The sequence below is a fragment of the Hordeum vulgare genome, chromosome 1H (genome assembly GCF_904849725.1).
Source record: "Hordeum vulgare subsp. vulgare chromosome 1H, MorexV3_pseudomolecules_assembly, whole genome shotgun sequence".
Classification (NCBI taxonomy): domain Eukaryota; kingdom Viridiplantae; phylum Streptophyta; class Magnoliopsida; order Poales; family Poaceae; genus Hordeum; species Hordeum vulgare.
This window is the reverse complement of record NC_058518.1, coordinates 40,895,760-40,967,848: the sequence shown is the minus strand read 5'-3', so window position 1 is coordinate 40,967,848 and position 72,089 is coordinate 40,895,760. Positions and strand designations below refer to the sequence as shown.

The following is a 72,089-nucleotide window of genomic DNA, read 5'->3' as shown; positions in this document are numbered from 1 at the left end:
CAATGTGACTTAGTGTAAGTTGCGGGATCTTGTATTACGGAACGAGTAAAGAGACTTGCCGGTAAACGAGATTGAAATAGGTATGCGGATACTGACGATCGAATCTCGGGCAAGTAACATACCGAAGGACAAAGGGAATGACATACGGGATTATATGAATCCTTGGCACTGAGGTTCAAACGATAAGATCTTCGTAGAATATGTAGGATCCAATATGGGCATCCAGGTCCCGCTATTGGATATTGACCGAGGAGTCTCTCGGGTCATGTCTGCATAGTTCTCGAACCCGCAGGGTTTGCACACTTAAGGTTCGACGTTGTTTTATGCATATTTGAGTTATATGGTTGGTTACCGAATGTTGTTCGGAGTCCCGGATGAGATCACGGACGTCACGAAGGTTTCCGGAATGGTCCGGAAACGAAGATTGATATACAGGATGACCTCATTTGATTACCGGAAGGTTTTCGGAGTTACCGGGAATGTACCGGGAATGACGAATGGGTTCCGGGAGTTCACCGGGGGGGCAACCCACCCCGGGGAATCCCATAGGCCTTGAGGGTGGCACACCAGCCCTTAGTGGGCTGGTGGGACAGCCCAAAAGGGCTCTATGCGCCAAGAAGAAAAATCAAGAGAAAAGAAAAAAAAAGGAGGAGGTGGGAAGGAAGGGGGACTCCCTCCCACCAAACCAAGTCCAACTCGGTTTGGGGGGGGGAGTCCTCCCCCCTTGGACTCGGCCGACCCCCTTGGGGCTCCTTGAGCCCCAAGGCAAGGTCCCCTCCCTCCCACCTATATATACGGAGGTTTTAGGGCTGATTTGAGACGACTTTTCCACGGCAGCCCGACCACATACCTCCACGGTTTTTCCTCTAGATCGCGTTTCTACGGAGCTCGGGCGGAGCCCTGCTGAGACAAGGTCATCACCAACCTCCGGAGCGCCGTCACGCTGCCGGAGAACTCTTCTACCTCTCTGTCTCTCTTGCTGGATCAAGAAGGCCGAGACCATCGTCAATCTGTACGTGTGCTGAACGCGGAGGTGCCGTCCGTTCGGTACTAGATCATGGGACTGGTCGCGGGATTGTTCACGGGGTGGATCGAGGGACGTGAGGACGTTCCACTACATCAACCGCGTTCACTAACGCTTCTGCTGTACGATCTACAAGGGTACGTAGATCACTCATCCCCTCTCGTAGATGGACATCACCATGATAGGTCTTCGTGCGCGTAGGAAAATTTTTGTTTCGCATGCGACGTTCCCCAACAGGGTCGTGCTCATGTGCAACTCGGTACCTGCATATTTGAACAGCTCTTGCCAAAAATGGCTGGTGAAAACTGGATCACGGTCTAAAACAATTGCCCCTAGAAATCCATGGAGGTTATATAGTTGTTGCATGTATAGCAGAGCCACTTTGGCAGACGTGTAGGGGTGCGTCAGCGGCAGAAAATGAGCGAAGCGCGTGCGCTTGTGGACAACCACCTGGAGACAGTTAAACTGTTCAGAATATGGCAGCCCATCCACGAAGTCCATGGTGATGGGATCCCATGACTCATTGGAAATGGGTAGAGGCATCAGCAGGCCAGGGGAAGCGGCACGGTCAGGTTTGGCTTGCTGACATACCTGACAACAACAGACGTATTGCTGGACATGCATCTTCATTTTTGGCCAGGCAAACAGTCGTCGGATGCGCCGATACGTGACCAGGAATCCCGAGTGACCTCCCGTGGCGTTGTCGTGGAAGGAAGCGATGATGTGCTGATGCATCTCCATGGAACCTCTGAGCCAGATCCTGTCTCGGAAACGCAGTAGGCCTTGCTCCAGCTTGAATCACCCCTTGGTGTCGTCACGGATGGCCAACTGCTCCATGAGGCGTTATGCTTGAGGATTGTTGTTATAGTTGTTGACCACGTCCTCGAGCCATGCAAGCTGACAGGAGCTAATGCCATGCAGGAATTCAGACGTGTCGGCACGAGAGAGGGCATCGGCCGCTGTGTTGTCAGTCCATTTCTTGTAAAGATGGTGACCTGCAGCCCGAGGAGCTTCGTGAACGCTTTTTGTTGCCATGGGGTGGTGAGGCGTTGCTCGTTAAGATGGATGAGGTTGCGTTGGTCCGACTGAATGACGAACTCCGCAGGCTGCAGGTAGGGGCACCACTGATCCACTGTGATGATCATCACCAGGTACTCCTTCCGTACGTGGAGAGTCCCTGGTAGCGTGGGCTCAGGGCCCTGCTCATGTATGTAATCGGGTGCCCACCTTGCTATAGGATTGTGCCGATCCCTTTGTCGCTGGTGTGAGTCTCGATCACGAATGGCTTGGAAAGTCTGGTAATGCAAGCATTGGTGCTTCGACGAGCTGCTGCTTGAGGATTTGGAATGATGCCTCTGTTGTTTGGGTCCAGACGAACAGTGCCCCCTTCTTGAGTAGGTTAAACAGCGGATGGGCTAGAACACCAAAGTTCTTGACAAAGCACCGGTAGTATCCCGCCAGACCCAGTAAGTTATGGACTGTCTTGACATTAGTTGGTGTTGTCCATTGAGTAATGGTCCTGATCTTGGTTTGTTCCGTGGCAACTCCTTGGTTGTTGATCACGTGGCCCAGGTACGAGAGTCGCTGCTGCCCAAACGCACACTTGGAGAGCCTCACCTGCCACTGGTCTTTATGAAGCAGTGTCACTACTTGCCTGACATCCCGCACGTGGTCCTTGAAGGTCTTGCTGAACACTAAGATGTCGTCAAAGAAGACTAAGACGCACACCCGTAGTAGGGGGTGTAGTGTGGTATTCATGGAGCCCAGAAATGTGCATGGTGCCCCGGTGAGTCCGAATAACACCACTCTGAACTCGAAGTGCCCCGAATGTGTTTGGAATGTCGTCTTGTACTCCTCCGCTTCAGCTAGGCGAATCTGGTGATAACCGGCTCGGAGGTCAAGCTTGGAAAACCGAACCGCGTTGTGCAGCTCATCGAGAAGTTCCTTGATCACCAGCATCGGCTACTTGCTGACGCATGTGAGCGCATTGAGCTGCTTGTAGTTGATGCAGAGACACCTTGTCCCATCCTTCTTCTTAACCAAAATGACTGGTGAAGCGAAGGGGTTATACTTCATTGGATGATGACCGTGCGGAGCAGTTCGATGACCCAGGCGTCTATTTTGTCCTTCAGATCAGGCTTGTGTCGGTATGGTCGTATGTTAATTGGATGCGCCCGAGGGATGAAAGGAATGCGGTGATCACACACGCGTCGTGGAGGTAGGCCAACGGGCTCACGGAATACATCTTCAAACTCGTCGAGGACGTGCTGGATGCAGGCCAGGGTTGGGGTAGTGATGTCATCTTCTGGAGTGACCGCGCAAACATGAGCGATGTGTGTGACCGCACCCTTTTTGCAGAGACTTTGTAGTTGCGGGGCGTTTGTGATGATACAAGTTGGGGAAGAGTTGTCATGGCCGCGAAGAGAAATCAGGCTGTCGGGCGTGGGAATCTCAATGAGCTTGGCGCACCAGTCCACCATCATCGGACTGTGCTCCTTGAGCCCAGGATGGCGTCATAGACGCCGAGAGGAAGTACCTTCATGTCGGTGGAGAATTGATGCTCGTGCGAACACCAGGTACGGTTTGGGACGCTGGCGGAGCACATGAGCTCCCCACCATCAGCCACACGCACCTTGTACTCCCGTGGCAAAGGCCAGACCCCGACAATGTTGGCTCCCAGTCGGCCGTTGATGAACAATGTGGTGCTGCCAGAGTCCACCAACATCAGCACCTCACGCCCTTGAATCCAGGCACGAAGTTGGAACGCACGTGGTGGAACGCCGCTTGTCAGGGTCGATCGGGAGATCGCCATGACGACGCGCGATGGTGGTTCCTCCTCCAGACTGGTGCCCTGGTCCTCCTGGGTCTCGATGTCCAATAGCTCGAGCAGCTCCTCAACGACCTGGAGTTGCACGGATGTGGGGCAGGTGTGATAGTTCCCACATCGTTCTCCGCACTTGAAATAGAAGCCCCTTGCTCTTCTGTAGTCCCGAAGTGTTTTGACATTGGAAGCTTCTGCTCTTGCCGCCTCTGTCCCGTGGCGGTCGGTCGCCCCGACGGGAGGTGACACCCGTAGGGCGGTGGTGGAAGAGGCAGCGCATTGGGCGCGCGAGCCGTGGTGTCTGAAGGGCACGCCGCTGATTGGTGCGGGCTCTCCAGGCGAGCATCGTTCGCGACATCCTCTTGAAGCAGGGCCAGTGCGCACGCTGCGTCGAGGTCCGGTGGTCTTTGCACCATGACCACCGCGCTGATGTCGGATCGCATCCCTTCCACAAATCGAGTAAGAAAGTAGAAGGGATGAATTGTATCTGAATATGAGATCAAATGATTGGTAATATGTTCAAATCTTTCTATGAAATCAGCCACAATGGTAGTTTGCCGCAGCGAGTAAAATTGGTGAATCAGCGTATGGTGCCGATAACGCCCGAAACGAGTGCACAGCATCGCAGAAAAGGACTGTCACGTAAACTCTCCTAATTTTTTCTGGACTGACTGTAGCCAGATAGCAGTCGGGCTTGAAAATTCATGGGCACCTAGAATGTATCGTGGATGCCAAACATATAGAAATACTACTCACACATGGTCTTCCACGGGCTGGTGGCGTCTGATACCAAGTGTAAGAGTGGGGACGATGGAACTAGCCTCTCAACTCAGATCGAGTAGCAATGTCGATTTCACGGTTACATGAACAAAAAGGGAACGGGAACACCCGCGTGCCGGTCGCCACCATCACCTGATCCTACGCGGATGACCCAGCCGATGGGATCGATGACTTTAAGTAGTCGTTGTCTTTGGGCTGGCTGGGTGTGCCCATCTGGGCCGAAGTAACCACTAGTGGAAAACGGGCCTTTGGCCGGGACCCTTTAGTCCCGGCCTGCCTCTGGGCCGGGACTAAAGGCCCGGCCACGTCGCCCCAATTCTCAATGCCTCCCTCGAGGCTTTAGTCCCGGCCCGTAAGGAGCCTTTAGTCTCGGTTCGTGTCCCAAACCGGGACTAAAGGGATACGTGGCCTGCCGTAGTGGTGGCAACCGTTGGTATCCCTCTTTAGTCCCGGTTGGTGGCTCAACCCGGGACTAAAGGCCTAACACGTGGCCTGCCGTAGTGGTGGAAACCGTTGGTATCCCTCTTTAGTCCCGGTTAGTGGCTCAACCCGGGACTAAAGGCCCAAACGGTTTGCATCCCGCTTCACAAAACCACAACCGAAGCAGAGTGTGTGTCGCGTCGCCCTTCTTTCTCTGTTCTTCTTCCTCTCTCGCTCTCGCTCTGTTCTTCTCCTCTCTTCTTCCCTTCTCTTCTTCCACCATGCCAACTCGCTTTGGAGAGGTGCAAGCTCGATGTCGTGTACACGAACGAGAGCAGGGAGGTGCCGCATTTTCTTAGACAGTTGAAGGAACGATGGTTTGACGCTGCAGTGGATCATGAGAAGTTCTTGGGGCTTGATCTGGAGTACACGGCCGATCAACGCGGTGTTGCCGTCATCCAACTATGTTTCGCACACCATGTCTTGATCTTCCAATGGGCGAGGTAAGTTTTGAGGCTTTCTTTGATCCAAGGTAATGACATTGTAAGTTTATTTGTTTCAATCATAGTTGGTTCCCTTCAAATAGTTGTAGTGAAACAATTTTGATTAGTTGAAGGGGAACACAATCTGATTGGAATAGTGTTCCATAATCTGAAAAATCGTATTAGAATCAACTAGTGTTTAATGGAATAGTGTTCCACAATCTGAAAAATCTGATTGGTTCAATATGTTCCATTGAAATCATAGTTGTAGTGATACAATTTTATGCGGTGTTCTTTGATCCAAGGTTATGAAAATTGCATATAGCTAGTGATCTCTCTAGGTTCCATTGGATAGCAATATGATATGTCATAGTCATGAAAATTGCATATAGCTAGTGATCTCTCTAGGTTCCATTGGATAGCTATAGTGATCTCTCTAGGTTCCATTGGATAGCAATATGCAATATGTCTAGCTTATTGAATATTTGCAAAACCGTGAGAGAATATATATATATATATATATATATATATATATATATATATATATATGTCATAGTTAATTTACGGTTTCTTGATCAATTCGTAGGATATGAGGGTGCGCCAGTGAGGGTGCCGAGGCTTCCGGACACCACGGAGGTGGTACGTCACCGTGTCAGCGAGGAGGATGAGCACGTCCGTGGCTACATGGTTGCGTTGGAGGGCAGGTTCGAGCATACCTGGCAAGTTCTTCGGGGATCTCACTGGAGCTATGATCCTGTGATGGTTCCTTCTCTTTGGGTGTCCACCGCCCGCGCCGATACCCGTCGGGCGCTACGGTTCTAGATGTATCAGTGATGCTATATGTATGATAGTATTCGAGGAGTATTAGTGATAATATTCGACGATGTACGGACAAAAGAGATGATGTATTTGCTTATAATTGAATGCATGCTAATTTGAATACTACTTTATTTTACGATTTGGTTTTGCTTATTGAATGCTCAAATTGGAGTGAGCAAATCTTTCTCTCTATCTGTAGTGAACTTTCTTTTTCCCTCCTTAATTTCTTTCACTATCTTTTTCCAATTCTCCCTGGGTATCCTAAGACCATCATTGCAGATGAGGTCCCCTGTTTCTTCGTCGTACGAACCACCATGCGCAAGAACCAATTTCTTGCTCTCAATTCCCACTCATCACGGAGTGGTTCAGGTATGATGCCTTTAGCTAGCAGATCTTGCTCTTTCTTATCCCACTTTGGGATGGCAGTCTCATAGCCCCTGGCCCCAGCGTGTGGTGATATTTCTTCTTGTCGGCATTTTTCTTGTTCTTTTCTGATAATGCCTTGGCATCTTCTGACTCCTTGTACTCTTGAAATGCCTTCTAGTGATTCGCCTGCTTGCCTAGATACCCCTCGAATACTGGCACTTTCTTTGTCTTCAGATAGTTTTTCCATAGCTTCTTCTTCCAGCTACGGAACAGTTCGGCCATCTTCTTTAGAGTCCACTGCTTGACTTTGGTCCTCAGTTTTTTTGCGGCGTCTTCATTCTCACATTCTGGCAGGTTGAAATGTGACATGAGATCATTCCAAAGATTATCTTTGTACCTTTCGGCGACATAGTCACTATCGGCTGCCCCTTTGCGCTTGTTCCACTCCCGAACGCTGATCGGGATGTGATCCCTAATGAGAACTCCGCATTGCTTCTTGAATGTGTCAGCAGAATTCTTAGGAAGCTTGGGTTCGCCCGTAGGCAATATCACCTCAAAGGTGTAATGCGTTCGTGCATCCAACTTTTTAGTCGGGCCTCGTTTCGTAGCTTTGCTCGATGTGGAGGCCTAAGAGGGAGAAACATTCGTCAAATGAATGTAAATGTATACAATATAGAACTATCTCCAATATTTTTCACATATTACAAGTGATTTTCGAACTTCATATGTATACCTCGCCGGACTTTATTATTTCTCCACCGGCTTCTCCATCAGTGGAGCTATCACCTTCTCCGTCATTAATATTGGACCTATCTCCTGCCCCATCGGCTTCATCTTCGTGTCGGTCGACCTCCATTCCATATCCGGAGGGGTTTAGATATGACGACGGAGATTCAGCTGGTTCAACGTCGGGGCCGTCTTTGATTATATCTTCGAGAAGTTCTTCCTCTTCGAGGTTCCTGATATGTGGATCCATAGTTCTGCAAAAAACGGACATTTGATTAACTAATAAACTAACAAACTATATAAGAGGGGTTGAAAACTTTGAAGTGTCATTTTATATAGGAGGACCTTTAGTCCCGGGTCTTGGCTAGAACCTAAACTCTAAAATATGTCTAACGGATTCTCTTAACCTTTAAGGATTTAACAAAATGGCGACATTCTAGATGTGTAGAAAATGATCCTATTTTTCCTGATCGCATCTACCCTTCTATATGTCACATTGTCTAGTGTCAAAGGACTTTGTTGAACTTTGTACCAAAAAAGAATTATTCTATCAGGAACTCCGTTCCAAAACAACTTTAGTCCCGGGTCGTGGCTCCACCGGGGACTCCTAGATTTCTGCATAGTATTCAAAGTAGGAGTACTTTTCCAATTTGAGCATTCAATAAGCAAAACCAAATCGTAAAATAAAGTAGTATTCAAATTAGCATGCATTCAATTATAAGCAGAACTACATCATCTCTAGTGTCCGTACATCATCGAATATTATCACTAATACTCCTCGAATACTATCATACATATAGCATCACTAATACAGCTAGAACCGTAGCGCCCGACGGGTATCGTCGCGGGCGGTGGACATCCAAAGAGAAGGAACCATCACAGGATCATAGCTCAAGTGAGATCCGTGAAGAACCTGCGAGGTATGCTCGAACCTGCCCTCCAACGCAACCATGTAGCAACGGACGTGTTCATCCTCCTCGCTGACACGGTGACGTACCACCTCCGCAGTGTCCGGAAGCCTCGGCACCGTCACTGGCCCACGCGACCGCCACCAAACAAGGATCGGGTCAACAACGGGTTGGCTCCTCACCAACCTACGCCCTCCGGAAGGTAGCACCTCCCAATACCAGCCAGGCGGAGCCCAGTCCCGGACATGGCCCCTCTGATCAAGCACGTGTCCTCCGCCGAGTCGACGACGAGGATGCGGGATAGGCATCGTAAAATGAACTAAAAAATAAACTAGTTCTATTAATTTTCTTGCTAAAAATAAACTAATTGTATATATAGTGAAATAAAGTAGTTTTATTAAATCAACTAGTTCAACTATATATTAATTAACACTAACTACCTAACCCTAATAACACAAATTTAAATAACACACATAACCTATTTAACACTAACCTACCTAACCCTAAATTCACCAAATATTCTACAAATAACACTTAAGCATATACAATAGCAAAATTAAGCAATAATCTAAAAAACACTAATTAAGCATCTATATATGTAGAAATGTCTTCTTCTTCTTCTTCTTCTTCTTCTTCTTTCTTATTTTCTTCTCCGCTTCTTCTTCTCCTATTTTTCTTCTACTCTCCTCTTCTTCTATTTTTCCTCTTCTTCTCCTCTCCTCCTCTTCTTATTCTCCTTTTTCTTCTTTTCTTCTCCTCCTCTTCTTATTTTCCTTTTTCGTAATGTTATTTTCTTATTTTTGTTCATCTTTCTTCTTCTTGTAACCCTAACCTAATTCTAAATATTACTAACCCTAATAATCTAGCAAAAACCTAATAACAATAGGAATTAAATGACAAAAAAAATCTTCTTCTCCTCCTCTTCTTCTTCCTTTTCTTCTCCTCTTCTTCTACTCCTCCTCCTCTTCTTCTACTTCTCCTCCTCCTCTTCTTCTACTTCTCCTCCTCACCGGCACGACGGCGGAGGTGGCGTCATCTTTTCTTATCCTCCTCTTCTTATTTTCCTTTTTCCTCATCTTATTTTCTTATTTTTGTTCATCTTTCTTCTTCTTGTAACCCTAACCTAATTCTAAATATTACTAACCCTAATAATCTAGCACAAACCGAATAACAATAGGAATTAAATGACAAAAAATATATTCTTCTCCTCCTCTTCTTCTTCCTTTTCTTCTCCTCTTCTTCTACCCCTCCTCCTCTTCTTCTACTTTTCCTCCTCCTCCTCTTCTTCTTCCTTTTCTTCTCCTCTTCTTCTACCCCTCCTCCTCTTCTTCTACTTTTCCTCCTCCTCCTCTTCTACTTCTCCTCCTCACCGGCACGACGGCGGCGGTGGCGTCCCCGCCGGCGGGCGCCGGCGGCTCATCCTTCAGGTTCGGCATGGGGAGGAGGGGGCGGGGGGCTTACCGGCCGGAGTGGGAGGGGAGGGCGTCGACGACGGCGAGAGCGAGGCGGAGGAGGACGGCAGGGCGACGGCGAGGAGGACGGCAGGCGGCGGCGAGGAGGACGGCGGGCAGCCTGGCGGCGTCGAGTTCGTCCGGTGCCGCGTCGGACAGGAGAGGCGAGCGAGAGGAAGAAGAGAACGAAATGGCATTTGGATTTTGGATTTTTCGTCGGGGCCTATATATAGTAGGATCTTTAGTCCCAGTTCGGGGCTCGAACCGGGACTAAAGACACCTTTAGTCCCGGGTGGAGCCACAACCCGAGACTAAAGACCCTTTTTCGGCAGACCAAAAGGCGGGAAGCACGGGCCTTTAGTCCCGGGTCGGGGCTCGAGCTGGGACTAAAGACACCCTTTCGTCCCGGGTCTAGCCACGACCCAAGCCTAAAGACCCCTTTTCGGCAGGCGGCAGGCGAGGGGCTTTAGTCCCGGCTCGAGCCCCGACCCGGGACTAAAGGCTTGGGCTGGCGGCATTCCAAAGTTTAGTCCCACCTCGCTTGTCGAGAGGAGCCGACACTAGTTTATAAGCCCCGTTGTCCCAACCGTGTCGAGCTCCTCTCTAAAGTAGGCTTACGGGCCTAAACAGACTATAAATTTAAAAATTGAAAATATATTTGAAATTATGGAGAAAATACAACCTGAATTCAAAGTGAGGTCACTTTGAATTTAGGTTGAATTTTCTCTATAAATTCTCATGTAGTTTCAATTTTTTCCATTATTTTTGTTTTGTTCTTTGCTTTATTTATTTTGTTTTTTATAAGCTATTAACTATTTTGTTATTTTCAATTAAAAACTATGTTTATTAAAATTCTTTTTGCATATTTGAGAATTTGACAAAACTATGAAAATGAAAGGTGTTTGAAATTGAATAAATAATTCAAAACTATTTTCTATTTTGAAAATTAATTATTTTGACTATCCAAACTATTAACTATTTTGTTATTTTCAATTAAAAACTATGTTTATTAAAATTCTTTTTGCATATTTGAGAATTTGACAAAACTATGAAAATGAAAAGTGTTTGAAATTGAATAAATAATTCAAAACTATTTTCTATTTTCAAAATTAATTATTTTGACTATCCAAACTATTAATTATTTTGTTATTTTCAATTAAAAACTATGTTTATTAAAATTCTTTTTGCATATTTGAGAATTTGACAAAACTATGATAATGAAAATTGTTTGAAATTGAATAAATAATTCAAAACTATTTTCTATTTTCAAACTTAATTATTTTGAGTATCCAAACTATTAACTATTTTGTTATTTTCAATTAAATACTATGTTTATTAAAATTATTTTTGCATATTTGAGAATTTGACAAAACTATGAAAATGAAAAGTGTTTGAAATTGAATAAATAATTCAAAACTATTTTTATTTTTTCAAAATTAATTATTTTTATTATCCAAACTATTAACTATTTTGTTATTTTCAATTAAAAACTACGTTTATTAAAATTCTTTTTGCATATTTGAGAATTTGACAAAACTATGATAATGAAAAGTGTTTGAAATTGAATAAATAATTAAAAACTATTTTATATTTTTAAAATTAATTATTTTGACTATGCAAACTATTAACTATTTTGTTATTTTCAATTAAACGATGTATCAGGGTTTCGAACGAGAACTCATCTCTTATAAAGGGATTTCATTTTTTTGAATTTATTTAAACTCCATACTTTTTGTGTGTTCAAAATGCACCATTCAAAGGCACATCACAAAATTTCAACAATTTCTAACTTCATTTGGTATTTTTCGTGCATTTACTTTTTTTTGAGCTAGTTGACCCTAAAATTGAAAAGCACTACAAATGAACTCTGAAAATGTTGAAAGTTGGCATGATATCATCATTTCACCCACATAGCATGTGTTAAAAAGTTGAGAGGGCTACGACAAAAACTGGATGCACTTCGTGTACAAAACGGACAATCTCTCTCGAAGTATCAGCGTTTCGAACGAGAGCTCATCTCTTACAAAGGGATTTCATTTATTTTTGAACTTATTTGAACTCCATACTTTTTGTGTGTTCAAAATGCATCATTCAAAGGCACATCACAAAATTTCAACAATTTCTAACTTCATTTGGTATTTTTCGTGCATTTACTTATTTTTTTTGAGCTAGTTGACCCTGAAATTGAAAAGCACTACAAATGAACTTCTGAAAATGTTGAAAGTTGGCATGCTATCATAATTTCACCCACATAGCATGTGTTAAAAAGTTGAGAGGGCTACGACAAAAACTGGATGCACTTCGTGTACAAAACGAACAATCTCTCTCGAAGTATTAGCGTTTCGAACGAGAACTCATCTCTTACAAAGGGATTTCATTTTTTGCACTTATTTGAACTCCATACTTTTTGTGTGTTCAAAATGCACCATTCAAAGGCACATCACAAAAATTCAACAATTTCCGACTTAATTTGGTATATTTCGTGCATTTACTTATTTGTTTTGAGCTAGTTGACCCTAAAATTGAAAAGCACTACAAATGAACTCTGAAAATGTTGAAAGTTGGCATGCTATCATCATTTCACCCACATAGCATGTGCTAAAAAGTTGAGATGGCTACGTCAAAAACTGGATGCACTTCGTGTACAAAACAGACAATCTCTCTCGAAGTATCAGCGTTTCGAACGAGAACTCATCTCTTACAAAGGGATTTCATTTTTTTAACTTATTTGAACTCCATACTTTTTGTGTGTTCAAAGTGCACCATTCAAAGGCACATCACAAAATTTCAACAATTTCTGACTTCATTTGGTATTTTTCGTGCATTTACTTATTTTTTTTAGCTAGTTGACCCTAAAATTGAAAAGCACTACAAATGAACTCTGAAAATGTTGAAAGTTGGCATGTTATCATCATTTCACCCACATAGCATGTGTTAAAAAGTTGAGAGGGATACGACAAAAACTGGATGCACTTCGTGTACAAAACGGACAATCTCTCTCGAAGTATGAGGGTTTCGAACGAGAACTCATCTCTTATAAAGGGATTTCATTTTTTTGAACTTATTTGAACTCCATACTTTTTGTGTGTTCAAAATGCACCATTCAAAGGCACATCACAAAATTTCAACAATTTCTGACTTAATTTGGTATATTTCGTGCATTTACTTATTTTTTTTGAGCTAGTTGACCCTAAAATTGAAAAGCACTACAAATGAACTCTGAAAATGTTGAAAGTTGGCACGCTATCATCATTTCACCCACATAGCATGTGTTAAAAAGTTGAGAGGGCTACGACAAAAACTGGATGCACTTCGTGTACAAAACGGACAATCTCTCTCGAAGTATCAGCATTTCGAACGAGAACTCATCTCTTACAAAGGTTTATTAAAATTCTTTTTGCATATTTGAGAATTTGACAAAACTATGAAAATGAAAAGTGTTTGAAATTGAATAAATAATTCAAAACTAAAAGGTTTATTACATTCCATACATGCATTACATAAAAGGTTTAATACATTATTACATTATTGCACCAATATTCCTATCTATTATTTCTGTTTTCTTCTGGGTCGTAACCATGGAGAATCTTCATCATTCAGTAGGATGCTTGGGTCATTTTTCACTTTGAAGGGTGGAATTTCATGAAACTTATTATAATCTACTGACATGTGTGTCTTGTCATCTACTCCCCCGATGTTTCTTTTCCCTGAAAAAACTATGTGGCGTTTTGGCTCATCAGACGATATCTTCTTTTGCTGATTTCTTTTTCTCGTTTTTGTAGACATGTCCTTCACATAGAAAACCTGAGAGACATCATTGTCTAGGACAAATGGTTCGTCCATGTACGCAAGATTGTTGAGATCCACTGTTGTCATGTCGTACTTTTGGTCTACAACTACCCTGCCTCATGTCAGCTTCACCCATTTGCACCGAAACAAAGAGATCTTAAAAGTAAGTCCATAGTCAAGTTCTCATATCTCCTATATGTATCCGTAATATGTTTCCAAACAGTGCCCATTCTCGTCTGTTGCATCAAAGCGGACACCACTATTTTGGTTGGTGCTCTTTTTATCTTGGGCAACCGTGTAAAATGTATTCCCATTTATCTCATACCCTTGGAAAGTACATATAGTCGAAGATGGTGGCCTCGCCAAACAGTACAACTGATCTCCAACGGTGTCGTCATTCATGAGATGTGTCTGCAACCAACCGCCGAAAGTCTTCTCGTGTTCCTCTTTAATCCAAGAGTCAGCCTTCCCCGGGTTTTCGTAGAGTAGAATATTCTTGTGTCTCACGATATGCGGAGCCACCACGGTGGAATTATGTAGAACTGTGTAGTGTGCTTGAGAGAAAGAATGCCCGTCCATACATACTTTTGCGTTCCTTCCTAGTGTGCCTTTTCCTGTCAGCCTACCCTCATACCGAGATTCAGGAACACCAATCGGCTTAAGGTCAGGAAGAAAGTCCACACAAAACTCAATGACCTCCTCTGTTCCATAGCCCTTGGAGATGCTTCCTTCTGGCCTAGCACGGTTACGAACATATTTCTTTAAGACTCCCATGAACCTCTCGAAGGGGAACATATTGTGTAGAAACACAGGACCGAGAATTCTAATCTCTTCGACTAGGTGAACTAGGAGGTGTGTCATTATATTGAAGAAGGATGGCGGGAACAACAACTCAAAGCTGACCAGACATTGGACCACATCAATCTGTAACCCTAATAGACTTTCTCGATCGATTACCTTCTGAGAAATTGCATTGAGGAATGCACATACCTTCACAATTGTGAGGCGAACATTTTCCGATAGAATTCCCCTCAATGCAACCGGAAGCAATTGCTTCATAAGCACGTGGCAGTCATGAGACTTTAGGTTTTGGAATTTTTTGTCTTTCATATTTACGATTCCCTTTATATTCGACGAGAAGCCAGTCGGGACCTTGATACTGAAAAGGACTTCAAAGAAGATTTCTTTCTCTTCCTTAGTAAGAACGTAGCTGGCACGCCCTTGAAACTGCCCTGGATGCATGCCATCTCTTCCTTTATGACGTTCCTGGTCCTCCCGTGCTTCCGGTGTATCTTTTGACTTCCCATACAAGCCCAGGAATCCTAGAATATTCACCCAGAGATTCTTTGTCAAGTGCATCACGTCGATTGCCGAGCGGACCTCATGGACTTCCCAGTAGGGTAGCTCCCAAAATATAGATTTCTTCTTCCACATGGGTACGCGCTTATAAGGGCCATTAGGAACAGGTTGGCTGCCAGGACCCTTTCCAAAGATTACTTTTAAATCTTTGACCATATCAAATACTTCAGCACCACTACGGATGACAGGCTTCCCCCGGGGTTCTGCCTTGCCATTGAAATGCTTGCCTTTTTTCTTTAAGGGATGCTTGGGCGGAAGAAAACGACGATTGTACGGGTACACATTCTTCCTACATTTGTCCAGATATATACTTTTTGTCTGATCCAAACAGTGCGCGCATGCATTATATCCCTTTTTTGACTGTCCTGAAATGTTACTAAGAGCAGGCCAATCATTGATGGTTACGAAAAGCAACGCTCGAAGGTCAAATTCCTCTTGTTTGTGCTCGTCCCACACACGTACACCTGGTCCGGCCCACAGCTGTAAAAGTTCATCAACTAATGGCCTTAGGTACACATCAATATTGTTGCCGGGTTGCTTTGGACCTTGGATAAGCACTGTCATCATAATGAACTTCCGCTTCATGCACAACCAAGGAGGAAGATTGTAGATACATAGAGTAACGGGCCAGGTGCTGTGACTGCAACTCTGCTCCCCAAACGGATTCATGCCATCTGTACTCAGACCAAACCATAAGTTCCTTGCGTCAGCTGCAAATCTCGGGAACTCTCTCTCGATTTTTCTCCACTGCCGACCATCAGTGGTGTGCCTCAACTTATCGTCTTTCATACGATCTTCCATGTGCCATCGCAACAACTTCGCATGATCTTTATTTCTAAACAGACGTTTCAACTGTGGTATTATAGGAGCATACCACATCACCTTGGCAGGAACCCTCTTCCTGGGTGGCTCGCCCTCAATATCACCAGGGTCATCTTTTCTGATCTTATACCGCAATGCAGTGCATACCGGGCATTTATCCATATTCTCGTACTTCTCACCGCGGTAGAGGATGCAGTCATTAGGGCATGCATGTATCTTTTGCACGTCTAATCCTAGAGGGCATACAAGCTTCTTTGCTTCGTACGTGCTGGCGGGCAATTCGTTCTTTCTTGGAAGCATCTTCTTCATCAGTACCAGCAACTTTTCGAATGACGAGTCAGTCACACCGGTCTCTGCCTTCCACTTCAGCAATTCCAGTGTGCTACCCAGCTTCTTCTGGCCATCTTCACAAGTTGGGTACAACAATTTGTTGTGGTCCTATAACATCTGCTCGAACTGCAACCTCTCCTTTTCTGTGTCGCAACCTCGCCGTGCATCAGAAATGACCCGGCCAAGATCATCAGCGGGCTCATCTGGTTCCCGTTCTTCATCCTGATCTTCTTCTTTATTGTCTTCCATTGCGGTATCAGCATACTCAGGGAACATAGATCGGTAGTTGTCATCATCGTTCTCTTCTTCTTCATCATCGTCTTCCATCATAACCCCTCTTTCTCCGTGCTTGGTCCAAACATTATAGCCCGACATAAAACCGGACGAAAGCAGGTGGCTCTGAAGTGTAATCCTTCTCATTCCGACATTCAACACATGGACAAAACATATAGCCACCACCATGCTTGTTCGCATCGGCTGCATCTCGAAAAGAATGCACGCCTTCTCTGTAAGCGGTTGTGCGTCGATCACCGTACATCCATGGATGGCTCATCTACGTTATACGACAGTATACCAAATACAATCACGATCCTAAAAATTAGTACCGCACGGTCTAAACGAGGAAATATAGTTGCTAACCTTTTAGAATAAGTAGAAATAAAGAGGGAGAGGTTTAAGCGTGGCTCGGGCATCTCATATCATAGTTGTGTTCGGTGAACTGAAGCGGCATCGCTCTAACACACATTTCAACAAACACCTCTAGTGCATCCAAGAAAAATGGAGAGCTAGCACACCCCCACACTCTTCCATCCAAGAAAAATGCAAGGAAGAGGGGAGAGGGGGGCTGTGGCCAATATATATAGGCAGAGGATTTTAGTCCCGGTTTGAGACACAAACCGGGACTAAAGGTGGCGCACATGCGGGCTGCACACCGCGTAGCCCTTTAGTCCCGGTTTGAGACACAAACCGGGACTAAAGGCTCCTTACGGGCCGGGACCAAAGCCTCGTGAGCGGCATTGCGATTTGGGGCGACGTGTCCGGGCCTTTAGTCCCGGCCCAGAGGGAGGCCGGGACTAAAGGGTCCAGACCAAAGGCCCGTTTTCCACTAGTGATACAAAACCCAGACCTACGTACATGTACACATGTTCAATACTGACACACTGAAATTTAATTTTGTTAGGCGCCAAGGCTCCGAAGCCAACGTACATGTACACATGTTCAACAGTGACACGCTGAAATTTAATTTTGTTAGGCGCCAAGGCTCCAAAGCCATGAATTTCGGATTCACATATACAATTTAAACCTCCCGTGTGGATTGATGAAGAAGAAGAATAATGATCTGGACATCATTTGGCGTGCTTTGTCTATGAAATAATACATATACCCATGACTCTAATAGTGTGTATGAAAGTTAAGAGGTTGAAAGAAATATGAATCAATCTATTGCATGTTTGTAGTTTGTACGTCCTTGGTTCATGTATCGGTGTTGTATTGAATTCACATGTATTAATAAATTTGGATTGTATTGAGTTTTAACTTTTTTTTTGGCATGGAGTGAATATTATCTCTTTTTCCAAAACCTGTGAATTTTATCTTAAGTGGTGTCAATCTGGAACATTAATAAACTCTACTTTCTCCTGCAAGAAAAAAAATGAACTCTCCTTCAGATAAACAATTAATCTATCACATTGCGACCCGAACGGACTGAATATGCTTTCATGAAAAATTACGTAGTTAATATCAACATTTTTGGGGGTTGGGAAAATAACCAGTGGGACGCGGTATGACCGCTCTCCAATAATATTAGTCAAATACAACTTGGAATTATTCTAAGGATTTTCAAATTTCCCAAAAAATGTCTAAATTTATTGAATTGCGCAAACTTTGTAAAAGGAAGAAGGTAAACACAAGATAGTTAACAATGGACTTCCAAGACAAAAATATTTTAGTAATACAACAAGAAATTACATGCACAATGTACGCGTGTGCCATGTCATGCTCTATGTCCGTGACTTTTTCATGCCGGCGGATGGTTTTGCGGGGTCAGGCATGATTATTTGAAACTCTGCCAGGTTATTTTCACTTCATATCGATAATGAAGCTCTTCAAGTGGAGATCCACGTGATAATGAACTAATTATTTCTCAAAACGGTCATGTTTGCCTTGTGAGATGATACATTGGTCCATTCAGCGTATCTATACTACTATTAAACAAGCAAACAAGAACTTTCTTAAATGCATCCAATAAATTGACCCACAACCAACCAGCACCACAGGATTAGTCCGATAAATCAAAATCTAATCGTTATCATTAATCCAATCACAGTCTTGTGTACGTTTAGCAATTTATCTTGACTGACCGTACTCCGCCAAGAGGAAAATCACGCATCCGCGCATCCGCAGCCCCTCCCATCGCGCGCTAGTTGCAGCAAAAAAAGGCGTCCACAAAGACCAACGCGTCCGTTTCCACGAAAAAGTAATCATTGTAAAAAAACGTGCCAAGAGGGGGAGGAGGAGTACCTTGAACGGGGATCTACGCGGCGGACCTCGCCGGCGCCGTCCTTGGGGAGGAGCGCGGAGACGGGCCGGTCGAGCACAGCGGCGAGGGAGGAGCAGAGGAGGCAGAGGACGTTGGCGAGGCCGGCCCGTCCCACGACGGCGCCGCGCGCCGGGCCGACGGCGATGCAGGCGGCGGCGACGGCGCGGGGCCCCTTGCGGACCGTGGCGGCGAGGTCGCCGGCGGCCGCGGAGAGCGGGAGGGACCTCACGGCCGGCTTGCCGATGCAGAGGTCCGACACGTCATTGGCGCGAGCGCGTCGGGGGAGGAGCAGTGGAGGCAGAGGACGTCGGCGAGGCCGGCGCGTCCCACGACGGCGCGCGCGCCGGGCCGACGGCGATGCAGGCAGCGGCGGCGGCGCGGGCCCCTTGCGGACCGTGGCGGCAACATACAGTTTTTGATCTGGTTTGTTGTTCATCTCAGCTGATTCTTTCTCTGGAAAATAATTTGAAACACTAAAATCTGCATTTTTAAATGGTTCTTGCAAACTGAATTTATGAATAGGACAATTGTATTTGCTTTTAGATGTTCCGGTGTATCAAATCCCTGTTCACTGCATAATTTTTGATTGAAACGGTACCATGATAGGTGGCATTCACGCTTCAGGTATGAGATCAGCTCAATCATCTTCAATTTAGTTTTCTTTCTTGTTATCTAGGTCTTCGAACAGTAGGCAGTCTTTGAACAAGGGGTGTATGGGAGTACACAGTTTGGACCCCTTGTAGATTGAAACATTTTCTTGATATATAAGTTTGCAATTTTCACAACTTGTCACTTGTATTTGGTTGAATAATACTTTCTCTATCCCAAAATAAGTGTCTCAAGCTTAATACAATTTTATACTAAAGTTAATACAGAGTTTAGACACTTATTTTAAGGCGGAGGGAGTATATAGCATGAGCATACAATTCGCAAGTGTATGATTTTATTTTGCATAATTATTTGATAAGTCTGAATGTATCTCGCAACCTATCTTTTAACTTTCAGAAAATTTTGTTATTTTAGCTTTGGAGTTTATGGTTTGAAGCAACAATTTCAGATAAGAGATTCTTCAGGTTGGCTTTTAGTTTGAAGTTATTCGATAACACATTTAAATTATTTATATAATATTGCCTTGCATCATATCTGTAGGTAGTAATAAAGGGTCTTACATGCAGGGTTTCAGTTAATACTTGCTTACTTTGAGTCATCGTATCTAGATGTCAAGTGATGGTTGATTTGAAGTGATGGTTTTCCATATTACATGACTTCCAAAATATTTTTCGTTTGGTACTGGGGATTTTTTTTTGTTGCATATTTGCATACAAGTCATATTTCCCACATCTACTTGAGAAGAAACCATGCTTCTATATAGGATAAGTTGCACAAGATTTGACACGCGGTTTACATTAGTAGGTTTATTCTTCTGATAGATATTAGTACTTTTATGATAACCATGTTATCTCAATGGTTGTGCTTCACTAATAATTTTTGATGTCATTCCTGGCAGATTTCTTAATTCAGCGTCATTGCATCAAAGATGGCTAGGAGGTTGAAGATATGTCAAACGAAAGACGCGGGGAGGCACGAACGGGACAAACAGGACACTGCGGTGGTGCAGGAATACCGCAACAAGGTATGTGCAGAGAACAACCACTGTCGCCAAGTCACGACTCCTCCCTGCGTGTCCACTTCTCCCTAGCTTCCTGGTCATCATCATATCACAAATCAATGTTTTCTTATTACAACCTAGAGGACATGGATACTATGGTTGTAACTTGCCATAATTCTTATGTTTAATTCTATTATGTGTTGGGTTTATTAGCTAGATTTGGTCCGTTTAGATACAATTTCATTCTCCTTGCCATCTACGAGTTATTGTTCCATCGCAATAATTTATTTGGAAGCAATTGTTATTGAGATTGAGCATTTATGGTTAGGTTGTTGTAAGTATTTAACTTCCGCTTTCAGTTTGAGATACAACCGGCAATCTGAAATCAGTTTTGTTGCTTAGACAATCTGGAGGGTCTATATATATATTTTTTGCAAAGCTTGTACAGAATCTTAAGAATATGTCCTGCTACTTTGTGATATTGTGTTATTAAATGACCGCTTCATAAACTATAATATGAGATGGTCTTTCATCAACCAAACATGAAGAATAGTGGAACAAAAAAAGGAAGAATATTGGTCAACCAAACACGAAGAATATTTGAAGAAATTCATTTGATGTTGCAAATTTTGTCCTTTAAGATTGGTTTTAGATGGAGAGTTGTTGAGCCCAGTTTGGATGCCAATGTTGGTTTCTAGATCAGCCAATGGTTCATTGTAGGTTACAACATGTGTTCACCATATAATTTTATATCCAATTTTTGATGCTAAATATTACTCCTCCATTCCTAATTATAAGACCTTTTGGAGATTTCAATATAGACTACAGGCGGTAATTGTCCATTGAGATGAAAGATATATAATTGATGCAAAGGTGTGTTATTTTTGTTTCAGGAAGAATGTTGATTCATGAATAATGATATTATAAAATACTTGAATGATTCATGAATTAGGTGTTGTGCACTCTGTGAAATTTCATTTTTTTAAGAAATCAATCCAATACAAAGGTGTGTTATTTTTGTTTGAGGAAGAATGTTGTTTCATGAAGAATTATATTATAAAATACTTATATGATTCATGAATTAGGTGTGTACCCTTTGTGAAATTTCAATTTTTTAAGAAATCTATCCAATACAAAGATGTGTTATTTTTTTCAGGAAGAATGTTGATTCATGAAGAATGATATAATAAAAATACTTGTATGATTCATGATTTAGGTGTTGTGCACTCTGTGAAATTTTAATTTTTTAATAAATCTATCCAATGTTTGGTCATGTTTCATATCATACGTGTGTTGCACGTGCATGCTTACTAGTGGACATCAAGTTGCTGAAATCAAATGGTTGATGCAAGGATGGCGGTTTATGCCCTAGAAAGTAGCCTGAGATCAAAATAGGCTGGTCAATTGGTTGGCAAATTTTGGTCGTTATGAACGCAATACTGGAATAAAACTCCTTACTCTGCAAAAAAAGTTCTTCGTCGTTTGGTACCTTTCTACATATAACCGCAATCTTATTTTTATTTTCCTTTTTGTGGGGACTATAACATCATTGTTATTTATTGTGCTGCATATATCATATAAGTGCAATCTCTACAAATTTGCTACTAGTGCGACTGTGCAAGTATATTTTAGCTTCTCCTAGTTCACCCTTTTTTCATATGTGTGTGGAGAACACATTGTGTTGGAAAATTCACTTTACCGGGTAGCACGAGAGCATCTACAGCCGGACCCCCTAGTTCATCCATAAACGCCTGAAATGCCCGTCCGGTCTATGCCCGGCCAAAAAAATTGACTTAACCAGACGCCTCATTTGGTCCCTATACGCCCGTACTTATCGGCAACCCTCAAACCTGTCTCAAATATGAGGATGATATGAGGCTGCTCCCAAGCCTCCGCATGGGGGAACCTGGCTTGCAGCACCATCTTGTCTTCCCAGGTGATGCCGAGAGCTTCAGTAGACCACTTCACCTGCACTTGTTCTCGCATCGCAGTGTTCTTCTGGTGCCATCTTGATTGGAGCACAGCCACTGGCACGACTAAGTCCTCCCTGGCTGATGGCAGAGCGTCGGAGACCGGCGTGCCTGGAAGTAGCGCTTTACGAAGTTGCGCAACGTGGAAGACCGGGTGCACCGTAGCTTGAGATGGGAGCTCGAGCTTGTTGGCAACATCAGTGACCTTGACGATGATGGTGAAGGGGTCGTCGAACTTGTAAGACAGCGTGTGGTTGGCTCTTGGGCGATGGACGTCTCGATGTAGGGTTGCAGCTTGAGGAAGACAGGATCGCCCACCTGGAATTACTGGAATGAACGCTTCTTGTCCGCTTGGCTCTTCATGAGATGTCGTGCGCGATGTAGTTGTTGCTGAATCATGTTCTGCATGGTTGCACGTTCTTCCAGCTGCAACCACAATTGCAGCACAGGCACCGTGCAGGAAGTAGTCGCTACGATTCCCCAGTGACTTGGTTCGCGTCCGAACATGGCCGTGAAGGGTGTCATCCCGGTCGCCAAGTGGTGAGACGAGTTGTACCAGAACTACGCCAATGGCACCCAAAAACTCCAGCGCTTGGGGTAGGCCTGCATGAAGCATCGCATGTACATCTCGATGCACTCGTTGACGCGTTTTGTTTGGCCGTCGGTTTGAGGGTGATAGGTCTGTTGGAATTATGCCCTAGAGGCAATAATAAATATAGTTATTATTATAATTCCTGTATCAAGATAATCGTTTATTATCCATGCTATAATTGTATTGAATGAAGACTCATTTACATGTGTGGATGCATAGACAAAACACCGTCCCTAGCAAGCCTCTAGTTGGCTAGCCAGTTGATCAAAGATAGTCAGTGTCTTCTGATTATGAACAAGGTGTTGTTGCTTGATAACTGGATCACGTCATTAGGAGAATCACGTGATGGACTAGACCCAAACTAATAGACGTAGCATGTTGATCGTGTCATTTTGTTGCTACTGTTTTCTGCGTGTCAAGTATTTGTTCCTATGACCATGAGATCATATAACTCACTAACACCGGAGGAATACTTTGTGTGTATCAAACGTCGCAACGTAACTGGGTGACTATAAAGATGCTCTACAGGTATCTTCGAAGGTGTTCGTTGAGTTAGTATGGATCGAGACTGGGATTTGTCACTCCGTGTGACGGAGAGGTATCTCGGGGCCCACTCGATAATACAACATCACACACAAGCCTTGCAAGCAATGTGACTTAGTGTAAGTTGCGGGATCTTGTATTACGGAACGAGTAAAGAGACTTGCCGGTAAACGAGATTGAAATAGGTATGCGGATACTGACAATCGAATCTCGGGCAAGTAACATACCGAAGGACAAAGGGAATGACATACGGGATTATATGAATCCTTGGCACTGAGGTTCAAACGATAAGATCTTCGTAGAATATGTAGGATCCAATATGGGCATCCAGGTCCCGCTATTGGATATTGACCGAGGAGTCTCTCGGGTCATGTCTGCATAGTTCTCGAACCCGCAGGGTTTGCACACTTAAGGTTCGACGTTGTTTTATGCATATTTGAGTTATATGGTTGGTTACCGAATGTTGTTCGGAGTCCCGGATGAGATCACGGACGTCACGAAGGTTTCCGGAATGGTCCGGAAACGAAGATTGATATACAGGATGACCTCATTTGATTACCGGAAGGTTTTCGGAGTTACCGGGAATGTACCGGGAATGACGAATGGGTTCCGGGAGTTCACCGGGGGGGCAACCCACCCCGGGGAATCCCATAGGCCTTGAGGGTGGCACACCAGCCCTTAGTGGGCTGGTGGGACAGCCCAAAAGGGCTCTATGCGCCAAGAAGAAAAATCAAGAGAAAAGAAAAAAAAAGGAGGAGGTGGGAAGGAAGGGGGACTCCCTCCCACCAAACCAAGTCCAACTCGGTTTGGGGGGGGAGTCCTCCCCCCTTGGACTCGGCCGACCCCCTTGGGGCTCCTTGAGCCCCAAGGCAAGGTCCCCTCCCTCCCACCTATATATACGGAGGTTTTAGGGCTGATTTGAGACGACTTTTCCACGGCAGCCCGACCACATACCTCCACGGTTTTTCGTCTAGATCGCGTTTCTGCGGAGCTCGGGCGGAGCCCTGCTGAGACAAGGTCATCACCAACCTCCGGAGCACCGTCACGCTGCCGGAGAACTCTTCTACCTCTCTGTCTCTCTTGCTGGATCAAGAAGGCCGAGACCATCGTCAAGCTGTACGTGTGCTGAACGCGGAGGTGCCGTCCGTTCGGTACTAGATCGTGGGACTGGTCGCGGGATTGTTCACGGGGTGGATCGAGGGACGTGAGGACGTTCCACTACATCAACCGCGTTCACTAACGCTTCTGCTGTACGATCTACAAGGGTACGTAGATCACTCATCCCCTCTCGTAGATGGACATCACCATGATAGGTCTTCGTGCGCGTAGGAAAATTTTTGTTTCGCATGCGACGTTCCCCAACAGGGTCGTGCTCATGTGCAACTCGGTACCTGCATATTTGAACAGCTCTTGCCAAAAATGGCTGGTGAAAACTGGATCACGGTCTAAAACAATTGCCCCTAGAAATCCATGGAGGTTATATAGTTGTTGCATGTATAGCAGAGCCACTTTGGCAGACGTGTAGGGGTGCGTCAGCGGCAGAAAATGAGCGAAGCGCGTGCGCTTGTGGACAACCACCTGGAGACAGTTAAACTGTTCAGAATATGGCAGCCCATCCACGAAGTCCATGGTGATGGGATCCCATGACTCATTGGAAATGGGTAGAGGCATCAGCAGGCCAGGGGAAGCGGCACGGTCAGGTTTGGCTTGCTGACATACCTGACAACAACAGACGTATTGCTGGACATGCATCTTCATTTTTGGCCAGGCAAACAGTCGTCGGATGCGCCGATACGTGACCAGGAATCCCGAGTGACCTCCCGTGGCGTTGTTGTGGAAGGAAGCGATGATGTGCTGATGCATCTCCATGGAACCTCTGAGCCAGATCCTGTCTCGGAAACGCAGTAGGCCTTGCTCCAGCTTGAATCACCCCTTGGTGTCGTCACGGATGGCCAACTGCTCCATGAGGCGTTATGCTTGAGGATTGTTGTTATAGTTGTTGACCACGTCCTCGAGCCATGCAAGCTGACAGGAGCTAATGCCATGCAGGAATTCAGACGTGTCGGCACGAGAGAGGGCATCGGCCGCTGTGTTGTCAGTCCATTTCTTGTAAAGATGGTGACCTGCAGCCCGAGGAGCTTCGTGAACGCTTTTTGTTGCCATGGGGTGGTGAGGCGTTGCTCGTTAAGATGGATGAGGTTGCGTTGGTCCGACTGAATGACGAACTCCGCAGGCTGCAGGTAGGGGCACCACTGATCCACTGTGATGATCATCACCAGGTACTCCTTCCGTACGTGGAGAGTCCCTGGTAGCGTGGGCTCAGGGCCCTGCTCATGTATGTAATCGGGTGCCCACCTTGCTATAGGATTGTGCCGATCCCTTTGTCGCTGGTGTGAGTCTCGATCACGAATGGCTTGGAAAGTCTGGTAATGCAAGCATTGGTGCTTCGACGAGCTGCTGCTTGAGGATTTGGAATGATGCCTCTGTTGTTTGGGTCCAGACGAACAGTGCCCCCTTCTTGAGTAGGTTAAACAGCGGATGGGCTAGAACACCAAAGTTCTTGACAAAGCACCGGTAGTATCCCGCCAGACCCAGTAAGTTATGGACTGTCTTGACATTAGTTGGTGTTGTCCATTGAGTAATGGTCCTGATCTTGGTTTGTTCCGTGGCAACTCCTTGGTTGTTGATCACGTGGCCCAGGTACGAGAGTCGCTGCTGCCCAAACGCACACTTGGAGAGCCTCACCTGCCACTGGTCTTTATGAAGCAGTGTCACTACTTGCCTGACATCCCGCACGTGGTCCTTGAAGGTCTTGCTGAACACTAAGATGTCGTCAAAGAAGACTAAGACGCACACCCGTAGTAGGGGGTGTAGTGTGGTATTCATGGAGCCCAGAAATGTGCATGGTGCCCCGGTGAGTCCGAATAACACCACTCTGAACTCGAAGTGCCCCGAATGTGTTTGGAATGTCGTCTTGTACTCCTCCGCTTCAGCTAGGCGAATCTGGTGATAACCGGCTCGGAGGTCAAGCTTGGAAAACCGAACCGCGTTGTGCAGCTCATCGAGAAGTTCCTTGATCACCAGCATCGGCTACTTGCTGACGCATGTGAGCGCATTGAGCTGCTTGTAGTTGATGCAGAGACACCGTGTCCCATCCTTCTTCTTAACCAAAATGACTGGTGAAGCGAAGGGGTTATACTTCATTGGATGATGACCGTGCGGAGCAGTTCGATGACCCAGGCGTCTATTTTGTCCTTCAGATCAGGCTTGTGTCGGTATGGTCGTATGTTAATCGGATGCGCCCGAGGGATGAAAGGAATGCGGTGATCACACACGCGTCGTGGAGGTAGGCCAACGGGCTCACGGAATACATCTTCAAACTCGTCGAGGACGTGCTGGATGCAGGCCAGGGTTGGGGTAGTGATGTCATCTTCTGGAGTGACCGCGCAAACATGAGCGATGTGTGTGACCGCACCCTTTTTGCAGAGACTTTGTAGTTGCGGGGCGTTTGTGATGATACAAGTTGGGGAAGAGTTGTCATGGCCGCGAAGAGAAATCAGGCTGTCGGGCGTGGGAATCTCAATGAGCTTGGCGCACCAGTCCACCATCATCGGACTGTGCTCCTTGAGCCCAGGATGGCGTCATAGACGCCGAGAGGAAGTACCTTCATGTCGGTGGAGAATTGATGCTCGTGCGAACACCAGGTACGGTTTGGGACGCTGGCGGAGCACATGAGCTCCCCACCATCAGCCACACGCACCTTGTACTCCCGTGGCAAAGGCCAGACCCCGACAATGTTGGCTCCCAGTCGGCCGTTGATGAACAATGTGGTGCTGCCAGAGTCCACCAACATCAGCACCTCACGCCCTTGAATCCAGGCACGAAGTTGGAACGCACGTGGTGGAACGCCGCTTGTCAGGGTCGATCGGGAGATCGCCATGACGACGCGCGATGGTGGTTCCTCCTCCAGACTGGTGCCCTGGTCCTCCTGGGTCTCGATGTCCAATAGCTCGAGCAGCTCCTCAACGACCTGGAGTTGCACGGATGTGGGGCAGGTGTGATAGTTCCCACATCGTTCTCCGCACTTGAAATAGAAGCCCCTTGCTCTTCTGTAGTCCCGAAGTGTTTTGACATTGGAAGCTTCTGCTCTTGCCGCCTCTGTCCCGTGGCGGTCGGTCGCCCCGACGGGAGGTGACACCCGTAGGGCGGTGGTGGAAGAGGCAGCGCATTGGGCGCGCGAGCCGTGGTGTCTGAAGGGCACGCCGCTGATTGGTGCGGGCTCTCCAGGCGAGCATCGTTCGCGACATCCTCTTGAAGCAGGGCCAGTGCGCACGCTGCGTCGAGGTCCGGTGGTCTTTGCACCATGACCACCGCGCTGATGTCGGATCGCATCCCTTCCACAAATCGAGTAAGAAAGTAGAAGGGATGAATTGTATCTGAATATGAGATCAAATGATTGGTAATATGTTCAAATCTTTCTATGAAATCAGCCACAATGGTAGTTTGCCGCAGCGAGTAAATTGGTGAATCAGCGTATGGTGCCGATAACGCCCGAAACGAGTGCACAGCATCGCAGAAAAGGACTGCCACGTAAACTCTCCTAATTTTTTCTGGACTGACTGTAGCCAGATAGCAGTCGGGCTTGAAAATTCATGGGCATCTAGAATGTATCGTGGATGCCAAACATATAGAAATACTACTCACACATGGTCTTCCACGGGCTGGTGGCGTCTGATACCAAGTGTAAGAGTGGGGACGATGGAACTAGCCTCTCAACTCAGATCGAGTAGCAATGTCGATTTCACGGTTACATGAACAAAAAGGGAACGGGAACACCCGCGTGCCGGTCGCCACCATCACCTGATCCTACGCGGATGACCCAGCCGATGGGATCGATGACTTTAAGTAGTCGTTGTCTTTGGGCTGGCTGGGTGTGCCCATCTGGGCCGAAGTAACCACTAGTGGAAAACGGGCCTTTGGCCGGGACCCTTTAGTCCCGGCCTGCCTCTGGGCCGGGACTAAAGGCCCGGCCACGTCGCCCCAATTCTTAATGCCTCCCTCGAGGCTTTAGTCCCGGCCCGTAAGGAGCCTTTAGTCTCGGTTCGTGTCCCAAACCGGGACTAAAGGGATACGTGGCCTGCCGTAGTGGTGGCAACCGTTGGTATCCCTCTTTAGTCCCGGTTGGTGGCTCAACCCGGGACTAAAGGCCTAACACGTGGCCTGCCGTAGTGGTGGAAACCGTTGGTATCCCTCTTTAGTCCCGGTTAGTGGCTCAACCCGGGACTAAAGGCCCAAACGGTTTGCATCCCGCTTCACAAAACCACAACCGAAGCAGAGTGTGTGTCGCGTCGCCCTTCTTTCTCTGTTCTTCTTCCTCTCTCGCTCTCGCTCTGTTCTTCTCCTCTCTTCTTCCCTTCTCTTCTTCCACCATGCCAACTCGCTTTGGAGAGGTGCAAGCTCGATGTCGTGTACACGAACGAGAGCAGGGAGGTGCCGCATTTTCTTAGACAGTTGAAGGAACGATGGTTTGACGCTGCAGTGGATCATGAGAAGTTCTTGGGGCTTGATCTGGAGTACACGGCCGATCAACGCGGTGTTGCCGTCATCCAACTATGTTTCGCACACCATGTCTTGATCTTCCAATGGGCGAGGTAAGTTTTGAGGCTTTCTTTGATCCAAGGTAATGACATTGTAAGTTTATTTGTTTCAATCATAGTTGGTTCCCTTCAAATAGTTGTAGTGAAACAATTTTGATTAGTTGAAGGGGAACACAATCTGATTGGAATAGTGTTCCATAATCTGAAAAATCGTATTAGAATCAACTAGTGTTTAATATGTTCCATTGGAATCATAGTTGGTTCGCTTCAAATATTTGTAGTGAAACAATTTTGATTAGTTGAAGGGAACACAATCTGATTGGAATAGTGTTCCACAATCTGAAAAATCTGATTGGTTCAATATGTTCCATTGAAATCATAGTTGTAGTGATACAATTTTATGCGGTGTTCTTTGATCCAAGGTTATGAAAATTGCATATAGCTAGTGATCTCTCTAGGTTCCATTGGATAGCAATATGATATGTCATAGTCATGAAAATTGCATATAGCTAGTGATCTCTCTAGGTTCCATTGGATAGCTATAGTGATCTCTCTAGGTTCCATTGGATAGCAATATGCAATATGTCTAGCTTATTGAATATTTGCAAAACCGTGAGAGAATATATATATATATATATATATATGTCATAGTTAATTTACGGTTTCTTGATCAATTCGTAGGATATGAGGGTGGGCCAGTGAGGGTGCCGAGGCTTCCGGACACCACGGAGGTGGTACGTCACCGTGTCAGCGAGGAGGATGAGCACGTCCGTGGCTACATGGTTGCGTTGGAGGGCAGGTTCGAGCATACCTGGCAAGTTCTTCGGGGATCTCACTGGAGCTATGATCATGTGATGGTTCCTTCTCTTTGGGTGTCCACCGCCCGCGCCGATACCCGTCGGGCGCTACGGTTCTAGATGTATCAGTGATGCTATATGTATGATAGTATTCGAGGAGTATTAGTGATAATATTCGACGATGTACGGACAAAAGAGATGATGTATTTGCTTATAATTGAATGCATGCTAATTTGAATACTACTTTATTTTACGATTTGGTTTTGCTTATTGAATGCTCAAATTGGAAAAGTACTCCTACTTTGAATACTATGCAGAAATCTAGGAGTCCCGGGTGGAGCCACGACCCGGGACTAAAATTGTTTTGGAACGGAGTTCCTGATAGAATAATTCTTTTTTGGTACAAAGGTTAAGAGAATCCGTTTTTTGCAGAACTATGGATCTACATATCAGGAACCTCGAAGAGGAAGAACTTCTCAAAGATATAATCAAAGACGGCCCCAACGTTGAACAAGTTGAATCTCCGTCGTCATATCTAAACCACTCCGGATATGGAATGGAGGTCGACCGACACGAAGATGAAACCGATGGGGCAGGAGATAGGTCCAATGACGGAGAAGGTGATAGATCCACTGATGGAGAAGCCAGTGGAGAAATAATAAAGTCCGGCGAGGTATACATATGAAGTTCGACAATCACTTGTAATATGTGAAAAATATTGGAGATAGCTCTATATTGGATACATATACATTCATTTGATGAATGTTTCTCCCTCTTAGGCCTCCACATCGAGCAAAGCTACGAAACGAGGCCCGGCTAGAAAGTTGGATGCACAGACGCATTACACCTTTGAGGTGATATTGCCTACGGGCGAACCCAAGCTTCCTAAGAATGCTGCTGACACATTCAAGAAGCAATGCGGAGTTCTCGTTAGGGATCACGTCCCGATCAGCGTTCGGGAGTGGAACAAGCGCAAAGGGGCAGCCGATAGTGACTATGTCGCCGAAAGGTGCAAAGATAATCTTTGGAATGATCTCATGTCACATTTCAACTTGCCAGAATGTGAGAATGAAGACGTCGCAGACAAACTGAGGGCCAAAGTCAAGCAGTGGACTCTAAAGAAGATGGCCGAACTGTTCCGTAGCTGGAAGAAGAAGCTATGGAAAAACTATCTGAAGACAAAGAAAGTGTCAGTATTCGAGGGGTATCTAGCCAAGCAGGCGAATCACTGGAAGGCATTTCAAGAGTACAAGGAGACAGAAGATGCTCAGGCATTATCAGAAAAGAACAAGATAAATGCCAACAAGAAGAAATATCACCACAAGCTGGGGCCAGGGGGCTATGAGACTGCCATCCCAAAGTGGGATAAGAAAGAGCAAGATCTGCTAGATAAAGGCATCGTACCTGAACCACTCCGTGATGAGTGGGAATTGAGAGCAAGAAATTGGTTCCTTGTGCATGGTGGTTCGTACGACGAAGAAACAGGGGACCTCATTTGCAGTGACGGTCTTAGGATACCCAGGGAGAATTGGAAAAGGATAGTGAAAGAAATTAAGGAGGGAAAAAGAAAGTTCACTACAGATAGAGAGAAAGATTTGCTCACACTGGTCCTCGGCAATGACGAACATGGAGGACTAACGCGAGGCTTCGGTCCTTCTTACCCGTGGTGGCTTGGGTTTTCCAGAGACCAAGACACTTACAGAAGCCGAGAGAGAGCAAAGAAGCGGCAGCAGGATGAGGAGAATGACAAGTTCAACCAGTTGTTTGCCAGGATTAACGAGCAACAGAAGCAGATTGATGAGCTTAGAGGAGTAGCGCGCCAGGAAGATCCTGCACTTGATATTACCGGCGCCCCATCTAAGCGGAAAAGCAGCGTGGCTGAATCTGAGGCCCCGCCCGACGATGCACGAAGAATGATAGAGGGCGGTCCCGGCTACCCCGTGGATGGAATCAAGGAGTCAACATCATGTGAACTCCATCAGAAATTCAAGAACATATCCATGAATGTGGCCGTCGAACAAGCTTTACCTTCTGGCCCTGATGCACGCTGGCATGGCCGTGAGATTCCAGCTGGCTTTGCTAAAGTCGGGGTGGATGAAATCATGGCGGGGTTTCATGATATGGAGCTCGACATAGCTGGACCCAAAGATGAGAGGACACTCGGAGAAGTACTAGGTGGAGTCATCCTATGGGACAAGAACTACATCAAGCTTCCAGCTCGGCCCCAAGGACAACATCGTCTCCGAATCGTCGCAGGTCACCTACACCTCCATCACCTCCAAGCCCTCCACATGACGTCGGCCAGCACCACACGAGTCCATCTCGATCACCGCCGTCGGACTTGGGTCGTCCGTCTCCGCCGCCACCCGCTCCGGATACTAAGAGGAAGCATGCCAGCAAGAACGCTCCCCCGATGATTTCTAAGCGACGGAGCCCCCCAAAGTGCAAATTGTCGCCCCTCCCAAAGGTACCTCATGCTAATCTTCCTATCAGACCTTATGATCGTACCACCGACGAAAACGCCAGGATAGCAAAGGAACATCATGACACGCAGATGAAAAAGAAGCAACCCGAGCCCCGCCCGGAATACACCGAGAAGCAAATAGAATTTGCAAAATACTTCACGAACCTTCCATCACAGTATGACTTACACCGTAAGCCTGATGACTGTACACGCACATTGCAGAAGGAAGTGAAAAAGAGCAGATCACGTGCAAGTGCAAGTGGGAGCAAATCAAGTTCAATTACAAGCAAAAAAAGATCAGACGTTCCTCAGCTTGGACAACAGGCCAAACAGTCGATCCCACCCCTCAGGGTGTTACCCGAGAATGTCCCCCCTCTGGTGCAGGGGCAAGATTTGGAATTAGCAAAGAAGTGGACGAATGAATGGGGTATCCCGGTTGAAGACATTCTGGCTTCCCAAGACGACAGGTTACCCAAGGTTGTGGTAGCCCCTAAGCCACAGTTTGTCATGGGAGCGCCCTTGGTCAGCAAAGATGATCTCCCAACAAATATGTGTTACTTGCATACATGGTACTTAAGTGAATCAAAGAATGGGAGAATGATGATCGTGGTGAGTGTCCCACGGGAGTACTACGGCCGCCCCGAAGAAATCCATATCGACTTTGATGAACTCTTCCAGATGTACTCTTCCAGAGTGACGGTCTTAGGATACCCAGGGAGAATTGGAAAAAGATAGTGAAAGAAATTAAGGAGGGAAAAAGACAGTTCACTTCAGATAGAGAGAAAGATTTGCTCACACTGGTCCTCGGCAATGACGAACATGGAGGACGAACGCGAGGCTTCGGTCCTTCTTACCCGTGGTGGCTTGGGTTTGCCAGAGACCAAGACACTTACAGAAGCCGAGCGAGAGCAAAGAAGCGGCAGCAGGATGAGGAGAATGGCAAGTTCAACCAGTTGCTTGCCAGGATTAACGAGCAACAGAAGCAGATTGATGAGCTTAGAGGAGTAGCGCGCCAGGAAGATCCTGCACTTAATATTACCGGCGCCCCATCTAAGCGGAAAAGCAGCGTGGCTGAATCTGAGGCCCCGCCCGACGATGCACGAAGAATGATAGAGGGCGGTCCCGGCTACCCCGTGGATGGAATCAAGGAGTCAACATCATGTGAACTCCATCAGAAATTCAAGAACATATCCATGAAGGTGGCCGTCGGACAAGCTTTACCTTTTGGCCCTGATGCACGCTCGCATGGCCGTGAGATTCCAGCTGGCTTTGCTAAAGTCGGGGTGGATGAAATCATGGCGGGGTTTCATGATATGGAGCTCGACATAGCTGGACCCGAAGATGAGAGGACACTCGGAGAAATACTGGGTGGAGTCATCATATGGGACAAGAACTACATCAAGCTTCCAGGCTCGGCCCGAAGGACAACACCGCCTCCGAGTCGTCGCAGGTCACCTACACCTCCATTACCTCCAAGCCCTCCACATGACGTCGGCCAGCACAACACGAGTCCATCTCGATCACCGCCGCCGGACTTGGGTCGTCCGTCTCCGCCGCCGCCCGCATAGGATACTAAGCGGAAGCGTGCCACCAAGAACGCTCCGCCGACGATTTCTAAGCGACGGAGCCCCCCCAAAGCGCAAACGGTCGCCCCTCCCAAAGGTACCTCATGCTAATCTTCCTATCAGACCTTATGATCGTACCCCCGAGGAAAATGCCAGGATAGCAAAGGAACATCATGATGCGCGGGTGAAAAAGAAGGAACCCGAGCCCCGCCCGGAATACACCGAGAAGCAAATAGCATTTGCAAAATACTTCACGACCCTTCCATCACAGTATGACTTACACCATAAGCCTGATGACTATACACGCACATTGCAGAAGGAAGTGAAAAAGAGCAGATCACGTGCAAGTGCAAGTGGGAGCAAATCAAGTTCAACTACAAGCAAGAAAAAATCAGACGTTCCTCAGCTTGAACAACAGGCCAAACAGTCGATCCCACCCCTCAAGGTGTTAACCGAGAATGTTCCCCCTCCGGTGCAGGGGCAAGATTTTGAATTAGCAAAGAAGTGGGCGGCTGAATGGGGTGTCTTGGTTGAAGATGTTCTGGCTTCCCAAGACGACAGGTTACCCAAGGCTGTGGTAGCCCCTAAGCCACAGTTTGTCATGGGAGAGCCTTTGGTCAGCAAAGATGATCTCCCAACAAATATGCGTTACTTGCATACATGGTACTTAAGTGAATCAAAGAATGGGAGAACGATGATTGTGGTGAGTGTCCCACGGGAGTACTACGGCCGCCCCGAAGAAATCCATATCGACTTTGATGAACTCTTCCAGATGTACAATGGCGACACCCTCGACAAATCGCTTATGAGTTGCTATTGTCTGTAAGTTTTTCAATTCGTTGTCTACATATAACTTGTTTAGTTATTTCAATTCATTGTCTATATATAACTTGTACTCTATTATGCAGAATGAAAATTCTCGATTGTAAAAGTAAGAACATCCTAAATATTGGGTTTATTGACCCAGATAAAATACATATAGCGACGCTAACTGATAAACCCAAGGAGACGGAGGAAAACCTTCTAAGGTTTCTAACAGATCAAAATTTCTGTGACCATATACTGTTTCCATACAACTTCAGATGAGGGTCTTTACTCTGTTGTGTCCATTCACTTATAAGTGTAATTGATAAGTTACTGACACACACATATATATATACATGTGCAGCTTCCATTGGATTCTGTTGGACATTCAAATTGATAAGGGAAGAGTTGATGCCTTCGACCCATTATCGAGACCCTTGGAACAGTTCCAAAGCCTGCAGGAAATGCTCCAAGGGTAATTTCAATCATTTTTGCGCTCTATCGGTATCTTTCGTTGATTTAGTCCCGGCTTGTAACAGGACCGAAACTAAAGATTAGCCCTTTAGTCCCGTCCCTTTAGTCCTTATGGACCGGGACTAAAGGCCCCGTCCCCACTAGTGAACACGCGTGGGTGGCCCACCCGCGTGCCGGTCGTCTCCCCGTCGGTGAGGTCTTGTGGTCAAGGCCACTGACATTGCGTGCTGACCGCCGCAGCAAGGGCCGCCGCGAGCGGGCATGCGTGCTGGACACTGCCGCGACTAGAGACGCATGCCGCGGGCGGACGGGCGTGCACGGAGCTCGCGCGTCCTATGCATGCCGGCCTTGTAACGGGCACGAGGCGAGTGCGTGGCTAGCTAGAGGGCGCTGGCCGGGGGCACGCGTACGGGCGCGACGCGAGATAGGGGTGGGGCGGGGGCGCGGCGAGGGACGGGGCGGGGCGGGGGCGAACAGGTGGGCAGGCACGGGCGGGGTTGCGGGGGCGACTGTCGGCCGTGCCGGCAAGCGTGCGGGAGCGCGGGCGGCCGTCAGCCGTGTGCGCAGCCACCGCGTAATGGCTGGCCGGCCGCAGCCGCCGTGCACGTGCAGTGCGCGTTGCCGCCGCGTGCATGCTGGCCGACCACGTCTTCTCCTCGTCCTCCTCATGCACATGTCGCGGGCGTGCTCTGGTGATGCCGCTCACAACATATTCGTTGAAATGTCTGCGAAATGAAGAATTATACTGTAGTAGGGATTGTGATGCTCTGACATAACTTCATGCGTCCAATACAACATATAAATATGCATCTCGCTAAACAGAGTCTAGGTTTCGTACTCCTACCGTCCTACGTGTTATAATGGTTGCTTTAGCTTGATGCGACGATTGATTAAGAGTTAAACAAGCGGGTGCAACTATGCCAAGATGGATCGAGCGAGGTAGCCAAGAGCGACCCAACTATGCCAAGATGGATCGTCATCGTCAAATGCGTGCAGTAGGCGTGTCTTTAATTTTACACCTCTGAGCTACACATGCCTTTAAGTAAGGAAATTTTCCACGTTCTCACGGAGTAAAGAGCCAACGAGTGAGAACACAGCCAGCTCACAACCGAAATGAGTTAGAAAGTTCAACTGAAATCAATTAATGAAGCAATGATTACATTAGAAAAATAGGCTTGCTGCCAAGACCATTCTCCCCCTGGCGTCTTCTAAATTTGTCCAACTTAATTAATTACAAGTCCGATATATGTATCTATGTCGTCAATTTGACTAACTTAATAAAAGGCATATATAACAAAGAATATATAATTATAAACTTAAATATTTTATTTTCTAATGATATATTTTTATATTAAATAATATATTTTATATAAGTAAAATTAATGATCTAGATACACGTGCATGTATTCTAAATTGTGACGGAGGAAGTACAAAACATGCATTGACTCAATCATGCCACGTTATTGAGACGAGAAAAAGCTACTCCATCCAGGTTTGTAGGGTTTTATATTTAACTAATAAAATATGCATAACATGGGGCCCTCAAAGTTTTACAGCATGATGAACTAACCATGTCCTAGTTTACTAGTCTTTTCTGTAATTTTTGTCATATTTTGATCATGATTTAAATACTTTCTACGTCCTTTCGCTTCGTGGCACTTATTTTAGGACGGGCAAGTATAAGTCATACGTAGCAAAAATGTATCATTAGAAACTATATTCAAATAAGAATTCAACAATATAACATTTTATGACATGCATTAATATTCACTAGTCAAATATATGAACAAATTATGACTGCAAATATAAGGGGACTAATAAACTAGGACAGACATAGTAGTACTAGTACATAGATATATGTGTCTAAAAAATAAGAAAAGCATACAACGTCAACCCGCTGAAAACAATCGGGCGACCACGGCCTCGTTTAAGCGCCACGTTCCAAGGCATCATGCAAGGAAATACGAGACTCATCTCATCGTCAACCATCTCGTTTCTTTTCAAGTATCTCCTCTCTATCTTGTGTGCAATATTACCTATATTACAAAATTTCTTCCACGACACAATTCTTGTTGTAGAAGAAGAAAGACAAAAAGAATCTGCAACACGGCTTATGTTGCATGAATATTCTACAACACAATCTATGTTGCAATAAAAAATTAGCAACGCACCCTATGTTACGAAAAAAAGTTCGCAACACAACATATGTTGCAAATGTTTTTATAACCAGGTCTTTGTTGCAAAGTAAAGAAAGATTTCAACCGCTAAATTACCTCATATCCGATGGCTTGTGAGGCGACGGATCTTTTAAAAATATCCGTCGACCGACGTGTAGCAGTGTCCAAAAAATATTGGCTACGTTTGTATCTCGCCTCTTGCGAGCTAGACGGAGCCATTGCCCACGTCGCTCTCGTGGGCCAGCCCAGCACGGCATATAATCACTAATCTTTTCTTTCATCAAAGTATGATGTCTAGTTTCATACCATGCAAACAAAAAAAATCAAGGATATGTACAGTTTTATTGGCTTCAAAAATATTATGCACAGTTTTCTAAAAGGACGTAGAGTCTATAATTTTTTTTATTTTTTATATATTACATATTTTAAGTATCAAATTTATTCTACAATATTTCCAAAAAAAATGCATATTAATTTTTTTCTAAAATTAAAAGAATGTCCGACATGTGCTAAATGTTATTTATCATGTATTTGAAAAATGTTCAGTGTCTATTTCAAAATATATGCAAGATGTATTAAAAATGATCATTGTATATTTTAAAAAATGATCTTGTATTGACATTTTAATCATATGTATTTAAAAAACATTAATAGTATAATTTCGAAAATATTTATCGTTTATTAAACCTTTGTTTTTCATGTTTTATAAATTATTTGTCATACACAAAAAATAATTCCCATATTGAATTTAAAAATATATTTACAGTTTATTAAGAAATGTTTGTTGTCTAAATTGTTCTTCTTGTTTAGAAAAAATGCCTTTTAAAAATTCTATAGTGTAACTCGTGAAATGTTTATACGTATTCATAATTCTTCATTGTTTATTTAAAAATGAATAAGTTGGAAACTCTATTGCAACAAACAAATATTCATTTAAATTGGAAATTAATTTATCTACCTGAAGAAAAGTATCATATGTTTTGAACAATATTCATGTATTATTTATTAAAAAAAGAAAGCCAAAAAATGACAATACAAACAGGAAATAAAAGAACATAGAGAACAAAAACATAAAACAGAACATAAAAATAAAAGGGGAAATAGAAATAGGAAAAGGCAATAAAAATTTGAAAAAATCGAACAAAAAACACTGAAAACCTGGAGCAGAGGAACAAAGTAAATTTGACTCGACGAACCAACAAATGACTAGTTAAGAGATCACTTTCCACCTTCTCAGGTGCTGACAAGTGGTGCATTGCATTTTTTTATGCATTGCAGTGCGCTAATTGTCATAACCTAGGAGTTTTAGGCCTTTTTCTAGATTTATTTATTTAAAATATTTTTCCTGAGTCATGCCTTCAAATACCAAACCATTTCCGCAGTTGGTTTTCTCGTGATGAAATCTCCAGAATTAGATTGCATGTTAATAGGTTTTGATGTACTTTTTTTATGCAAAATACTGAAAAAAATCAGCCATAAACAAAAAAAAGAATCAAAAGCGAAACATCAAAATCCGAAAAAATGAAAACGAAAAACACCAATCATCGAAAAAAAATACGGGAATAAAAACCAAAGCCCGGAAACACGGTTGTGGTGTTGGGTGAATCCTGCGACTGAACTGAGCCGGTCCAGGAACAAGTTTAGTATTTGTACATGCACAGCAACTGCAGAGTTTTTCACCTAAAAAAAAGAACAGCGTTTTGTTTCGGTGATGCTCGCAGGCGACCGAACAAGCATGGCGGTTACTTATTGATCATTTATCTTTGTGCGCAAGGCAAAATACTTCCCTGATTGTAAAGTCCTTGATGCGAAGATAAAGCCCGGTGCATCATATACTTGGCGCAGTATTATGAAGGTTGTTGAAGTGCTAAAGGAGGGTCTTATTAAGAGAACTGGCAATGGGATCGACACAAATATCTGGTCGGACCCATGGCTACCAAGAGATGGATGCAGAAGGCCAATCAGACCAAGAGGTCAAGCCATACTATTGACAAGGTTGTTGATTTAATTGACCCCGTGACCGGACAGTGGTATAATGCACCGGTTGAGGACGTGTTCTGGTGGATCGATGCCCAATGTATCTTGGCCCAGCCATTATATGCAGATTTTGAGGATGACTGGGCTTGGCACTACGACAACAAAAGCGTTTTTAGCATCAAAACGGCCTACAAATTGCTACGACAACTACAACAGGAGAGAAGTTCAGTGCAGACTGGGGATTCTTTGTCGGGTGGACAGAACATTCAGTGGAAAAGCATATGGAAACTGAAATGCCCCCCAAAAATACAGCACTTCATTTGGAGGTTGGCCTACAACAGTCTTCCCCACCGATGGAACATACAACGGAGAGGGGTAGATATTGATCCTCTTTGTCTCACATTTTTCTCCATTGCGAATTTGTAAGAGCTGTATGGCGAAGGATGGACCTGGAACATGTCAGGGAGGAGCTAATTCAGTTAACGTCTGCACGGGAGGTGGTGCAGGCTATTCTGACAAAGAATGATGAAGTCAGAACTCATTGTGTGGTGCTACTTTGTGTCTGGTGGGACACTCGAAACAAGGTGGATGCGGGAGAGCCAATGCGATCACTCTATACGGTGTGCCATGAAATCCAGAAACATGTGCTGGACTGTGCAAGCTTGAAGGTTTCTAGCATAAACAAGCAAGTGCATCGGCCCCAGATATGGACACCCCCAATAAATGATGTACTGAAAAATAATATTGACGGAAGCGCTGCTCTGGACAACTCAAATGGAGGTTGAGGTTTTATTATTCGAGACAGTACGGGACTCGCGGTTGCTGCAGGAGCAGGCAACCTTTCCTACATTCAGAATCCCCTGCTGACTGAAGCGATCGCATGTCTTAAAGGGCTGCATGCTGCCCAACAGCTTGGCATAATTTCTGCTATTGTGAAAACAGACTCTATGGTATTGGTGGAAGCTCTCAAGGGGAAGGAGCATGATCGATCCGCTAATGGTGCCACCTTCAGGGAAATCAAATCTTTTGCTAGCTTAATTTTTTCTTACTTTATGTGTATTCACTGCCCACGGGGCTGTAATAATGGGGACCTCCTATGTGGCGCTTCAGGGCGCCTGCAGCGACCCTCTTCGTGGGCCAGCCCATATTAAATTCATTGGTTATTAAAAAATCGAAAAAAGTTTATAGAATTTTTAAAAAGTTCAGATTTGCGAAACAAATTCAATGATTATGAAAAAAAGGTTTACCGATTTTTGGAAAGATATTCATGAATTTTCAAAAAGTTCACAGAATTCGGAAAAAATATCATCGATTTTGAAAAAAAAATCATCATTTTTTTAAAAATAGTTCACTGATTTCGAAAAAAGTTCATGCATTTTAAATTACATTCATCAACTTTCTAAAAAATCATCGATTTCAAAAAAAAAGTTCAACGATTTTCAAAAAAGTTCATCGATTTCAGAAAAAGTTCACGGGCTAAAAAAGTTCATGAAGAATTTGTAGATGGGCCGGCCCATTGTGAAGCGCTGCAGGCGCCGGTTAGCACATTTTGCCTTTAACCGGCGCGTGTGGCGCTAAATAGGGTTTGTCGTAATAATGTAGCAGACTCGCTAGCTGCATATGGTGCGCGAATGGGCCGTTCATCCTCAGCCTTTTGGTCGGATGGTGCGCCGAATTTTGATCACCGGCGATTTAGCTGGTTGTTAATGTTGATGGAATAAATTTGGTATTCCGGCTCAAAAACAAAAGATGTTCTGTTCGTGCGCCAGCAACTTAGCTGTTTTTGTTCTGGTTTTCTTTTGGTACGCCCCCCCCCCCCCCCCCCCCCCCCCGCGTTTGCCCGACCCACTCCAGCGAGCGGGAGGGCGAACCCTAAATCGCGCCACTGCCAGCCGTCTCCTTGCTGCCCTCCCCCTCGCCGTCGCAGGGCAAAGCCCGATCGGACGTGCATGCCGGTGACGTGGGCGGTCGTGGATCTGCGGCGGCTGCGTTGGCTCGGCTGGGCTTGGAGCGGCGGGGCTACGAGGGCCTGGTGCGAGGGATTTCCGACGGCATCAGCCGGCGGGGGTGCGCGCCTCGCGCGGCGGCCAGTTCTGGCTGGCAAGCAGCGTGGGCCGTGGCGGCAGGAACTGGTGGCCTCTGATTCCCCTTCGATGGCAGGCGCTACGGGCGGCGGTGGTGCTCGGCCTCGGGGGTGGGCTCGATCTGGGCAACTCCGAGACTGGGCGACGAAGCGCGTCGGGCGGGGCTATGGTGGCGCGGCGGCCAGGCTCCTTCACGCGGCGTGGGACAGCGGTGTCGGCCTCCTTCTCACGGATCTGGTCCGACAAGGCATGGGGATACCAATGGTGTCGGTCGCACGCATTTCGGGGATGGGCCGGATCTAGGGTGGGTCAGATCGGGCCCGGGGCGGATCGGAGCTTTGCTTCGGCTAGGAGAGGTTGGGAGTGACCCGTGATGTGCATGCACGGATGCTCGGGCTTCCCTTGTTGGTACGTTGCCCGTTGGTGATGGTCGTGATACCGATGTGTACGTTGCTCGTTGGTGGTGGTCGTGATACCGATGTGTTGGTGCACGAATCGACATGTCGTCGGGTGAGCTCGCTTGGCCATGGGCTTGGGGCTAGCTCCCCGACGGCCGGCGGCAGTCTCAAAGTCGTGTCCCCTCTAGTTCGCTGGGTATTAGTTGGGGACGTAGGTGTGGATGCATCCTACGGTGGAGGCATCTACCCAGACTCAGGGACTGATGTCGGGCTAGGAGTTGATGGTCTGGCATCACTCTTCCTACCATGGTTATTTGAGAAGTGAGGTGCGCGATCGACGGTATCCCGCGACAGGGATGGCGGGTCGCATGCTTGCTCTCCGACTGGTAGCATTATGATGATGGTGGCCCCCTTCCTGGGTTGCGAGGGCAACGGGAGGTGGGGTGACGGGTAGCTCAGGCGTGCTTTCTCTCCTGGAGAGGTGGCGTCGTGAGCCGGATATGGGGATCTAACATTGTCTTCCTCCTCTTGGCGGCCTCGTTGTGGCACGTGTGAGTTGTCGAGCGAAAGCTTCGTGCCTTGGCGTCAACGACGACGACACCCATGGGTGTCGTGCTTTTCTTAAAGACATTGTTGCGGTTCTTCTCCTCGTCTCAGGGCTTCGGGTGAAGATCTTTGTTCGTTGGACTCGGTGGCAACGACGCTCGGCGTCGTTCTCCCTTTTGAGGGCGTTGTCCTGGAGCCTAGGTCTGTTAGGTCCTAGTGTAAGGGTGTTTAGCTCGCCCGATGCGTGTTACCGGTAACGTAGTTTACGTGTGCTCGGTATCTCTCGGTATCTCAGGATCGGCTTGTAAGAGCGCTACTCACCATTTTATATCGTTCGACCGTGTACCTTTTTAGTTGTTGCTTTATATATAAAGTGGGACGAAAGACTGTTTCAAGGTGGATCTGTTTTTTCATATAGTCCTCCATGGTGTTTTTAAAATATTTTAGAAGGTTCTATGCATGGCGTTTTTCATTTCATTTTTTTTTCTTTCGATATTTTCCATATTTTGCTGGATTTTTTCTTTTTTATGTTTATTGTATGATGTCCATTTATAAATCTAATTTTGTTTACATGATTTTTTAAAATGGCGGACTATTTTAAATGTATGCCTAACATTTTTTTAAATACGTGGGAATCCTTTTGTATATACTATGAAAAGAAATTAAATAGACATTGCACATTTAATAAACAGAAACTAAAGATTTTATAACATATGGGCATTTTCTAAATACACATTAAAAGAATTTCAACACAAGGTGAATATTCTCCCAATATGTATACTTTGAAATATGTCTTACATATTTTAATTTATTTCATCAGTATATTTGTATAAATATTTTTAGGAATATTTTTATTATATTTTGTTGATAAATATATTTTCGCAAAAAAAATTGAGGGAATATGTTTGCGGAAAAAATTAGAAGAACGTAAACGAGCCACTACACTTTCAGCCCATTTTGGCCGATGTGGGTGTTTCCTCGTCAGGCACACAGATCCATCGCCGATTGGCTATTTGAACCCCCCAAAAAGAAGCGTGCGCCTTGCTGGTTTCTCAAAAAAAAAAAACAGCAAAAGACGCAAGCCGATCATATCCCAGGACAACCTTTGTTTCCATAAACGACTTCAAACTTTTTTTCAACCAAACGCTGCAACAAACTACAAGTAATGTTTTTACAGCCTTCAGCCCTTAAAAAAGGGAAATGATTCCGACCGATTCTGTACGAGCGTCCGTCATCTGTATCTCCTCAACGGTCTTTAATTCAATGGTCGGAAGCTAATACCTATGTGCCCACAGGTGCATTGTTTCAGAAAGGAACTCTGAAACTAGGCCCTTATTGCAAAACGACCAGGGACTAGATCCCGTTACGGCTGGGACCAGGGAGGGGGAAAAAATCTCTACAACACAACTAATGTTGTGAAAAAAAATTCCCACAATACAACCTATGTTGCCAAAAAAAACAGCAATACAACCTATGTTGCAAATAAAATACCATAACATAAGCTATGTTGATAAAAAAAATCACAACAACACCTTTGTTGCAAAGTACAGAAAGACGTTTAGCTCATGGATCGAATCAAATCCGATGGCCTGCGAACGGCAGCGTAGCAGTCCCCTAAAAAAAGTAATGTTTTTACAGGCTCCGTTTACCTGTGAGCACATGCAATTGATCATGGTAAAATGGAAAGAGATTGAAAAAAAAAATCTGGAAGCACAACATGAACAAGACTGAAGAGCACATGTACAGCAGCAGCAAGTAAAAGGAGGGGAGGAAGCAAAGCAATGCAAATGGACTTCCAGAGATATTTGGCGTCATGGAAGTATCCTGAAATACTACGAAGTAACAGATGACAAGCTCAGGCCCTGAGCAAGGGGACACATGAATATTTCCACGCTCACTACCCTATCTATACTATCCAGTATCTACACATGAATATTTCCAGAGATTTTGCTATTATGATACTGCGATCAAGAACTGTCTGCAAAATCAAGAAACACTATTTTGATTACGTCCCTATGATATACTGCTAGTTCCTATATATCTTTCCTGGGTTGGTGAACTTGAGCTTCTGACTGACTGCTTGGTAGGTTCATCTCCGTGTTCCTCTGGACTTGAAGGTGTGAGGAAGGGCATGCCTCCAGAGAAGAAAAGCGTGTTGTGTGCCTACCAAACTTGCTTCGTTGACAGCCCAAGGGCAGGTCCCCACGTGTCGTCGCTTTATTTTCCTTCTTTTCATAAACACCTTCAAACTTTTTTCAACCACGCGCTGCAACTGGAAGTAATGATTGTACAGGCTCTTCTTTAATTCAAATCACACGCAACGTCACAAATACTAACCTTGACATGCCTGGAACTGGCAGTGTGGCTACCATCCACCTTCGCCTAGTTGCCATGTATAAAGATACGGTGGAGCTTGTTGGCATTGACCGCATAAGGAACGAACTCAAAAGCTGCTTAATGAGGACAAGACATCTAATGAAGAACAATTGAAGACAATCTTCATTGTTGGCATTGGCGGGCTCGCCAAAACAGTTTATGACAAGATCAAAGCCTGGTTTGATTGTGTGTCCTTTGTCCCAGCTAGGCAAAATCCTTATTTGAACAGAAGTTCTAAAGAACATACTTTATGGCCTTGATAAGCAAAAGTTTGAAGACATTCATGATATCACAAGGGATGAAAAACTACTCATCAACAACTCGGTGAATTTCTAATAGACAAAAGGTACATACACAAAGTACTCGCCTTCTGTTCCATTTAAATAAAAGAGGATCAAATTGCTAGCAAATGTCTTATTTTCATCTCTTCTTTCATGATACTCTTGGTACGTCCTTTTCCTCTTTTTAAATCCTTTTTTTGCCTTCTTTTATTTTCTAAGCTAGCACGATATTGGTAATTATTTTTACCATGATTTTCTAAATTCCTATAGTTCGCTTTTAGTTGTATCTAAAACTGATTTGCCAATTAACATCCTCAAAAATTGTCATAGGTACATAACATTATTAATGACATGTAATCTTAACATTATTGATGACATGTAATAATAAAAATGCGGAGATGTATTAAGTATGGCTTGTCAAAAACCATAAAAACACACAAAATCAGTGTCTTTGGATAATGGCACTCTTACCTATGATGACACATGTCATAAAATGGAAGATATTTTAAATAAGACTCCCTAATAATTGTCTATATAAAAACATTTATGAGCAAGAACAAATGTGAACCTAACAAATGCAGGAGTGTCAAGAGCTATTTTCAAGAAATGTGGTGGTGTACCATTAGCCATCATTACTATAGCTAGTATTTTGGTTAGTAATAATCAGATGGAGCAAAGAATGATTTGTTGCACTTGCTCAATTCAGTGGGCTGTGGGGTTACAAAAGACGCTATTTAAAAAAAGAAGGATATTACTGCTCAGCTATTATGATCTGCCTTCTCATCTGAAGACATGCTTATTATATCTAAACATATTTCCCAGTTGTCCAATGACTCGTGAAGTGGAAGAATTATTATAGTTGTATCAATGATGTTCCCTTGCACTGGGTATCAGCTTGCAATCTCTCTCAATCTCTCAATCTTTCGAAAATATGATTATATATAATAAACTAGTCTTCAGACGAGAAGCAAATCATAACAGTTGAGCAACAATATACCCTTCATTTCCTTCAAAATAGAATCTTTTTTAACCCCCACGACACATAAAATTGAGCAAATGGAACTAATCTTTTCTTGCTCAATTTGGTTATTACTAACTAAATAAAATACTAGTTATAGTAATGATGGCTATGGTACACAATCACATTGCTCAAAATAGCTCTCGATATTGCTCGCTTTAATATATATGCTTTTACAGAAAATTATTTAGTAGTCTTATTTGAAAGAGATCCATTTTATGAACTATGTCATCATTAAAAAAAAGTAATGTGCTTAAGAGATTAAGAAAAGACATTTCATAGCCATTTGATTCACTTCTAAATAAAATAGACGTTTACTATGTGCACGTACCTTTTGTCCATTAGAAACTCTGAGTTGGTCAATGAGTATCCTTTATCTTTTGCAATATATGTTCAAAATTTTGCGTTTATCAAAGCCATAAAGAATGTGTTTCAAAATTTTCTTCAAATCAGGATTTTGACCAACATGGACAAAAGAAACAATCAAACAGGCTTTGACTTGTTATAAACCGTTTTGACGAAGGTTGTCTTGCACAACCCGCCAATGTCAATAATTGAGATCCTCTTCAATTATTCTTCATTTGACTTCTTGACCTCATCAATCAGTTGTTCTTCATTCAGGATGCTCATCTCCAACTTGCAATGCCCTTTGCAGTCGATGGAACATGTGGAGAGTAAAACAAGCTCTGCAAAACGCACATCAAGCTTTAAGAATGAGCAAAATCTGAAGTTGTTTGCTTCGCAGAAGCAACAGTACACATGTGAAAACCTGAAGGAAGAAGAATACCCTGGATAGCAACTCTCCAGCTCCAATTAGCAGTATCCTTTGCAATAACGCCCCGTTATAAACTACTGAAGAATAGATTCAGTTCTGCACATCACAAATTCACATCCGGATCAGGAAACATAGAAATAGAAAGATAGCATGGTTTTACAGAGACGGCTAGTTTTCAAATCGCGTTTTCTGAAGAACAGCATTATGCTTTATTTTCCTCTGGCTACTAAGATGTTCCAATAGAACAAGATGAATCTGAAGCTTATTGGCTCATGAACTAATCATTTTTCCACACCGCTACAAATTTAATCACATGCTGCTACATGGTGATGTATTAGTCTGGACATGTGCCAGATACAGGTGGCTAGGAAAGGAACTTGGAAAGCGCCGCTGCTAATTCCTAACTACCAAGAGTTTAAGCATTGTGCTCTGCTAACTGACAGATGCGTCAATTTTGAGCCCTGCTGTATCCAAACCCTGCACATGCAAGACACTACACCGCATAGCGCAACTGTTCCTCGTCAGTAACATTCATAGAACTGTCCAACAAATTGGTAATTAAATGCCGTAATATGCATGTAAAAGGAGAATATGCCAGCCAAAATGAAAATAAGCACCTCCAGCACATACACACCAGTAATCAACTAATCTAGGCCGGAAACGAACAAGAACCAAACACTTCGAACTGTGAGCTGACCAACAGCATCACCTCCAGTTTAAGAGATTATAACAATTAAAGGGCATCCGATTTTCCATAATAGAAGGAAATACAGTAAGATCCACAACTTCACAAGCAGTTTATCACTAAAAACAATAACTTCACAGCAGTCAAGCAAAGAAATACTACTATGTTCAAGCAGGAAGTATGAGACACCACTATAACCAAGCAAAGAAATGCAGCAGGTACGGAAAGATACTTTCGTGTTGAACCAGCAACATCTGAAGGAGGAGCTCGTGAGGATCTTACCTTGCAGTCGGGAGGTGCTCGGAGGGAGAGCCCGGGTCGATGCGGTGGATAAATCTGGAGCGGGGAAGGTCAAAGAGTAGATGCGATTCCAGATCGATGCCAGATCAAGCCGGAGGAAACAGCACGCTTGTCGATGCCAGATCCAACCGGAGGAAATCGCTTATCGATGTCTGTCATCAGATCAAGCCGGAGGAAATAGCACGCTTTGCCGACGCCGGATGTGGTTGTAAGTTGACGGGAAGACGGCGATCTCACCTCGTGACAACAGATCGAGATCTGCAGAGCATGGATCCAGATCAGAACCGCAAGAAATGGACGCCGAAAAGGAGAAGGAAGTGGAAAAGGAGAAGAAGAGCATAGATCGGGAGCGAGAGGATCTTCGCCGATCCTACAGAAGTGTACGAGGAGAAGGCGAGAGCTAACCTTCGGCGCTGCCGCTGGTGGTGCTAGCGCCGACGAGATCTGCCGTCGTCGCCGTAGCGCAGACTGAAGTGAAGCAGGGGACGGGAGTAGATCGGGATCGGGATCGGGATCGGGATGCATTTGCTCAGCGGTCACATCAGTCTACAAGTAGCCGCGCCGCGCGCCCAGGGCCTGCCGACAACGCGGCCCACCCATTTCGTCCTGGCATGCATGGTCTGGATCCACGTGGACAAACGTGCGGCGCAAATGCCGCTGCCGCCCACACCAACCGGCAAAGCTGGTCAAACGGGCGTGCTTTCTGTGCCGGCCCCAAAGCATACCAGCCACGCACGTCACGGACTAATCGGGCCGTACCAGGCACGCAGCTTGCCTGGGCCTGAGGGCTGGCCACGCCACGACTCGTTTACTATTTTTTTATTTATTTTTTATATATATATATAATAAAAAATATCTTAATATATCAAAATTGGCACAAAACATAGCCTAATATATTAAAGTTGGCCCAAACAACAACCTAACAGATCAAAATCAGGCAAAATAACAGCCTAAAATATTAAAAAAAACTAGCAGGCTAGCGGGCCTGGCGTGCCTACGGGCCGGCCCGTATAGCCTCCGTGTCGTGCCTGGACCGGGAGGCTGCACCGGTGGGCCGGCACGGCCCGGCCCGACTAATAATCGGGCCCAGGCGTGTTGGGCCGGGCCGGGCCGTTTGGTCAAGACTGCCAACCGGACGCGCTTCCTACTCCATGATTTTTTTTAAACACAAAGCTTTAGGGCAACTCCAAGGCACGTGTCCGGCCACGTCCGTTTGAAATCAAACACATTAAACTACGCATGAAGGGCGACCAGTGAGAGCACATGGCGATTTATTTGTACCGAGGTAACACCTCCCTCAGATGGAAAAGCGAACCCCTCGGAGCACTGTCGACCATGCCATGCAAGGTAAAACGTCGACCTCCTTCTCTGCCCATTCACGCGATCCCTTTCCTCTCCTAAAATTCGAGATAATTGCATCTGTCATCCTGGAAGTTGGCGGCGAGCTTCAATACAGTCCAGGAAGTTGAGAACTGCTTCGATACGATCCTCATACACGGAAATACGTCACCAATACGGTCCTGGTACCTGGAGTTGCAGTCCCCGCTCTACGCGGCATCTACTTATCACGAATACCCCCGTATGACATGTCATCGCGTGGCCCACCCGCCAGCTGAGACCCCACCCGTCAGCTGAGACCCCACCCACTCAGCTCGTTGTCTGTTCTCGATCCCCTTTCCTGTCTTCCCCGATTCACAGCGAGAGGCGAACGACGACGAGCAGGCACGGCGGCGGATGAACGGCGAGCAGGCATTTCGATGGTAGTTCCTACAGTGGAGAAAGCGACAGCGACGGCGCCGCAACCCATGGGCCGGAGTTCGTCAACGATGAAGGCCCCTCGACGGCGGCCCGACGGCGAGGCGGCTCCAACCTACGGTATGAGGATTTGTGCTAGGGTTTGAGCTTAATGTGCTGCGTTTTTTGGCCCAATAACCTGCATTGTGTCGATTAGGTCCAATGCACAATGTATGTGATTTGTACATGTCGATTTGCTGCCGTTCGTGAGGATTTGTGCTAGGGTTTGAGCTTTTACTGAATGTTTTGCAGCGAAGGAGAGTGGGTATTTCACTTTCGAAGTGATTCATGGTGGGTTTTTCTTTGGTAGTGGGATGAATAGGTGCTATTTGGATGGCAAGAAGGTTTGTTATGATTATTGTCATGTGGAACTGGCATACTACAGTATGTTTGAAGAAATAGTTGAGCACTTGGGTTATGAAAAGGAAGGAAGAATTAATATCTATTGGCTGCCCCCTAGTTGTCAGATTAATGAAGGTGTTGAAACTTTGTTGTCCAATGATGTTGACTTAGATGCTATGTATCTTCAGATCAATATAGGCCATAGTTTCCAAATGATATATCTTGATCATTTGGATAGCCATATTTCTGGTGGAGGTTCTAAATGGGACGATGTTGTGGCTAATCCAGTAGCAGAATTTCCTACTGTTTTCAGTCCCATGAATAAGCCAAGCAGTGGAAATGAAAGCTACACATCTTGTAGTGTTGTGGATGAAACTCATGAAATTCAGAGTCATGCAGAGATCTCTCAGGACCAATTCATTCTGAGACTGAGACCAAGAGCACAGAAGTTGGAAGAGGAGGAAGAACAATATGCAGATTCAGAATCAGGTGACAGTGATTATATTCCTGAGATTATTGACAGTGATTATGACTTGGAGGATGGGGATGAAGATTTGTTGCAGGAGCAGCTGCATCCAGTTCAAGACAAGAAAGGGAAGAAGGTGGTTGAAGATTGCAACTCTGAAGAAGAGGAATTGGATGGTCCAAATTCTGATGAAGATGAAATAAAATTCAATTTCAAACCTTTTACAGCTCCAGACATGCATGAGCCTAAGTTCCATGCAGGCCAATTGTTCTCTTCAGTGGAGCTTTTGAGGAAAGCAGTCAGAGAGTACAGTTGCAAAGAGAGGGTGAACATCAAATTCCCAAAGAATGACAGAATAAGGCTTTGTGCTAAGTGTGAAAAAGGTTGCCCATGGTATTTATATGCATCTTGGGACAATAGGACAAATGCAGTTATGGTGAAGACATTCAATGGTTAGCACACTTGTGAGAAGAAGTGGCAAGTGACAGCCTTTACAGCTAGGTACATTGCTTCAAAATATGTGGACAAGATTAGGGCATGTGAGAAGATTTCACTAAAGGCCTTAGCAGGTTTTGTGCAAGAAGATTGGAACATGACAATTAAAAGGGGAAAGCTTGGGAGAGCTAGGAAGATTGCATATGATATTATATATGGAGATGAGATTAAACAATACAGCTTGTTGTGGGACTATGCAAATGAGCCGAGGAGATCAAATCCTGGAAGTACTTTCTTTGTTGAGCTTTCAGATGAGGGGCAGTTTCAGAAATGTTACTTCTCATTTGATGCATGCAAGAGGGGGTTCTTATCTGCTTGTAGACCTATTATTTTCCTAGATGGTTGGCACTTGAAGACACAATATGGTGGTGTTCTATTAAGTGAAGTTGGGATGGACCCAAATGATTGCATATTCCCAGTGGCTCATGCAGTAGTGCAAAGTGAAGACACAAAATCCTGGAGGTGGTTTTTGACTGCACCGAAAGAAGATCTTGGCATAAATAACACATAACTTTGGACCATCATGTCTGACAAGCAAAAGGTAATGTTTGAAATGTTTCTAATGTGTGACAAGCTTAGTAAGTTTCTAATGTTTGAAATGTGTTTGCAGGGTTTAATTAAGGCAGTAAAGGAATTGTTCCCTCTTTCACCACACAGATTCTATGTCAGGCATTTATGGCAGAATTTCAACAAGAACTTCAAAGGAGAGGCCTTAAAGAACCAGCTTCGGAAATGTGCTAGAAGCACTACAGAGGGGAGGTTTAGGGAAAATATGAACCATATGTTAGTGCTCAGCAAAGAGGCCCATGATTGGCTGGATGAGTTGGATCCAAAAACATGGGTTAGGGCTTACCAAAATGATTTCCCAAAGTTTGATGTCTTGCTGAATAACAATTGTGAAGTATTCAATAGGTGCATTCTGGAGGCCGGGGAGATGCCAATCATAAGCATGTGCCAGAGGATCAAGGGCCAGAATAGGTACATTTTGTGAACATGTTAGATGCACTAAGTTGTCTCTTGTCTCTCATGTGTTACAGATTGCAACATAACAATCATTTTCATTTTCATAACAATGATCACATTGCAACATACCAGTACATAATCAGTGAATTACATTCCAGGTTCACAAAAGATAGATAGCAGTACAGAAACTACAACATACGAGTACATTCCAGATGCACTACATTGATGATAAACTGAACAACATAGATAGCCTACAGAAACTACAACATACATCAATCGACGTTGCCGTCGATTTTGCAAAGCACAATGCTGAATTTGTGTGTGCGAGTCAGGTCCTCCCCTTCGTTTGGCAGCCATTCATCCGGCAGGTCTTCGGCAAGCAGAGGACCACGATCAACAACCTCTTTCAAGTGATAGATGACAGGATACACTAGCGTCTTCTTCTTCTTCTTCGGCGAGGAAGGCCCGTACGACGACGCTTCTTCACGCGCGACAAACTCATCAAGAGATTCTGGAGGAGGATGTGTACACAGCGCAAGCTTAGGCTCCGGTATCTTCACGTCCAGCAACTTGGCCACTTTGGATGGGTCACGGAGCCACGCAGTTACCTCCAGCTCCCGTCGGTTCTTTGGCGGTATCATCTCTATCAGGTCAGCACCCAAATCCTTCAGAACACCTATAACTGACTGCATCGACCAAGCTTGATCTGGAAGCCCTTCGAAACTTAACTTCGTCTTGTACTCCAGACCAGCCGGAGTGGGTAGAATCTCTCTGACCCAGCGGTGAAATTGGATCCACCGGCGGCAACACTTGAACTTCATTAATGATTGTAGCACCAGCGAACACTTCTCCTCCGTTGAGAAAAACAGCCACAAGTCATGCGGGGGGCACGCTACCCGGATGCTCACCTCCGACGGCAGGACGCCACAGCATGCCTCGATGCTGGCCAGGAGAGCCGCCGGTGTCACAACCTCCTCGCCGTCTCCAAGCGCACTGGCGAGAAGAACGAACTGGCGGTAGCGAGCCTCCAGCGCATCCATCGATGGCGTCCGTGCCAGCAGGACACGACTCCTCTCTGGACGGAGACAGGGCCCACCATGACGCCAAACCTCATGTGGGTAAGCCCTATCTAGCAAGTTGCGGCTGGATCCATCACCGCCGACGACCACCGCCGCCATACTTCGGCCGTCTTCGCTCTCCACGCTCGAGCTACTCATCACCGGAGGGGGTTGCGGGTTGGATCTGGGGATTTTCCCCCTCGAACTGGCTCACCTACTCTTATCCACTCCGCACTTACAGGTGGGTCTCAGCTGACGGGTGGGCCACGCGGTGACGTGTCATACGGGGGTATTCGTGATAAGTAGATGCCGCGTAGAGCGGGGACTGCAACTCCAAGTACCAGGACCGTATTGGTGACGTATTTCCGTGTATGAGGATCGTATCGAAGCAGGTCTCAACTTCCTGGACTGGATTGGAGCTCGCCGCCAACTTCCAGGATGATAGATGCAATTATCTCCCTAAAATTCTCTCCATTCCTTCCTCGGATGGATTTATAGGTTGCCGTCGTCGCCTTTGCCGTCTTGCCTTCTTCCGCGTCTACCTCGGAGCTACCTCACCTCCTTGTTGCAAGCCGTAGCTGCTTGACCTCCCCCCAACCCTGATCGGCTTCCTACCCCTCCAACACATCTGCATCGGTGGAGAAGGAGGTGCGACAGTAGCGCCACCAGGAGGTCGACAGCGAGGGTGTAGCCGACGAAAAGAGGTACCAGATCACGAGCACCAACAAGCACCTCATCATAGGGCGCGAGATGGTCGATGACGACACCTCGTGGTTGGCCACCTTTAGCGAGCACATCGACAGGCAGCTGAGGGACGCGCATGAGCTCTCCATGCTCTGGCGGAAGTCGACCTCCTCGTCTTCGACAACGCCGGCACGCAGTTGGACTACTGCAGCCCCAACACAAGGTCAGTCTGTTCCATTGTCCATCTTCTTCGTCAAATGATATGTGTTTTTAATTCAGCTCTTATGTAAATCGTGTGGCATATTCAGATTAGGATTCGTGGCCAGATTCAGATCTGACTGTACCCACGTCAGTACAAACACCCAAAATTCATACCTGTGATCGATCAATCACAAATAATTAGCAACTGATTGATTATTATGCAATCACACACAACCTTTAAAGGTAGTTTTGATCAGTTGAAGCAGAATGCAACCAAGGTCAGGATATCTTTTACTCATATGGATTAAGAGCTTCTCCCCAAGATCTGCGCTAAATAAGATTGTCGCCTTTGCAGCTACATGGAATCAGATACTATGAAGAAGATTTCCGTTGAGGGCCTCGAAAGGTTCGTGGAAGTGAAATATTATCTCATTCTCATCATTGTCGACACCAACTGGAGCAATAAGCAGGACGCTGCACTTTTTGAGGAAATGTGTCAAGTTGCTGAAGCAACGACATGTACACTATCATAGTCTTGTACTGTTATTGTTATCTTTCTTTATTGTAATTTTCACTGACCCTTTTATGGATTTTCCACAGTAACGTGATCTGGTGATGTTGGTGATGGATGGCAGCATAGGTCAGGCTACTTTTGATTAGGCATAAGCATTCAAACAAAGTGTTTCACTTGGTGATGTAGCTGTCATGAAATTGTATGGTTATGCGAAGGGAGGCGGTGCACTGAGCGCGTTAGTATTACTCTTTACTTTCTTGCTCCTCATATATCTTGAGGGAACTGCTAATCACAAGGATTCAGTTGGAACCTCTATCTTGTATTTGATTATCTCATGTTTTTTAACTCCTTCATGTGCATATGGTACACATGAAACTTACCCCTGCAGCTTATGATAGGAGTAGGCCTTTACATTTAGAAGTATGATGACAACATTCTGAGGTAGAACAAAGATGTTGGAAGTGAGGTTGGTATAAATTCTTGTTTTGATTCTCTTTTGCCTTAGTGCATGAAAAAATTGGGAAGCTATTTGATGTTTAAAGCTTATAAGAACTTGCAGCCCTTTTAAATTATATTTATTGGTTTTATTGACTACAAACATCGTGTACATGCTTCGAAATATTTAGTCATCTTTGTCTTGCTCTGGATCTTATTGTAAAGGTTCATCTTGTTAGCTCCAAGAAAGAGATGTTAAAGAATAATCAAGTTCACATTTTCGACAGAAAACTACATGATGATATAAAAAGATGGGTGAGAGAATATGAGCTCGTTGCTTTGTTAAATTTGTCCTTCATGTGGATAATTCAGCATCTGCACAATCATTTAAAGAAAGGGCCCTCTGTATCTCTCATAGGGCTGCACATGTGAACTATGCAAGATGTGTCGGGCCATATTTTGTCAAATGGGAGGCTTAGTAGAACTAAAACTGAATACATGAGGTGCAGTTTTAGTGCTACTAGGCACGAGGATGGAGAGGTTAGCCTTGGTGGGCAGGTGGTACTGGAGAGAGACACGTTTCGATATTTGGGGTCCATGTTGTAGAAGGATGGCGATATCGATGAAGACATGGGCCACCGAATCAAGGCTGGGTGGATGAAGTGGAGCCAAGCTTCTGGCGTACTCTGTGACAAGAGAGTGCCACAAAAGCTAAAAGGCAGGTTTTATAGGACAGCTATCCGACCTGCGATGTTGTATGGCGCGGAGTGTTGGCCAACCAAGAGGCGACATATCCAACAGTTAGGTGTAGCAGAGATGCGCATGTTGAGATGGATATGTGGCCACACAAGGAAGGATCGGGTACGGAATGACGATATACGAGAGAGACTTGGGGTAGCACCGATTGAAGAGAAGCTGGTCCAACATCGTCTCAGATGGTTTGGACATATTCAACGGAGATCACCAGAAGCGCCTGTGCATAGAGAACGGATAAAGCATGCGGAGAATGTTAAGAGGGGTCGTGGTAGACCAAACTTGACATGGGAGGAGTCCGTTAAGAGAGACCTGAAGGTTTGGAATATCGACAAAGACTTAGCCATGGACATGGTGCGTGGAAGTTAGCTATCCACGGTCCAGAGTCATGACTTGGCTTCGAGATCTTATGGGTTTCAACTGTAGCCTACCCCAACTTGTTTGGGACTGAAAGGCTTGGTTGTTGTTGTTGTTGGAGCATCTACACAATCTTTGAAGGAAAGGGCCCTCCGTATCTCTGACAGGGATGCACGTGTGGACTATGCAAGATGTGTTGGACCATATTTTGTCAAATGGGAACAATCAATATATAGCAACCGTAGCCTCCAAAGAATCTAAACTGGTGTGATTTTTTTTGCTGAAATTCTTCCACAAGGTTTGTAGGAAATTTAGTGAGCTTGCTTTTGTGCTCAAGGCTGTGCAACTAGGAAACAATGGTGTATTCAAAAATTTGTACTCAGTGCAGATAATGTACAACTTGTAGATTTTTAGAACGGTATCCTGAATTCTGTAAGTACAGGCTCAGAAAGACAATGGTGCATAGTTTTAACATATATTATGTATTTAGTGCACATAATAAGATAAGAATATGATCATCCATCATATTTATTTTTCACACCGCCATGCTTGAGGATATATACTATTTTACATGTTAGATACATTCACGACATTACTGTTATATGATTGTGATATATTTGCATTGTTTTGTATATCGACAACCCCAAATTTCTGAGTTGCAACTTCATTACCATGAAAAGCTCGGTGAATTGTCGGTACATCAGGATTTAGATGTCTCGCCCAATCTTCCCTTCTTGGACCCATGCTCCTGGGTACATGAGTTCTAATGTTTGGACCTCCCATCAAAGATTTAGGTGATGTTTTAATATATGCTACATTCACATGCTGCACATATACCTATTTCTTTTCATTAATTTAGAGCAAGGTAGGTGTCAAGGCTACCGATTCAAGGATCAACTAGAGCAAATCTTGATTTCGTACTTGTTTGTTTGATGTAGCATCTGAGACTGATTTACTTTTCTAGCCAGTTCTACTTTGTAATTTCAGAATATATGTTGTCATGTGCTTGCTTCAGCTTTCGATGTCCGGATGAACAAGATCTACGAAGTCCTGCATCATCAACTAACAACCAACTTCTCCATACCATTGTTCGTGCATGCCTTCTTGGTTCGTCACGTATAGTTGTGCTTCACCTACCTTCCGTTGTCAATCATATTTCTATTGCATACTAACGGTTAGATGCTGCTTACTACAATTGACTTATAAATAAGCAATTTTCTATCTAATGTTTTCTTCTTGATTTTGGAATAGCTGCATGTGTTTCTAAATACCAAATGTTTTCTTCTTGCTTTTGCAAGAAGTCTTTTGACCCTCTTATTATGCATGCATGTTGATGATACTGAGGTTATCGTCTTTCACCTACAAACTAAAATAATTCCTCTATGCTTGCGTTCCATGGAGATGGGAGTGACCTATCAAAAAAAGTATGTGCCTAACCATCTATGTTGTCATTTAAATATTATCATGATCTTTTATCTTTTGTTTAGCCAGGCAAATGTCAAACTGTTTCTTCTTTTCAAAAAGTAATTTTTGTTTACGAATTTACTATAAGTTCATAAGCTCTTGATTATTTATCGCCAGCTCTGCCACACCAGGCTTCTCTGATAAGATCGTAAAAGGTTTATAGACTTAAAAGGTGCATTATACTAGAAAACTGAAAAGCTGTTTTTTGTGCTTATGGTGGTGGAAAGTTGGGAGAACTTGGTAGCACACATTGAGGATGATGTTACAACTCGCCCTGAACTACGAAAGCAAACTTATGACCAAACCTAATATGAGACCATCAAATGGTTCAGTTTTTGTGTTTGTGCTTGAAACAAATTTAATCATCAACAACATGACCTTGTTATTTATTAATTTCATGTATGGTAATGTACAGAGTATATTTTATTATTTATACTTCTATCTTTTAAAAGTTATAGGTCTTTACCATATTGTGTAGTCTTATGTACAACGTATATTAGCCTTGCCCTTTTGTCTATTGCTATGGTGTCTATCCTAGACCTGGTGACTCCTCACAGGAGTCTTTGTTGCGCGACAGTTCATCATAAGAGCAGCAGAAGTCGTTTATTGTTCTTAATGAATGTGTTATCAAATCGACTTCGGTCACATGCTGTACATGAACTTGTGTTCATCCAAAAGTAGCAAGTCGTATTTTATGGGACTGATCTTTTCCCAGCACATAAGCATCGAGGCTTTCACTTGTTTGAAAATCCTTTTTGCTATATATAAATGCCATCAAGGATCAACATATACCCGTAGAAGTGTGTAAGCTAGATAAGTACGCACATGAACAATCAGGAGGCGTGCCAGCCACTAGTAAACGAATACAAGTTACGGTCCAACGCGCAGAAACAAACAGATAAATGTTCGTTTTTGTCTTAAGTTTGGGTTCTGTTTGCGGCCAAACAGACACGTGCGGACCGGGGCGACGCGTGCCCTTGTTCGCCCATGGCCCGCCCGTCGGTGACACGTCCGTTCCCTTTTCTATTCTCCCTCTCCCTAAACTCCGGCCGCACACCCCGCCCCTCTCCCTTCTCATCCCGGTCCGCCTTTGCCGCGGTCGTGTAGCTGTTGAGCACGATCACCGGCTCGTCCACATTTTTCTCCACACCATGAGGTGTCCAACCCCGTCTTTAGCGCAACCAACGGCTGGATTTGGAGCGGATCTAGCCAGATTTGTGCGCGACAGGCCACCGGAGGGCGCGTTGTGCCATGGACTGGCTGGGTACCGGTCCGCACAACCCCGACAACGCCCCCGGGCCGCATGCGGGTACTGACTCCACCTCTAGCTGCTCGGATCTACCCCGTTGGCGGTTCGACAAATAGACCAATGGTCGTCGCCCGAGCTTGGTGCTGGCCTAAATGATCATTGACACACTGATGTCGCTCATAAAGTGCGACGACTGTCCACTAAAGGTCGTGCGGCGTGTATCCACGACGCCGGAGCACCCCGAATGGGTGTTTGCCAATTGCAAAAATTGATGGGGTACGTGCTAGTTTATCTCATGCTGTGATTCCGAATTCGGTTTGTTTTTCTTACAATCAAATATTTATTGTGTAGGATGGATGCAACTTTTGGTTTTGGGAAGAAAAATGCATCAATGTACTGATATATAGCATGCAATTTAATAGATGTATGTGCACTTCTTGCTAGAGTAGACGCTAGAGATGAGACTAGATGTGTGGAAGCAACGTCTAATTCTTTAGACTGGAAGAAGAAAGAAACATTCAAGATCAAGACTCCGCAGGTCAACAACGAATTCATCGAGAAGGCACTAATCCAACTTACAAAAGAGTTATATAAGTTGGATATCTTTTAAAATGATTTCTTGTAGTTCTTGTTTTCATTGGACTTGTTATTCTAGCCAAGATTTGGTGAATGTATTCCAATGTATCACAAAAAATGTTGGTGGAAATAATAAAAAATGAGGAAAAATATGTGTGTGGATGAAATGCGGTCGAAGACACGGTTGCGCGTTGGGCATCTGTGTTGGGAAACGTTGCATGGGAAACAAAAAATTTCCTACGCTCACCAAGATCAATCTATGGAGATCAACATCTACGAGAGGGGTGAGTGCATCTACATACCTTTGTAGATCGCTAAGCGGAAACGTATATAACGCGGTTGATGTAGTCGAATGTCCCGCGATCCCATCACGATCCGTCCCGCGATCTCCTCACGATCTGTCCCGCGATCCCATCACGATCCGTCCCGCGATCTCATCATGATCCATCCCGATCTAGTGCCGAACGGACGACACTACAGCTCGATGACGATCTCCACCTCCTTGATCCAGCAAGCGAGGGTGGAGAGGTAGATGAGTTCTCCGTCAGCACAGCGGCATGGCGGCAATGGTGGTGGACTTGTTCCGACAGGGCTTTGCCAAGCAATACAGAAACCAATATAGAGGAAGAAGACGGTCTATGAAGAAGAGGGCATCATGTCTCAAAACCTCTACTATATATAGGAGGAAGGGGTTGGTGGGCTGCCTTGGCTCCTCCTCCAAGGAGGAGATGTTCGGCCGAAGTAAGGGGGAGAGTCCATGGACACCCTTGGTAGGACTCCTCCTACACCTCCTCCTCAATCCTTGGTGCATGGGCATCTTGGGGCTGGCTTCCCAAGCCCACCACGGGCTGATGCGCCACCTCCTAGGCACATGTGCCCCCCCGGGGTGGGTCCCCATAATCCTTTCGGCACTCCCGGTACAATACCGGAAATCCTCGAAACTATTCGAGAACCCGAATTGTTGGAAATATGCCCTAGAGGCAATAATAAATTGGTTATTATTATATTTCCTTGTTCATGATAATCATTTCTTATCCATGCTAGAATTGTATTGATTGGAAACTTAAATACATGTGTGGATACATAGACAACACACTATCCCTAGTGAGCCTCTAGTTGACTAGCTCGTTGATCAAAGATGGTCAAGGTTTCCTGGCCATAGACAAGTGTTGTCACTTGATAACGGGATCACATCATTAGGAGAATGATGTGATGGACAAGACCCAAACTATGAACGTACCATATGATCGTGTTAGTTTATTGCTACTGTTTTCTTCATGTCAATGTATCTGTTCCTATGACCATGAGATCATGCAACTCCTCTACACCGGAGGAATACCTTGTGTGTATCAAACGTCGCAACGTAACTGGGTCACTATAAAGGTGCTCTACAGGTATCTACGAAGGTGTCTGTTGGGTTAGCGTGAATCAAGACTGGTATTTGTCACCCAGTATGACGGAGAGGTATCTCGGGGCCCACTCGGTAATACAACATCACAATAAGCCTTGCAAGCAATGTGACTAAGGAGTTAGTCACGGGATCTTGTATTATGGAAAGAGTAAAGAGACTTGCGGGTAACGAGCTTGAACTAGGTATAGAGATACCGATGATCGAATCTCGGGCAAGTAACATACCAATGGACAAAGGGAAGAGCATACGGGATTAACTGAATCCTTAACATAGAGGTTCAACCGATGAAGATCTTCGTAGAATATGTAGGAGCCAATATGGGCATCCAGGTCCCACTATTGGTTATTGACCGGAGAGTGTCTCAGGCCATGTCTACATAGTTCTCGAACCCGCAGGGTCTGCACACTTAAGGTTCGGTGACGTTTTTGTATTGTTGAGTTATGTATATTGGTGACTGAAAGTTGTTCGGAGTCCCGGATGAGACCTCGGACATGAGGAGGAGCTCCGGAATGGTCCGGAGGTAAATATTTATATATAGGAAAGTTGCATTTGGCTTTCGGAAAGTTTGCTGGCATTACTGGTAAAGTACCGGGAGTGACGAATGGGTTCCGGGGTTTTACCGGTAGGGGCCATCCAACCGGGAGAGAACTTGATAGGTCTAAAGGTGATGCACCAGCCCTTAGTGGGCTGGTGAGGCTAGCCCAAGATGGCCTATTTCGGCCAAGGAGCAAATATGGAAAAATCCCAAAGGGAGAGAGGGGAATATTCCAAGTGGGAGGAATCCTACTTGAAGTAGGATTGGGGGTGGACTCTTGGACCTCCACTTCGGCCGAACCCCTTGATGGGATTTTGGCTGCATCTCCTCTCCCTCCCTTCTACATATACTAGAGGAATTAGAGGCAGCACTAACCGTAATAAGCCACAGCTGCTCTCTCTTTCTCTCTCTCTAGATCGTCTTCTCTTATAGATTAGTTCGACGGAGCTTGGCGAAGCCTTGCTGGATTAGTTCACCATCACCACCACCACGTCGTCGTGCTGGAGAACCCATCTACCTCTCCTCCCCTCTTGCTGGATCAAGAAGGCGGTGATCGTCATCGAGCTGTACGTGTGCTAAACGCGGAGGTACCATTTGTTCGGCACTAGATCGGGGTGGATCGTGATGGGATCGCAGGACGGATCGTGATGAGATCGCGGGACGGGCTGCGATTTGGATCGCGAAGATGTTCCACTACATCAACCGCGTTATATACGCTTTTGCTTAGTGATCTACAAGGGTATGTGGATCCAATCTCTCCTCTCGTAGATGGTCATCACCATGGATAGATCTTATGTGTGCGTAGGAAATTTTTTGTTTCCCATGCGACGTTCCCAACACGAATACCACTTTCCTATATATAAATCTTTACCTCCGGACCATTCTTGAGCTCCTCGTGATGTCCGAGATCTCATCCGGGACTCTGAACAACCTTCGGTCACCAACATACATAACTCAATAATACCGAAACGTCACTGAACCTTAAGTGTGCAGACCCTGTGGGTTCGAGAACTATGTAGACATGACCGATACACTCTTCGGTCAATAACCAATAGCGGGACATGGATGCCCATATAGGTTCCCACATATTCTACGAAGATCTTTATGGGTCGAACCACGATGTCAAGGATTCAATCAATCCCGTATACTGTTCCCTTTGTCCATCAGTATGTTACTTGCTCGAGATTCGATTGTCGGTATCTCCATACCTAGTTCAGTCTCATTACTGGCAAGTCTCTTTACTCGTTCCGTAATACAAGATCCCGTGACTAACTCCTTAGCCACATTGCTTGCAATCTCATTGTGATGTTGTATTACCAAGTGGGCCCTAGAGATACCTCTCTGTCATATGGAGTGACAAATCCCAATCTCGATTCACGCCAACCCAACAAACACCTTCGGAGATACCTGTAGAGGACCTTTATAGTCACCCAGTTATGTTGTGACGTATGATACACACAAGGCATTCATCCGGTGCCCGGGAGTTGCATGATCTCGTGGTCATAGAAGCAGATACTTCACATGTAGAAAACAGTAGCAATAAACTGACACGATCACATGCTACGTTCATAGTTTGGGTCTTGTCCATCACATCATTCTTCTAATGATGTGATCCCGTTATCAAATGACAACTCATGTCTATGGCCAGGAAACCTTGACCATCTTTGATCAACGAGCTACTCCTTAGAGGCTCACTAGGGACAGTGTGTTGTCTATGTACCCACACATGTATTTGAGTTTCCAATCAATACAATTATAGCATGGATAATAAATGATTATAATGAACAAGGAAATATAATAATAAGTAATTTATTATTGCCTCTAGGTCATATTTCCAACAGTCTCCCACTTGCACTAAAGTCAATAATCTAGTTCACGTCGCTATGTGATTCACACCCAATGGGTTCTGGGGTTTAAGTATGTTTTGCTTGTGAGAGAGGTTTTTAGTCAACGGGTCTGAACCTTTCAGATCAGTGTGTGTTTTTACAAATCTCTATGTCACCCTATAGATGTTGCTATCACGCTCCATTTGGAACTATTCAAAATGACTGCTCATTATAAGAATCCGGTTTGCTACTCATAGTCATCCGGATTGGTGTCAAAGCTTGCATCGACGTAACCCTTTACGACGAACTCTTTTATCACCTCCATTATCGAGAAACATTTCCTTAGTCCTTAAGTTACTAAGGATATTTTGACTGTTGTCTAGTGATCCATTCCTGGATCACTCTTGTACCCCTAGACAGACTCATGGCAAGGCACACATCAGGTGTGGTATACAAAATGACATACTATAGAGCCTACAGTTAAGGCATAGGGGATGACCTTCATCCTTTCTATTTCTTTTTCCATGGCCCATATTTGAGTCCTACTCAAATTCACTCCTTACAACACATCCAAGAACTCCTTCTTTGACCGATCTATTTTGAACTCATTCAAAATCTTGTCAAGGTATGTATTCATTGAAATTTCTATCAAGCGTCTTGATCTATCTCTATAGATCTTGATGCTCAATGTTCAAGTAGCTTATTCCAGGTTTTCCTTTGAAAAACTCCTTTCAAACAACCCTATATGCTTTCCAGAAATCCTACATCATTTTTGATCAACAATATGTCAACCACATATACTCATCAGAAATTCTATAGTGCTCCCACTTACTTTCTTGGAAATATAAGTTTCTCACAAACTTTGTATAAACCTAAAAGCTTTGATCATCTCACCAAAGCGTATATTCCAACTCCGAGATGCTTGCTCCAGTCCATAGAAGGATCGCTGGAGCTTGCATACTTCTTAGCATCCTTAGGATCGACAAAACCTTCTGGTTGGATCACATACAACCTTTCCTCAAGGAATTCGTCGAGGAAACAATGTTTTGACATCCATCTGCAAGATTTCATAATCGAACAATGCAGCAAGTGACAACATAATTCCAATAGACTTTAGCACCGCTACGGATGAGAAAGTCTCATCGTAGTCAACTCCTTGAACTTGTCAGAAACCTCTTTGCGACAAGTCGAGCTTTCTAAATGGTGACATTTGCGACAAGTCGAGCTTTCTAAATGGTGAAATTTGTACTTAATAGACTTACAACCATCAAGTAGTTCTTCCAAAGTCTACATTTTGTTTTCATACGTGGATCCTATCTCGGATTTCATGGCCTCGAGCCATTCGTCGGAATCCAGACCCACCATCGCTTCTCCATAGCTCGTAGGTTCATTATTGTCCAACAACATGACCTCCAAGAAAGAATTACCGTACCACTCTGGAGTAGTACATGTCCTTATCGACCTATGAGGTTTGGAAGTAACTTGATCTGAAGCTTCATGATCATCATCATTGGCTTCCTCTGCAATTTGGTGTAGGAACTACAGGAACAACTTCTTGTGCCGTGCTACACTCTGTTTGAAGTGAAGGTTCAACAACCTCATCAAGTTCTACCATCCTCCCACTCAATTATTTTGAGAGAAAATCTTTCTCGAGAAAGGACCCATTTTTCAGCAACAAACACTTTGCTTTTGAATATGAGATAGGAGGTATACCCAACTGTTTGGGTATCCTATGAAAATGCATTTATCCGCCTTGGGCTCGAGCTTATCAGGCTAAAGCATTTTGACATAAGCATCATAGCCCCAAAATTTAAGAAACAAGCCCCATACTATAAACCATAGTTCATACGGTGTCATCTCAACGGAATTAGTTGGTGCCCTATATAAAGTGAATGTGGTTGTTTGTAATGCATAACCCCAAAACGATAGTGGTAATTCGATATGAGTACGCACCATATCCAATAGGGCGCGGTTACGATGTTCGTACACATCATCACACTATGGTGTTCCAGGTGGCATGAGTTATGAAACAATTTCCACATTGTCTTAAATGTATACTAAACTCGCAACTCATATATTCATCTCTACGATCACATCGTAGACATTTCATCCTCTTGTCACAACTATCTTCAACTTCACTCTAAAATTGCTTGAACTTTTCACTAATCCAGACTCGTGATTCATCAAGTAAATACACATGTATCTACTCAAATCATCTGTGAAGTAAGAACATAACGATATCCACTGCGTGCCTTAGCACTCGTTGGACCGCATACATCAAAATGTATTATTCCAATAAGTCACTTGCTCGTTCCATCTCACTGGAAAATGAGGCCTTCGGTCATCTTGCTCGTGTGGCATGATTTGCATGTCTCAAGTGATTCAAAATCAAGTGAGTCCAAAATATCCATCTACACGGAGTTTCTTCATGCGTTCACACCAATATGCATGGTTCGCATATCTCAAACGGTTCAAAAAATGAGTGAGTCCAAAGATCCATCAACATGGAGCTTCTTCATGCGTTTTATACCAATATGACTTAAGCGGCAATGCCACAATTAAGTGGTACTATCATTACTACTTTGTATCTTTTGGCATCAATATTATGAACATGTGTATCACTACGATCGAGATTCAGTAAACCATTCATATTAGGTGCATGACCATTGAAGGTATTATTCAAGTAAACAGAGTAACCATTATTCTCTTCAAATGATAACCGTATTGCAATAAACACAATCCAATCATGTTCATGCTCAATGCAAACACCAAACAACAGTTAGGTTCAACACTAATCCCGGAGGTAAAGGGAGCGTGTGATGGTGATCACATCAACCTTGGAAATACTTCCAACACACATCGTCACCTCACCTTTAGCTAGTCTCCGTTTATTCCGTAGTTTTTTATTTAGAGTTACTAACATTTAGCAACTAAACCGATATCTAATACTCATGTGCTACTAGGAGTACTAGTAAAGTAGACGTTGCGAGACTTCTTATCTACCAAGTGTCTAGGGAAGTTCCGCCTCACTGATCATTCCCCTCATTATAGAAGCACTTAGTCTTGGGTTTGGGTTCAACCTTGGGTTTCTTCATTTGAGTGACAACTGACTTGTCATTCTCGAAGTTACCCTACATTCCCTTTGCCCTTCTTGAAACTAGTGGTTTTACTAACCATTAACACTTGATGCTCCTTCTTGATTTCTACCTTTGCGGTGTAAAACATCACGAATAGCTCAGGGATCATCATCTCCATCCCTAATATGCTATAGTTCATCATTAAACTTGGTAGCTTGGTGGCAGTGACTTTGGAGAACTATGTCAATCACTACCTCATCTCGAAGATCGACTCCCACTCGATTCAAGCGATTGTAGTACCCAGACAATCTGAGCACATGCTCAATGATTGAGATTTTCTCCTTTACTTTGCGGGAAAAGAATCTTGTCGGAGGTCTCATACCTCTCAACACTGGTACGAGCCTGAAATCCCAATTCCAGCTCTTGGAACATGTCGTATGTTCTGTGACGTTCAAAACGTCTTGGGAGCCTCAATTCTAAACCGTAAAGCATGACACACTGAACTATCATGTAGTCCAGATGTTCGCAACATCTACAGACGATGTTCGGGGGGAGGGGGTAGCACATCGAGCGGTGCATTAAAGACATAAGACTTCTGTGCAGCAATGAGGACAATCCTCGGTTTAAGGACCCAGTCCGCATAATTGCTACTATCATCTTTCAAGTTAGTTTTCTCTAGGAACATACCAAAAACAGGGGAACTACAACGCAAGCTAATCATCTACAACATAATTTTGCAGAGACATTTTGACTATTTTCATGATAATGAGTTCAATTAATCATATTACTTAAGAACTCCCACTCAAATTGACATCCCTCTGGTCATTTGAGTGGTACATGATCCAAATCTACCAACCCGTGTCCGATCATCACGTGAGATGAGGTGGCTTCAATGGTGAACATCTCCATGTTGATCATATCTACTATATGACTCATATTCAACCTTTCGGTCTCGTGTGTTCCAAGGCCATGTATGTACATGCTAGACTTGTCAAGTTTAACCCGAGTGTTCTGCGTATGCAAAACTATCTTGCACCAGTTGTATGTGAACATAAAGTCTATCCCACCCGATCATCACGTGGTGTCTCGAAACGACGAACTGTCGCAATGGTGCACACTCAGGGAGAACACAATTTTATCTGGAAATTTTAGTGAGGGGTCACCTTATAATGCTACCGTCGTCTAAGAAAAACAAGGTGCATAAAAAGGATTAACATCACACATTCAAATAATAAGTGACATGATATGGCCATGAACTTGTGCTTTCTAATCTCCATCTTCAAAGCACCGGCATCTCCATCATTACCGGCACAACACCTTGATCTCCATCATTGTGTTGCCATCAAGGTTGTCGTGCCAACCATGCTTGTACTACTATTGCTACCGTTTAGCGATAAAGTAAAGCATTACATAGCGCTTAATGATTGACACGCGGGTCATACAATAATTAAAGACAACCTATGGCTCCTGCAGATTGCCGTAGCATCGACATGCAAGTCGATATGAACTATTAGAACATGATCATCTCATACATCAAATAAATATCATCATGCCTTTGGCCATATCATATCACAATATACCCTGCAAAAACAAGTTAGACGTCCTGTAATTTGTTGTTGCATGTTTTACGTGGCTGCTATGGGTATCTAGTAAGAAAGCTTCTTACCTACGCAAACCACAAGGATGATATGCAAGTTGCTATTTAACCTTCTACGAGGATCGCCTTTGTCGAATACGATTCAACTAAGGTGGGAGAGACAGACACCCGCCAGCCATCTTTATGCAACAAGTTGCATGCCAGTCGATGGAACCGGTCTCTCGTACGTGGACGAGTAAAGTTGGTTCGGGCCGCTTCATGCCACAATACCGCTGAATCAAGAAAAGACTAAGGACGGAAGTATTTTGACTATACACGCCCACAAACTCCTTTGTGTTCTACCCGTGATGCATCTATGCATAGACCTAGCTCTGATACCATGATGTCCCACAAGCGTATGGGATCGCAGCAGTTTTCGAGGGTAGAGTATTCAACCCAAATTTGTTGGTTCGCACGACGGGAAGCGAAATAATATTCTCAAGTATTAGCAGCTGAATGTGTCAGATTCAACCACACCTGAAAGATTAGTGTCTCCAAGCAAAGTATCAGTAGCAAAGTAGTATGATAGCAACGATGCCAGAAATGATCTCTTGAGGGCAGACTATTCCTAACTATTGTATCAATGGCGCCAACACGTTGACGGGGGATTATTCTTAAGAAGAATGTTTCCCTGGCTACGGCTCCAGAAAAGTCTTGCAACAAGTAGCAGCGAAGTAGCAAGGAACAACAGTAGCAGCAGCAGCAAAGTAACAAGTAACATCAGCAGCAAAGTGGCCCAATCCCTTTTGTAGCAAGGGACAAGCCTAGACAAAGTAACGTAGCGAGGACCAGTAGTAAAAGACTCGTAGGCAGTGGATCGGTGATGGATGAGTATGAGGGATGTGATTCATCATGTAACAGCTATAACACGGAGAGATATGTGACTAGCTCCCATTCATCAATCTAATGTAGGCATGTATTCCGTATGTAGTCATACGTGCTTAGGGAAAAGAACTTGCATGACATCTATTGTCCACCCCTCCCGTGGCAGCGGGGTCCTAATGAAAACTACGGGATATTAAGGTTCTCATTTTAATAAAGAACCGGACCAACGCATTAACACGCGGTGAATACATGAACTCCTCATACTATGGTCATCTCCGGGAGTGGTTCCTGCTATTGTCACTCCGGGGTTGCTGGGTCATAACACATAGTAGGTGACTACAACTTGCAACATAGGATCTAAAACACACATATATTGGCGACAACATAATAGGTTCAGAGCTTAAATCATGGCACTCGGGCCCTAGTGACAAGCATTAAGCATAGCCAAGTAGTAGCAACATCAATCTAGAACATAGTGGATACTAGGGATCAATCCCCGTCAAAAACTAACTCGATTACATGATAGATCTCATCCAACTCATCACCGTCCAGCAAGCCTACGATGAGATTACTCACGAACAATGAAGAGCATCATGGAATTGTCGATGGAGAAAGTTTGATGATGACAATGGCAACGATTTCCCCTCTCCGGAGCCCAAAACGGACTCCAGATCTGCCCTCCAGATGAAGAACAGGATGTGGCGGCGCCTCCGTATCGCAAAACGCGATGAAACCTTCTCTCTGATTTTTTTCCAGGCGAGATGGAAGATATAGAGCTGAGTTTGGGGGCGGTGGTGCCACGTGGGCCCCACAAGCCTGCACGGCACGGCCTGTGGGCTTGTGGCCCACTGGCACGCCCCCTCCGGTGGATCTTTGCGTAGGTATTTTTCTGTTATTCCAGAAAAAATCTCCGTAAATTTTCAGGACATTCCGAGAACTTTTATTTCTGCACAAAAACAACACCATGGCAATTCTGCTGAAAACAACGTCAGTCCGGGTTAGTTCCATTCAAATCATGCAAATTAGAGTCCAAAACAAGGGCAAAATAGTTCGAAAAAGTAGATACGGCGGAGATGTATCAACTCTCCCAAGCTTAAAGCCTTGCTTGTCCTCAAGCAATTCAGTTGACAAACTGAAAGAGACAAAAGAAAAACTTTGACAAACTCTGTTTGATCTTGTTGTTGCAACTATGTCTAACTCATAACTAGAATTTCAGCAACATCACAAGCAAACCACATAAGCAAATGACATCTAGGTCTCACGGTAAACTCATATCAATGGCATAATCAACTAGCGAGCAAATAATAATAAGCCTCAAACATCAACACTTCAATCAAAACAACATGAAGCAGTACGAATAGATGGTATCTCGCTAGCTCTTTCTCAGACCGCAAAACATAAATGCAGAGCACCTTTAAAGAACAAGGGCTGACTAAACATTGTAATTCATGGCAATGAAGATCCAGTCATAGTCATACTCAACACTGTTAAAAGCAAAGCATAAAGATGACAGAGGTGCTCTCTAATTGGTGCTTTTGTAAGAGGAGGATGACTCAACAGGAACATAAATAGACAGGCCCTTCGCAGAGGGAAGCATTGATTTGCAGAGGTGCGAGAGCTCAAGCTTTGAAAACAGAGATAATAATTTTGGGTGGCATGCTTTCATTGTCACTGCAATGACTAAGAGTTCTCAACATCTTCCACGCTACGCATGCTATAGGCGGTTCCCAAACAGAAAAGTAAAGTTTTGACTCCCCCACCACCAATCAATCACACTCCATGGCTAGCTGAATCCTCGGGTACCGTCCATACCAACATCAATCCTGGGGGAGTTTTGTTTGCAATTATCTTTTCGATTTGAGCATGGAACTGGGAATTCCAATTACCACCCCGTTCTCGTGAATGATAGCGAATAAACACATATCGAGGATAACACGCCTATCATGGAAGATACCAATAGCCCCCTGTCACCACATGAGTGGTTCGGGCATGCAAAACAGATTATTTCTTGAAGATTTAGAGAGTGGCACATGCAAATTTACTTGGAACGACATGTAGATACCGCACATAGGTAGGTATGGTGGACTCATATGGCACAACTTTGGGTTTATGGAGGTGGATGCACAAGCAGTATTCCCGCTTAGTACAAGTGAAGGCTAGCAAAAGACTGGGAAGCGACCAACTAGAGAGCGACAACAGTCATCAAAATTCATTGAGACTAACTAACATTGAGTGCAAGAATGAGTAAGACATAAATCACCATGAACATGAACATCATAGAGGCTATGTTGATTTTGTTTCAACTACATGCATGAACATGCTCCAAGTCAAGCCACTTGAAACATTCAAAGGAGGATACCATCCTATCATACTACATCATAGTCATCTCAACATTCATGTTGGCAACCAAGGCAAACCATTATAAGATCCTAGCTAAGTAAGCATGGCATAAGCAACTATGATCTCTAAGTTGTCATTGCAAACATGTTTCTCTCACAACAAAGTTGAATCAGGCATGATGAGATAGTCATATTTACAAAAACAAAATAGATTGAGTTCATACCAGCTTTTCCAGGCTCAGTCACTTCATCATATATCGTCATTATTGCCTTTCACTTGCACAACCGAACGATGTGAACAATAATAAGAGTGCTCGTGCATTGGACTACGCTGGAATCTGCAGGCAAACACAAAGGAGAAGACAAAGAAATATGGCTCTTATGAAAGCTAAACAGGTATGCATGCAAGAGCCACTAAACATTGTAACCAATATCTTCTACCTTGACCCAAAGAAAAAGAAAACTATCGACACGGGAAAGCTCCCAACAAGCAAAAGAAGAAAATGAAAATATTTTTGTTTTTTCTCAAACTAGACAGACACACGAAAAGAAAACGAGAAAAAGAAAATAAAACTAGCATGGATGATACAGTGGCAAAGTGTGAACACCGGCTAATAAAGTGAAAGCATAAGCAAGAATGTAAAGTCGGTGAGAACACGTACTCCCCCAAGCTTAGGCTTTTGGCCTAACTTGGTCTACTCCCAAGGATGGTCCTGGCGAAACCCAGAATCATAATCGGGGTTATACGGGAGCGCTGCAGCCACTGCCTGAATAGCTGCCTCACGGAGACGAGCAGCCTTCACCTCCCTCTCATACTCCTTTGCCTCTCCTATGGTTATGTAATATCTCTATTTTACCTGAAAGTGAAAGAGAGCAGGAGCAGGAAGGGTAATATGGAAAACACGCTGTCGGTTAAATATCAATCGGTATAGGAGGGATTCATCATCCCTCTCAAGGAACTGGTAGCGTGTCAAAGCGACGCGGTCAAGGAAAGCTGTATGGAGCGGGGAATCTCCTTCGTGGATGGGTACTCCAATAAAATTTGCTATGCGAGTGGCATAGATCCCACCAAAGAAATCCCCTTCAATAGCATTCTTATTCAGCCTCCTTGCTATAATAGCTCCCATGTTGAAGCTTTTGTCACCCGTCACTGTGCTCTTAAGGATACTAAGGTCGGGTGCGCAGAGGTGAAAATGCTCAATCTTGCCATTAATGCATCTGCCTATGAAGAGGGCAAAGTAATGCAAGGCAGGAAAATGAATATTCCCCATGGTAGCTTGCGTAATGTTTCTAGTTTCTCCAACTGTAATACCAGAGCGAAAATCTCTAACCGAAGATTTAGGAGGATCATTGAGGCTACCCCAAATAGGTATTTTGCAAATTCGATTGAAATCCTCTAAATCCATGGTATAAGATTTATC

General features: G+C 44.6%; 1 protein-coding gene and 2 long non-coding RNA genes across 4 annotated transcripts; all 3 read right to left on the bottom strand.

The window, feature by feature from the left end:
* Nucleotides 1–18,577: 18,577 nt before the first annotated feature.
* Nucleotides 18,578–19,072, bottom strand: LOC123396309. Its single transcript, XM_045091278.1, has one exon. It carries the CDS (start codon nucleotides 19,070–19,072, stop codon nucleotides 18,578–18,580), a length of 495 nt encoding a protein of 164 aa, XP_044947213.1.
* Nucleotides 19,073–44,015: 24,943 nt separating this feature from the next.
* Nucleotides 44,016–44,711, bottom strand: LOC123411164. Of its 2 annotated transcripts, none has more exons than XR_006613199.1 (2): nucleotides 44,571–44,711; nucleotides 44,016–44,505 (listed from the first exon to the last, which is right to left on the bottom strand). It is a non-coding gene; the product is annotated as an uncharacterized LOC123411164 (long non-coding RNA). The 2 variants fall into 2 exon arrangements; XR_006613207.1 differs by having other exon boundaries at nucleotides 44,016–44,499; nucleotides 44,571–44,663.
* Nucleotides 44,712–45,071: 360 nt separating this feature from the next.
* LOC123411100 lies at nucleotides 45,072–48,210 on the bottom strand. Its single transcript, XR_006613192.1, has 4 exons — nucleotides 48,074–48,210; nucleotides 47,651–47,926; nucleotides 46,696–46,779; nucleotides 45,072–46,594 (listed from the first exon to the last, which is right to left on the bottom strand). It is a non-coding gene; the product is annotated as an uncharacterized LOC123411100 (long non-coding RNA).
* Between the last annotated feature and the right edge of the window lie 23,879 nt (nucleotides 48,211–72,089).

Coding starts and splice junctions, on each gene's coding strand:
- LOC123396309 (XM_045091278.1), bottom strand. CDS start 19,072: ATGAACAACAAACCAGATCAAAAACTGTATGTTGCCGCCACGGTCCGC.